Below are 72,089 nucleotides of genomic sequence, written 5' to 3'. Positions count from 1 at the left end.
GGTTGTATGAGCACTGGTGCTAATGGCAACTTCGTTTTATTAACATAATCATCACTATCGTAGTCGTCACAACAATGGACTCTTCAGAACACTGAGCAGATATGGCCACCTTGTTGTTCCACCTTCCACGAGGATTTCAGGGAATCTAAAATGAACTGACAGCTCAAATAACGATATTACATCAAGCACGACGTAGGTAATACTCTGTTGACATTTCCAGTTCCTACATGTGAGTTACCACACGTTTCCCGTACGTCATGGTCGAGATAAGTGAAATTGGGGCACTCCTCATTGTTTAAACCTCGCAACGTGAATAGCAGCGACCGTTCACGTCCGTAGCTGGTATTGATTTTGATGAGCAAACTGTGTAGAGACTCGTGTGGAAACTGACAGGCAGAATTTCATTCAGCAACGTGAATGTACTTCAGTATCGGATCGCTGCGCACTGTCAGACCTCTGAAGCTGTTGTATGTCTTCTGCCGGACAATGGCACTCTGTTTCCATTAACTCTAGGTGGAGCAGCAAGCACTTGCCCGCAACGTATCACAAGCAGACAGCTGTCATATCTGTAACAGCATCAGTACACACCAACCTGTTAGCAGTGTTGGTTCTTCATATGACGAATGATATTGCAAGATCTTACTCTGGTGTAAAAAGTGGAGCTACTTTGTGTGCAGGAGAATATCCTCTCTGCACTCTCATGTAGGACGCGATCATGCCATAGACTGAGAAAGCACGATGAAAAAAAATAGTTCAAATGGCTCTGAGCACTTTGGGACTTAACATCCATGGTCATCAGTCCCCTAGAACGTAGAACTACTTAAACCTAACTAACCTAAGGACATCACGCAACACCCAGCCTTCACGAAGCACAGAAAATCCCTGACCCTGCCGGGAATCGAACCCGGGAACCCAGGCGTGGGAAGCAAGAACGCTACGGCACGACCACGAGATGCGGGCAAAGCACGATGAGAACATATTAAAAAAATGAGTGCACCCATTACTCAGTACCTGTGGTCGGTCGACTTGCTACAACCGGCGAAGAATGTTTATCTGCTGTGCAACATGCATGTCTCTTGTGACACAGTGTTCGTAACGGAAGGTGCATGAACAGCCCTGTAATCCTGTCCCACCCTAACAGAAGTCTATGAGTTGTATTCGGTCCTTCAAACTTTTGAATGTACATTATGATGCTTAATTTATTTAGTGTAACAAACAGCTAAACTAAGTGTATCAGTGCATGGTATCGCCGTGACGTAAGTTGATCAAAAGTTTTAGGCCTCGCAGCAGTATGATGCGGCTGTACTCTCACAAATATTCCGCCTACAAGTCGTTTCCCGTTCTCATTTATGCCAAATGTGACACCACTGATTCGCATTACGTCGGGGAATATACACTCCTGGAAATTGAAATAAGAACACCGTGAATTCATTATCCCAGGAAGGGGAAACTTTATTGACACATTCCTGGGGTCAGATACATCACATGATCACACTGACAGAACCACAGCCACATAGACACAGGCAACAGAGCACTAGTACAGTGTATATCCACCTTTCGCAGCAATGCAGGCTGCTATTCTCCCATGGAGACGATCGTAGAGATGCTGGATGTAGTCCTGTGGAACGGCTTGCCATGCCATTTCCACCTGGCGCCTCAGTTGGACCAGCGTTCGTGCTGGACGTGCAGACCGCGTGAGACGACGCTTCATCCAGTCCCAAACATGCTCAATGGAGGACAGATCCGGAGATCTTGCTGGCCAGGGTAGTTGACTTACACCTTCTAGAGCACGTTGGGTGGCACGGGATACATGCGGACGTGCATTGTCCTGTTGGAACAGCAAGTTCCCTTGCCGGTCTAGGAATGGTAGAACGATGGGTTGGATGACGGTTTGGATGTACCGTGCACTATTCAGTGTCCCCTCGACGATCACCAGAAGTGTACGGCCAGTGTAGGAGATCGCTCCCCACACCGTGATGCCGGGTGTTGGCCCTCTGTGTCTCGGTCGTATGGAGTCCTGATTGTGGCGCTCACCTGCACGGCGCCAAACACGCATACGACCATCATTGGCACCAAGGCAGAAGCGACTCTCATCGCTGAAGACGACACGTCTGCATTCGTCCCTCCATTCACGCCTGTCGCGACGCCACTGGAGGCGGGCTGCAAGATGTTGGGGCGTGAGCGGAAGACGGCCTAACGGTGTGCGGGACCATAGCCCAGCTTCATGGAGACGGTTGCGAATGGTCCTCGCCGATGCCCTAGGAGCAACAGTGTCCCTAATTTGCTGGGAAGTGGCGGTGCGGTCCCCTACGGCACTGCGTAGGATCCTACGGTCTTGGCGTGCATCTGTGCGTCGCTGCGGTCCGGTCCCAGGTTGATGGGCACGTGCACCTTCCGCCGACCACTGGCGACAACATCGATGTACTGTGGAGACCTCACGCCCCACGTGTTGAGCAATTCGGCGGTACGTCCACCCGGACCCCTGCATGCCCACTATACGCCCTCGCTCAAAGTCCGTCAACTGCACATACGGTTCACGTCCACGCTGTCGCGGCATGCTACCAGTGTTAAAGACTGTGATGGAGCTCCGTATGCCACGGCAAACTGGCTGACACTGACGTCGGCGGTGCACAAATGCTGCGCAGGTAGCGCCATTCGACGGCCAACACCGCGGTTCCTGGTGTGTCCGCTGTGCCGTGCGTGTGATCATTGCTTGTACAGCCCTCTCGCAGTGTCCGGAGCAAGTATGGTGGGTCTGACACACCGGTGTCAAAGTGTTCTTTTTTCCATTTCCAGGAGTGTAGATAGTTTTTTCTTGTGCGCTCGCCGTACTCGACTCGACCTCACTTTGTCCGGAACCCACTTGGTATTGAGTTTCAGGCCAACATTTGCATTTAGACTGTGTACCAATATTTTAATTTCAGTGCCTGTTTTAACCACACTTCTGCAGGAACTGTTCGTCCTCACAACGACCGATGTGTAGTACAACGCAGTTCGGTATCCAAGTATATTTTACCACGGCTGAATTTTCGTGATAACCACCTCTCATATTCTATAGATTCCCTGAGCGCGTTGTGGAAGTCAGTGGATTACATTCTAATGTACGCTCTCAGCCTGGTAGTATTCAATTTGAAAAGCTGCTGTAAGTCTTCAATACATTTTAGTCAGTGCTTCACCTCAATTACGTAGTTGTAAGATAACCTTCCATCTTTACAACCATGACCATAGACGTTTTCGACATTGTATTTAATTACACCTGCAGTCCTTCAGGAACAGAAAACACTTAGAACTCAGCAAACACTATGTATATTAACGGTACTAGCATATCACATCGTTGTTCCCGCGTCGTTGTATACTGGAATAAACCACCAGACGTATTATCTTTCGCAGAAACTAAGTCTGTCCCAACTATCTATTCTACATACTAATTGAATGTATTGGGTAGAGTATCTTCTTCGAGCCGACGAAAGAGATCACGAAACACGTCTTCGTGGAGATTAGCGTCTGCTTGCTAGTGAAATTTTTATCTTGGGCAGGAAACTTCAACGACTATGCCACAGGAGGAAGCAAGAAGCATGCTTCCAAAATGAAATTAAAAATCTCGAATATATGTAAATTACTACAGTTTAGACGCAGTGATGAAAAGAGCGCTAGTCAAATACCCCGGTATCCATCCGTCCTCGCGCCCCCCTTCCCTCCACCCGTCACCAAAGATGCAAAGCCTTCACCAATATTTCACCGACTGTAGGGTTAAACGTGCTACCCGTCAGAAAGTTTTGTGATAGTATGGACGGCATGAAAGGTTGCCAACCCCGCGAAATCATTGACGGATCTCAGCTTCAGAACATACAAACAAATTCGCAGAAAAATTATTATTGGGGTTTCACTTCTAAGATCTCCCGTACTAAATGATTTGTTCCTATCGACGTTTTTTGAGATTGTGAACAACATAATAAATTACCAACTCAGCCAGGTGGCCACAGATATAGTCGCACAGAACAGGAAGGTTGCCAAAGATTACTCTGTGAGTTTCGGTTTGAAGATATCCTATGGCAAACGATTTCTTATTTGAAAATTTCTGCGATATTATAAATAATACAGAATATTACACACACTGCGAAATCTTCACAGATTTTGTCACACAAAAATGGACTTCACGACTTTTGGGAGAAAACATTCTACTTTCGGAGTTAGGTTTAATAATGATACGGAATAAAGAAGTTCTTATTTACCCTGATACAGATAAACTGTAAGATGTTGTACTGTCTTTAACAGACTGGCCTTTTATCCGAGAGGGTAGAGGCTATAGAGATTCTAATTCCCATCCCACGACTACCATAAAGTGGTTCAGAAAGATGCTTGGATGTGTCGTACTAGTGAGCGGGCACCGACTATTTACCCCATCCTTGTCAAACTATACAAGGCAAAATACAAGTGCATGAATTTGTGAATGAAGTTATTTGTTCTTAAGCTGTAGTACTATTAGTAGCCCAATGAATATCCTTGTAAAATAAAATAAAACAACTACTACAACAACTACTACTACCGTACGTTTAAAAGAAATAATAATAACCACGACGGTGGACTAAAAATGTTCGCCTACCTATCCGTTACAAGGCGGATTCCATAAAAAGTACCTTGAAGAAACATGAACTTCATAAGTACTACAGTTTGTGAGGGTATGTATTTTCACTTTCCAAGCATCATTGACATTGTTTTGCTTACTTCACGTCTTCTAAAGTTGTCTCGTAGATCTCGCCCACAGTCACTTATTCTCCATATACGCGCAAGATTCGACGTGCCAACAAACAAACCGCTAAAATCAAGTGGCAGTATGAGTGAAAATCCTGTGCTACGAACTACAGTTATCTAAACAAAGAATGCCACTTGATGTCTATCCATTAAGTTTAGCGGTAATCAGGAAACTCAAGAAAGAGTCTGATTATGTTCAAATACTAAATGAAGTTCCACAGAAGTTAACCAAGTTCAGAGCATCGCAACAGGACACAATCTAATGATTCATAGTATTACAAGATGTTCACACAACCGTTCCCCAAGGCACTGGTCAACACGACATACTATTTTCGGTAACTGCTACACTATACCGTCCAAAACGCGTGTTGAATTCGTTCAGTACCGATAAAACATCTGGTGAATTGTTACCCACAAACGTTTTCCGAGGCACTGTTAACTTCCACGAATAATTATCAACGTTGTATTCAACTTGACAGTACCAATGCGTGTTGCCTGGCTCGTATCCGGTAGAAGACTCGAAGTGAGTTACAATAACAATTTGGCACCAACTTATTCAGTGCGCGCTTCTGATTGGTCCATCGTCTTCCACCAAAACGACTAAGTTAATCTGTTTCGATTTCAGTTTTTACTTTAGTTAATGACTTGATAAAATCATTTAGCTTCCAACAGTACAACTTACTAATGTTGACGGTATAGCTAGTGGAGCGTAGCAGTGTTAAAGTAATAAATATTAACTACCAGTACTGTACTGCTTCGCATCACTCTCAGTACGTGATACCCGGCTGTCTGCACGTTGCTCCAGCGCGATACGATCTCTGATACTATGTGCGTTCCCACGCTCTGAAACCATTAGCTGCACAACTCAATGCACGGTACTCTCCTCTCACTTTGGCTGCTACTGAGTGCTCTTGTTCGACTGATAGTAAGTACAGGTGAATTAAAAATCTAATGTGGGCGAAATGTGTGGCAGTGACGCCACACAACACCAGCAAATAGTACTATTACTGCATCATTATGCATGGTGAACTGAGAGGACTACTGACAATCACTCACATTTTTTCGGAGGATGTAGAGGGGTAGAACATAAATATACAAACACTTTCCATCGGTCACCTTGCGTAATACACTACTGGCCATTAAAATTGCTACATCACGAAGAAATACAGATGATAAACGGGTATTCAATGCACAAATATATTATTCTGGAACTGACATGTGTTTACATTTTCACGTAATTTGGGTGCATAGATCCTGAGAAACCAGTAACCAGAACAATCACCTCTGGCCGTAGTAACGGCCTTGATACGCCTGGGCATTGAGTCAAAGAGAGCTTGGATGGCGTGTACACGTACAGCTGCCCATGCAGCTTCAACACGATACCACACTTCATCAAGAGAAGTGACTCGCGTATTGTGACGAGCCAGTTACTCGGTCACCATTGACAATACGTTTTCAATTGGGGAGAGATCTGGAGAATGTGCTGGCCAGGTCAGCAGAAGAACAATTTCTGTATCCAGAAAGGCCCGTACAGCACCTGCAACATGCGGTCTTGCATTATCCTGCTGAAATGTAGGGTTTCGCAGGGATCGAATGTAGGGTAGGACCACGGGTCGTAACACATCTGAAATGTAACGTCCACTGTTGAAAGTGCCGTCAATGCGAACAAGAGGTGAGCGAGATGTGTAACCAATGGCACCCCATACCATCACGCCGGTTGATACGCCAGTATGGTGATGACGAATACACGCTTCCAAAGTGTGTTCACCACGATGTCGCCAAACACGGATGCGACCATCATGATGCTGTAAACAGAACCTGGGTTCATCCGAAAAAATGACATTTTGCCATTTGTGCACCCAGGTTTGTCGTTGAGTACACCATCGCAGGCGCTCCTGTCTGCGAAGCAGCGTCAAGGGTAACTGCAGCCATGGTCTCCGAGCTGATAGTCTATGTTTCTGCAAACGTCATTGAACTGTTCTTGCAGATGGTCGTTGTCTTACAAACGTCCCCGTCTATTGACTCAGACATCGAGACGTGGCAGCACGATCCGTTACGGCCATGTGGATAAGATGCCTGTCATCTCGACTGCTAGTGATACGAGGCCGTTGGGATCCAGCACGGCGTTCCGTATTACCCTCCTGAACCCACCGATTCCATATTCTGCTAACAGTCATTGGATCTCGACCAACGCGAGCAGCAATGTCGCGATACGATATACCGTATTCGCGATAGGCTACAATCCGAACTTTATCAAAGTCGGAAAGGTGATGGTACGCATTTCTGCTCCTTACACGAGGCACCACAACAACGTTTCACCAAGCAACGCCGGTCAAGTGCTGTTTGTGTATGAGAAATCGGTTGGATACTTATCTCATGTCAGCACATTGTAGGTGTCGCCACCGGCACCAACCTTGTGTGAATGCTCTGAAAAGCTAATCATTTGGATATAATAGCATCTTCTTCCTGTCGGTTAAATTTCGCGTCTGTAGCACGTCATCTTCGTAGTGGAGGAATTTCAATGGCCAGTAGTGTACGATGCAGGAAACCCATTTGAATCCAGCCACTCCGTCTCGGAGTGGATAAATCCAGTTACTGTATGCTTTACAAGGGAGCCTTATACCATTCTTCCTGGAACATACTGACAAGTCTAGGTAACGGCGATGGAGGTGGATAACGATCACGCACACTGCTCTCCAAAATAGACCAAAGAAGCTGGAAATATCGAGATCTGGTGCTGTAGTGTCCAGGGCAGATGCGACAATTTATCCTCGTGCTCACAAAAGCATTACTGGACGATGAGAGCTATATGAATGGGGATCCTGTCCTCACCACTAGGGAACAAACGTTGCACCATAGGATGGACCTAATCAGCCAGTGCCTACATAATCCGTAGCAGTAATGCAACCTTGCAGAGGAACCACCAAGCCCACGGAACACGACGTTAAGACTGTCTAAATATCACAGACCCCACCATATTTTACTTTTGGGGCGTAAACTCGGACAAAAATTGGATTCAGTGTGAAACAAGACTCATATGACAAAATGACATTATTCCATTGCTCCACATTCCATTCTTTAAAAAATGGTTCAAATGGCTCAGAGAACTATGCGACTTAATTTCTGTGGTCATCAGTCGCCTAGACCTTAGGACTAATTAAACCTAGCTAACCTAAGGACATCACACACATCCATGCCCGAGGCAGGATTCGAACCTGCGACCGTAGCGGTTGCCCGGTTCCAGACTGTAGCGCCTAGAACCGCACGGACACTCCGACTGGCCCAGTCCATTCTTTAACCGCTCAGGGTAGCCGCACTGTTCTAGCTGAGGCGCCTTGCGACGGTTCGTGTGGCTCCCCCTGTTCGAGTCCTCCCTCGTGCATGGGTGGGTGTGTTGTCCTTAACATACGTTACTTGAAGTCCTCCCTCGTGCATGGGTGTGTGTGTTGTCCTTAACATACGTTACTTGAAGTTAGATTAAGTAATGTGTAAGCCAAGGGACCGATGACCTCAGCACTTTTTGTCGCACAGGGCCTTACGACAAATTCCCAATTTCCATTCTTTATGACTTCCGCATCACGTTTCCCGTTAAGGGCATTTGCTTGTCAAATTCCGGCTCGCTCAGCAGTTCACAACTGATGGTTCAAAATGGTTAAAATGGCTCTGAGCAATATGGGGCTTAACATCAGAGGTCATCAGTCCCCTAGAACTTAGAATTACTTAAACCTAATTAACTTAAGGACATCACACACTTCCAAGCCCGCGGTCGCGCGGTTCCAGACTGAAGCGCCTAGAAGCGCTCCCAACTTATGGCGCTTCGTTCGTGTTGTTTTGGTGCCGAAGGGATTCACGAGTGCAACATTTGTTTCTGCAGTGACATTTTCAGCTGTCGTCCTCTTACTTTTCGTCAGAATGCTCTTCAGTTACCGTTTGTCTCGATTACCCAACAAAAACGTTTGTCCACGTTGCGGATGAAGTCTTTCCGCTTTGTTTACGTTTCCATCCGGTACCGCTTTCTCAGTTACGGAAGCACAGATCTTTCGAGTGTCAACAATTTGCCCACATTCGAATTCCCTTAGCCCTGACATTGTGCACTGACCACAGCACAGTACTTTGTACTGACCACTATATTTGCAAGTACTGAAGCCACTGCACACTTGCCCTTCGTGTTCAAGTACAATAACGGATCCTGCAGGCTTGGGTAGCATCTACGTTGATGTTGAAGCACGCAGTTCTCTCCATGTTTCCTTATTTTTATCCAATCTCAGTACTTCACTACTTATGGTCGATATTGTGTTACAATTTGGAATGATCACTGTAACCGACTTGCTTTCTGGTGTACCTTCAGAGGAACTGTGAGCAACAGGTAACGATCGTCTCTGACTGTAGTCAGTCATGAAAGACATTTTCCTCCCTGAAAGCCCATATTGTTGTGTGTTAGCGAAGTCACTGTTGTTGGCCGCCAACAATTTCGAGAAATGTAATTGATGTACAGACATAGGCATCAGACGGGTTACTTGTTCCTTACCTATCGCTGGTTTTTTTAGATCAAAACTCTCGATACGTTATTCTCTACCATCTGTATTATATTGACTGTAGATATTCGGGACATAATATATACTATGTTAAAAAAAAGTGTCGAATTCTTTGAGAAGTGGTAGCTCTCATCGAAACAAGAAAAATAAGTCCAGTACACGTGTTTACAGGAGGAGTTCAAAGTGGCGTCCATTCATGACAATGCGATCCTCTGCCCTCCAGGGTACGAATGACACACCCTTTGAAGTTTCACCAGCTGGCACCCACTGAAGACGTGATTTTGTAGTGTCCGCACATCGGTGATTGGCACAGCGCAGACCAATTCCTTCAAGTGTCCTCTTCACCGAAAGTCTAGAGGATTGAAGTCTGGGATACGAGCAGGCCAAGGTATGTGGCCCTCGACCAATCCAGCGGTCCTGGAAATGTTTGCGTCAGATGTTCCTGCACGTTGTGACAAAAGTGTGCTGCTGCGCCATCATGCATGAACCACATTTGTATTTGTTGCTGCAATGGCGCGGCGACCGTAAAAGTAGGCAATACATTAATGACACAGTCCAGATAATGCCAACCAGATAACCTTTGTGCTAGTGCATATGGCGCTATTAATTTATCGGCAAGTACGCCTGCTCATACTTTGATTGAGAATTGGTGTTGATGCCCTCTTTTCTGAACTTGTAACGTGGCGTGGTCTCCTGACCATTTCTTACATATTGCGTCCTCACAATCGTATTCTGCACAACAAGACGCTTCATTCAAACCCAAACTCAATAAGTTAGAGTCAATTTTGTGTGAATTCATGTAAGCGATATGCAAATCTAATCAGTAAATCGCAACTCCACACCGAGGTTGAAGAAGTCGAGGCTGGCGCACTCAACGTGACAGCTACAGGAATTTTCGCTCTAACTAGACAAACAGCCCACTGGGAGGGCAATCCCTACAGAGGGGTGAGTCAAGACACACCGACTTCGGCCGGAACGTCGCCCAAAGAGAGGACAGCTTTTTCGAGAGCGAAAGGATAACAACATCCGTGTTCGAATTAAAAGCAAATTCCGCTACATTGTGTGGGAGTGCCCAGAAGACGCATTTTTTGATGGACCAACGGTGTAGTTACGGAGTTCTCACAGGAGGACTGTATATGCCTAATGGAGATGCTACATATTTCCGTATTGGGCGACTTAAACGAAACATCATTATCCTGTATAAAAGAGTAACTCTGACTGGTGGAATATTTCTGATGCAAAGAGCCAGAGGAGTGAGGGAAGACACCAAATGATATACCCTTGCAATTTTTCCAGAAAAAGAGGCCGTTCTGTTGTCGCTCTTGGAGCGGAAACAGGTGAAGAGAGTGAGTGCACTCGTACGTGTACGCAGAGAACGAGGAAAAAGTCTCTTCTCAGTACTTCACTGGGAGCGCACCTCTGTTATTAACGAATCGGAGTGGTATCCTGTATGCAGTCGTTGGCGATTAAGCGTTGTTCACTGTGTTGGCCGTCACACTTATTGTGCAGTGTGAGCACGGACAGGGTACTTTTTAAAACGTCTGCAAGTGAATATTCAGTGGCATCATGGTGGACTGATTATGTGACCTGTGTACCGAACCGATAGTTAGACTACGGGCGGATAGGAGTCCTTGACTTCATCAAAGCATAGGGAGAGTTTGATTGGTGAAGGTCAACCCAGATAGAAGGATATAGGTGCGTAATTTGTCAACAGCGAGCGACGCAGGCAGCAGTCGTCGCAGTTCACGGTATTGTGTGCTACAGCATATGCGAGCCCCATCTGTCCTCCATAACAGCACACTCCATTACATTTTTCACGCGATGGCCTTGACCGTACCTAGAAAAGTTATTCAAGTTGTGTAGGTGGGGCTCTCAGCCATTCTGCTGAGAAAATAACATTATTAAAGAAAAGCGAGAAAAGAACCTTTCCATACCTTGTAAGATAATAGCATTCCTACCCATAAGAGTCAATCTACTGTTCCAAAAAGATCCCAACAATTTATGAGAAAAAGTTTCAATTGATTTCTCAGATTTTTGGTGTTGCAATAAATAATATTTTTCGTTTGTTTAATGTTTTTCTTACACTAACTATCAATATTCCAGTACCCAAGTATTTCACTAGTTACGCAAGAATATAGATTATTTTTGTGTCTTTTCCTTACAGCAGCCGACTCAAGATCTTTTGTTGCTGAATGTTTTTCAAGCAGTTCTTGTCGGCACGTTAGGAGCGTCTGTCAGACTTCTTTAGTAGTGTGAGGTGGAAATTGTGTCTTGCAGGGGCCAAACGGTACTTGTTGGATAAATCCATTGCGCAACTTGACAAAATAAAACCCACACACTAACTGCTTGAGGATTTACATCTGCCCATTCATGTTAGTTATGGAAATTCATAAGACCACCTCTTGCGAAACCTGCCTCACAGGCAAATAAAATCTCGGACTGAACGGTGGATCTGCGCCGAATTTCTGGAACAGCCATTGACAGAAAGGCTGTCTGTCATGAGGATTCTGTGGCCTTAGGGCCTGAACGCGCTGTAGGTGATATGGGTACAGCAATTGTTCGTGAAGTACCACCCACATAAGAGAATGAGACATGCCTTGTGCTGCTGCGAATCGTCCCGCACTAGTCCAAGGGCTTTCTTCCACCGAAAGTGGCACACACCGCTACATGTCAAGCGAGCGCACTGTACGGGGCGTTCCACTGTCAATCTTCCGATGCAAGGGTACCTGTGTTCCTCAGACGCTGGAAAAGTCTGCCGCACAGCTTATCAGAGGACAATGGATGGTTTTCAGGGTGGAGGCACGGGCTCGCAGGCTATGTCTGTGGCAGAATATAATACATGCCATTTCACTTGTCGAGAAGTAGGCTCCCATTGTTAACAGGTGATAGAAGAGAGAAAATGTAACTGTACTACACCAACTGTATGCACAAGTAGCGTAATAACAGTAGCCACTTCAGTGAATTCGCGTTTGGAAGAATGTAAAACACTAAAACACCTCGTTACTTACCCAGGGTTCTCAGTATTGTACAATAAAGCATACAGACACGACGAAAATTAACATAGCCTACAACAGACCCGAAGCACACAACTGACTGCAGACCATGTAAGTAGGTAGAGTACTGTGAGTACGACATCATAATGTCCTGCCGACACATTTGACGGAGCGCCAATGCAACGACTATGCTAATATCCGCAAAGAAGCGTTGCAAAGCTCTTCCTATAAACAGACGATTATCTCGGAAAGTATGCCTTCCCGGACCCATGTTTATTCGATATGTTTTATTGATTCGATAAGTACTATCGCTTTTCTTTGAATATCCCATATACAGGGTGAGTCACTTAACGTTACCGCTGGATATATTTCGTAAACCACATCAAATACTGACGAGAATATATATTATATATCTGTGTGTAGTGGTTGTAACGTAGGAAGCTTCGTTGAGTCTGAGAGAAAAACAAGAAGAAAGGGAAGACAATATAGGCCGGGTGGAGCTGAGAATCCACATAAGACATTCAAGAATCTACTAGTACTGTGAAAGTTCGAGTAATACATATTTATGTTTCTTAGTCTGAGTTCAGGAACTCGTGATGGCTCGGTTGGTTGTTTCTGACTTTGCTGCTGTATAAGTTAGATGACTGTGCATATACAACTGCGGGAGAAACCATTTATATCTGCCAGCAAAAATACAACATAAATTTGCCCCAGTTTTATAATCTTTCTAAAAATGTGCAAACTGATTAGATCCTGAACTTGACTATTACTCTCTTTAATAAAACAATGTGGTCCCTGTCCTTTAATGATCTGCCTAATGATGCTGTTAATGGAATGGCCCCAGTGTGTTAATAATTTTGGAGCGATCCGATCCTGAAATGAAAATATCTTACCTCGTAATGTAATTGCTCGGAAACGCAGTGCTTGCTGCTTTCTGTGTGCCAGCTGCAAATTTCTAACTACGGTTGCTGAGATGTAAGTGCTATGCTCTTGACAACAAGTAAACTATTTTATACACATCATTGAGTGAGACACTCCTTTAAATAAAATGACTTGCATCGAAAATGTGTTCAATGCTCTTAGGTCAAATATTCCTTTAACATATTGTTCTTAAACTATCTGTTATATTATTAACTGTATGCAGTTCATGTTACAACACTCATTAACAATGACAAGGGGCAACATTGATACCAAACTCTTAATCTCACAAATTTTAGACAAATCATTTATAGACATGAAAAATACCTTATAGTGAAAATTACTCATTCTTTAATGAAAATCGAAGGTTCCCTGAAATGAATATCTCATTCAATAATGAACCCTAACTATGAACAACCGCAGGGCCACAAAATAAAAAATATTACCTTCATTCCTCTTCGAGCCCTTTTTTAATATCCTTGCGTTGAGTTTCATTATAAGTCACTAACCAAATCCTTCTCGTCTGTAACACAATATTCGTTTCACTTAAACACAGACACACTTAAATTTACGTCTACATTGCAACGAGTCCTTTAATCGGCGTCTGTCTCACTAGTGCTCTAAAGATAGAACTCCCGCACTTCCCCGCTGCCAAGCAGTGATGACAAAACAATCTTCCAGCGACATAGCTACTCTGACCAAAGACAGCGCACGATTAATGAGCGATTCAAATTTGTTGCTTAGCATCTGAGACATCCAAAGTATCTATAAATTCCAGAAATCCAAATAAGAAACTCCCAGTAGATCTATTTCAACTGTAATATTCATTATTATTTATTGCTTATTTATCCTGCAATATTATAGCCACGAAGAGGGCCCTGCGTCTAATCAGGTATTCTATATAATTTGCATTACAATCAGTACGACAAGCACGTTACAGTAGATAAATTATGAATAATCCGCCTAGATTGCGAAAATTCCGGGTGTTTACCCAGGTTTCAACGTGGATAACCACGCCTTCTTCAGAACAAATTAAAAAAACAGCTTGCCTAAATGGGCATAGTCAATTTCTAAAATGGGGACCTGCCGTTGTGGGTGTTCATTTTAGAAATTGACTATGCCCATTTAGGCAAGCTGTTTTTTATTTTGTTCTGAAGAAGGTGTGGTTATCCACGTTGAAACCTGGGTAAACACCGGGAATTTTCGCAATCGAGGCGGATTATTCATATTTTATTTAGATAATTACTATTGCTGACGCGCTGCAATGCTGAAAGTTCTTACGTTACAGTAGCTGTTACATTTGATACAGAACCCAACATTTAGTAGTAATTGTGATGTAAAAAGTGAAAACAGTAGTAGTAACAACAGAAAAAAGAACTTAGGGAACAAAGAGATAATTAAGTACAGGCAGATTGAAAAATCTCTGAGCGGGGCAGCAATGGACATGAGAATAGTGGGAGAGAAACAGGAACTAGATAGAACGCAAGTAATGATAATAGTGGAAACAGTTAATTTGTGTTACTGATTGAGAAATTAAAACAGCAAGAAGTTCAAGTGGCAGAACTTACTAAGTACTGTTTAGTAGACGGAAAGTGGACAAACACGTTATTTTTTTAAAGGAAAAGTTATGAGATTGACAAAAGGAAGTGCTTCGGCTTTTTCTTAAAGGCAACGGTGCACTGAATTGACCGCAGAGTGTAGAGCAGATAGTGACAGAGGTGGACAGCAGCAACGGAGAAGAAGTAGACGACTGTTTGTTTTGTGGTCAGCGTGGTTTGGATACGGGGTAAGTGAGAATTCGTGCGTTGAGCAGATGTCACATGCTTAATGCGAGGCATTAGGATACATGCAAACTGAGCCTCGATTAAGTCCACATTGCCTGTAGCTTGTCTAGCTGCAACCGTTCTACCTGGAGTATGAAGCGTTGACATATTGAAATGGACGAATGTTGCAGACGCAAGTCTCAAAAGCATTCAGGGTCAGTGCTGACGGTCTAGTGTCTGCAATACTCGTGCTATATTGGAACACATGGGAAAAACACAGCTTCGGGCGCACCAGTGATTGCACAAGTTTTGATTTGACATCCTGATGCAAGAAACTACTTTGTCAGTATACAAATTCAACGCAAAATATTACTGTACAAGTTGATATTATTTTCCATGCGAATCGTTGTTATCTATAGGGCATATTACCCCGATGTCAGATTCATTGTGTAACGAATGAAGCCGTTTTTCCATTAACACAGCTGTGGTCTGTATTTCAGAACTGTGTACAGAATTCTAGAGTTTCTCGCTCCTCTGGAGTTTACATGCGGATATAACTTCTATCACGGCAGTTGACGTAATTTCACCGCGAGGGAGGTTTGCGGACGGAGGTCCGTGTTAGGCGAAACTTGTTACGAGATTAAATTTGCATCTGCTCAGGCACTCATCTGGCTGTTTCTCTTACGCGAGCCTGGCTTAAATTTCTGATATAGCCAAGCAGCGACAGTTTCACAGGTTGAGCGCCAGGCCCAGTGAATCTCAGTGACAGAGACACACCTACAGCCGCAGCGAGTATTTAACTAGAGACCAACGAAAGTATTCTTTATTGAACACATCGCTTCTGAGATGATAAGATATTAATGAAATTACGCTATATGTTTTTCATAAAAAATAACTTAAAAAGACTCCAATATTTTGAGAGACGAAAGTGGTAATCGAAAGACGAATAAAGAAATGGGTGCGGAAACGATAACTTTCTTATATATGCTTACTAGTTTCTAGGATGAGTTGAAAGTTGTTTGGTCGTTATACTAGCACAGTAGTTCCATTCCTAGTCGGTCAGTAACGTTTTGATTTCTTCCTGTACGACAGCATGATGGGTATACATTAGTGTCAGCCATACATAGTACACAGTCAGATTGTAAGGCTACTGACGTGTTATTCATGATACTCGGAAGCGGCTCTACTTACAGTCCTCCTGTAATTATTTGATTTAACCACCTGATTATTAAGTGATAGACGCAACATCGTGGATGACTTTTTTCACACATATTGTTACGTCACACATCAGGATGATTAGCTTTTATTAATGCACTCACATCATTCACAGAACACAAACCAGAAGACACATTTATCAAGTCTTGACAGTGGCGACATCCCAGTTGTGTGAGAAAAATAATGAGATTGACTGTTTACTTACCAAAGTAATTATTTTTTTTCAAACAATAATACTTTCCCCTTCAAAGTGCTTCCTTTTAGCACCTATAGACCGGCGGAGTCGTTGTTCCCATTACTTATAGCACCACTGAAAGGCTTCAACTGGTAAGGCGTTTAACATGTCGCTAAATTCTTTTAAGTGTTCTCCAGAATCACCAAATAACGTCCTTCTAAGACATTGTTTTCAATTTCAGGAGAAGTAAAAAGTAACAAGGACTCAGATTAAGTATATGGTGGGTCTGTAGAACAATACAAATGCCTTTTGAGGTCAACAATTTCGTGATGGGGGTGGCCGTGGAACGTGGGGTGATGTAGTGATGCAGCACCCACTTTTCATCAATTCCGATCTCACTCGATTCATTCTTTCCCGACCCTTTCATGGACATCGTTCCAAAACACTTGGTAGACAGTTTGTTCTGGAGGACTGCACGATACCACTACCGTCAAAAAGGTCGGTTTTTGATGTTGAAACTATCGCTGAGCGAGTTTTATCTCAAATGCGTTCTCGGTCATCTAAAAATAATTTCTGCTAACGTAAAACGATGGATTTTGATGAGGAATATGCCTCATTGCAATGCTTCAAATTTGCTAATATCACACTTGCGGATTCCTCAAATTTAACACAAAAACTGATTGCAAAACGTTGCTTTAAATTCCGTTTTTCCATTTTAGTAAAACACAACAGTGACCATGCGGTCTGCCGAGCGCTGTTGGCAGGCGGGGTGCTCTCGGACCTTGTGAGGCAACCTGAGGAGCTACTTGATTGAGAAGTAGCGACTCCGGTCTCACCGACTGACATACATCCGGGAGAGCGGGGTGCTGACCACGTGCATCTCCATATTTGCATCTAGTGACGCCTGTGAGCTGAGGATGACACGGCGGCCGGAGAGTACCGTTGCGCCTTCCAAGGCCTGTTCGGACGGAGTTTAGTTTGGTTTAGTTCGGTAACACAACAAAAACACAACTTCGCTGATAGTGCTCCCAAAAGTTAAGGGATGGCTGCACAGAGCTGAAACTCGTGCTGAACATATGAAAGGGAATGAACCCATCGGTCCACATAAAGTAGAACAACACAACACTGACATATCGCTCGCAGTATTGTCAGTCTCATTACTTTTCTCACACATCTCGTACTTATTGAATAACTTCATCTTAGAGCTTACACCACATATCTACACATATTAAATGGCTGTACAACTCAGGTGAAATTATGTTGTCAATTTGCTAATTACTCTCAGAGAGACTCATAAAAATTTCGTATATGAGTTAATCAAAGAGATCTTCTCAGAAATCATCGTAACGAGAGGATGATATACAGGGTGTCCCATCTATTTTGTCCACCCAAAATATCTCGGGAACAATAACAGCTATTGGAAAACGACTTCCACCGGTATCAATGTAGGGCTGGGGCCCATGAATGTACATATTTGGAAACATTCTAAAACGAAACCATATGTGTTTTTTAACACAAACTTTTTTTAAATGGACCTCCTATATTTTTTCTTCAGCAATCCATAGCATGACAAAGCACATACACAATGGCGTTGATTGCATCGCAATATTCCCATTACATCCCAAGATATTAAGACGCGAAGTTGACGCTTGAAACACCTGACATGCGCTGCTAGCGCACGTCCTGAGGCTCCGGCGTGAACCCCATGCTGGCCGTAATCGAGATGTGATTGAGATGCGTAATCACACTTCCATACTTACCAAGAGGTCCGAAACGAATAATACGGTCTGCTGCCATCCTGCATTAACGTTGTACATTCCAGCAGGTATTTATCCCATAGGCTAGGGGTGATGCGGTTCTGTAACATATCTGTGCACCGCAACGTTAGTCACATAGTTAACTTTGCTTATCGTTAATCCGTTACTAAAAAGGTAATGCCGTACAACGTTAAAACTTTACTTTACTGTAGATCTAGCGCAAGTGACAGTTAATCATTCACTCGTAATAGTAAAATTCATGTTGATGGTTTTAGTGAAACGAGCAAGTGGACTAAAAGTTTTACCCTTGTTTAGGTAAAAATGTTTTGATTTGGGAAGTTGAGGTAGGACATACAAGATGAATGTAAACATGTTTAACCAATTAGTTTTATTATCACATAATTATCAATGTTATGTTTATCTAATGCGTTAAATGACAATTGTTGCAAACAAAATGTTTCTTAACATCACTGGGTAAAATGGCCCTTTGTATAAACTTCCACTGTGATACCAGCACTACATACTAAACATAGCGTTCACATCTCATGCTCATAATGATGCCCATTGGCTTGCATACATAGGGTTAGGGATTAGTCAGAAGTTTTTGCTGAGCCCAAAGACAAAATGTTACCCTATTGCCGAAGTCATTTCCATGAAGATCCTTGTGTAAATGAACATGGTAAGGATGAAATTTATGACGTTTAAGAATACGCTGTGCACTTCATTTCGACACAACAACTTCACGTTCAATTTTAAGTGTGCTGATTTGAGGATTCACAGCTATGGTAGCGAGCACAGCAACTTTAGCACGTTCATCTGTGTGTGTTCTAGGACGATGTCGAGGTCTTGGATTTAAGCTTCCCGTTTCACGTAGACGAGATGTGAGAAGACCAAGGCGAAGGCGATGGCTTATCAGGGAATCGCTGGCCCAAGTGGCCGAGCGGTTCTAGGAGCTACAGTCTGGAACCGCGCGACCGCTACGGTCGCAGGTTCGAATCCTGCCTCGGGCATGGATGTGTGTGATGTCCTTAGGTTAGTTAGGTTTAAGTAGTTCTAAGTTCTAGGGGACTGATGACTTCAGAAGTTAAGTCCCATAGTGCTCAGAGCCTCAGAGCCTGCCTGAATAGCATTTCGTTCACTTACAACAGGGTACAGTACAGGTATGTAGAGTAGGGTAAAGACAGACATATTAACTTAATAATCATAATGTTCGCTAACAGTACTATCAACAAACAAGCAATCTCATAATGTATTTCCCGTGAAGGTACATTCTCCATAGATCAGCAGCATTTCTATCATATCTTCATGTGTGTACATTATACTGTGCAGTATAAGTTCCACAACACAAGGTTTACTCACAATGTGTACTACCTCCGTGCCGTCACTAGATTACTCTGATTCACGACTACACTGGCAAGCGTTGTACTGCACGCCAAAGCAACAACAAATGGGATGCTCGGAGGGTGGTAGAGTACAGGAGTTTGCATGGGTCGCAAATCATAAACAGGGAGAAGTGGTAACTGTGGCAGTAGTGGGAACTACGTTGGGCACTTGACTAGGTAGAGCCAGGCCCTGCGCGACAGGCACAATGGGTAATGTAACGCATTAGATAAACCTTGTTTTGAGTGTGCGGCATAAATAAGACAACCTGATGGGTGTACACCGATCGGTACCGGTTCATATTGTGTACGTAGATACGTAAAACGTGCAAGAGGGAAACCATTATGTGCTTATGAGAGTTGATGGCAGCAGACCGTATTATTCGTTTCGGACCTCTTGGTAAGTATGGAAGTGTGATTACACATGTCAATCACATCGCGATTACGGGCAGCAAGGGGTTCGCACCTGAGCCTCAGGACGTGCGCTAGCAGCGCATGTCGGATGTTTCAAGCGTCAACTTCGCGTCTTAATATCTCGGGATGTAATGGGAATATTGCGATGCAATCAACTCCTTTGTGCATGTGCTTTGTCATGCTATGGATTGCTGAAGAAAAAATACAGGAGGTCCATTTAAAAAACCATAAGTTTGTGTTAAAAAACACATATGCTTTCGCTTTAAAACGTTTCCAAATATGTACATTCATGGGCCTCATCCCTACATTGCTACCGGTGAAAGTCGTTTTCCAATAGCTGTTATTGTTCCAGAGATATTTTGGGTGTACAAGATAGCTGGGACACCCTGTACATATGAAGATAGTAACTGTTCTCGAAAGAACAGATACCATTGATGACCGTGCAGCTTCTCTAGAATAAATGATAATTCATCGAAAACCTCAGTTGCCGACAGGTGCTGATATTCCTCGATAGGGATAGCTGAAAATGTGTGCCCCGACCGTGACTCGATCCCCTGATCTCCTACTTACGTGCCAGACGCTGTATCCATCTCAGCCACCGAGGACACAAATGAATAACGCGACTGCTGGATGTTATCCCTTGCACGCTTCTCGTGAGACCGACATTCTCAACTGTCCACAATTCTACATATGTAATGTACCTATTAGATATTTGCGCATCCACTCATTCCCCACAGGAAATGTGCAAGGGATAAGTCCCTGCAGTCGCGCTATTCATCTGTGTCCTCCTTTTCTCAGATGGACAGAGCGTCTGTCATGTAAGCAAGAGATCCCGGATTCGAGTCTCGGTCGGGACACACATATTCAGCTGTCCCCATCGCGGTATATCAACAATCAATCACGATTTTGATATATATCCTGCTTATTAAGCGAAATCTATATGTGTTTACGGGACGGATACTTAGCTCTAAGAATGGAAAGTTAAGATCAGTAGTAAATCATTTCCGTTTTAAAATGTCCATTGTGCTAAGTTATGTGCGTCTGACGAGTCACACCAGAGCGCTGTCGGTCACTTAATATAATTATTCTCTCTGGCGCTTTATTCGCATTACTAACAAGGGCAACTCCAAGAGGAACTTTATGTTACAAGCAAATGGTTTCGCGTTTTCCTTTTACATTTTTTCACATACACCATACAAATTTGATTCATAAATGGAAAATGTACAAAGAGCGACGATGACATTACAATGAACCAACGTGCAGTCTGGTTTAACCATTGGTTAGATTACTGGAAACTTGGCAAAATTATATGGACTATATTGTGAATACTTTATATACAAGGTCTTGTCTAAAAGTAATGTCTCGCAATTTTTTATTCTATTCCAAATATAGTTTGAGATGCACATTACTTGGCCGACTTTCCTGTATCGCTGACGCAAATTGCAACCGTCTGCCACTAGGTTCCAATATGTAGCACCTAACATGGCGGTGTGTAACTATGTCGGTAGGTGTATTCAAGTACCTAACTGCAGAAAACGTGACTACCACTGCGAAACTGTATAGACAGCAGTAATGTGCGACATCTGCGCAGGAAAAGGTGAGGTTGTGAATCCGTCAACAAACATTATAGATTGACGATATTAACAAACCCGTACCGTGTTGTGAAAAATGTGTTCATCGTCAGGGTGACTATGTTGAGAAATAAATGTGTAGACATGAAGAATAAAAACGCAGAACATAAATAAAATTTGTTTTATGTAAAAAGACTTAAGAGATTGTAACCTCCCCACAAAATTAAATAATATGAATAATATTGTCATTTAGTGTAACCTCAAAACAGAAAAATTCCTAAACCTCGCAACAGTACAAAAATATAATTATGTCGTTCACATTCAGTATAACCTACCAATAGGAAAATTGCGTAACGTATCAATAATAAAATGTGACTAATCTCTCAATAATAAATGTGGGTCACTTATAACCTTACAATAATTGACAGTCAATTTAACCTGGTAAATTTTTGGACGTCAGCAATGCTGCGTCATGGCCCTGATGCATCATTCTGAATAAACTGAAAAATCCTACCTTAATTAGGTCGCCGGATAGCGCGTATATATCTGCTCCTATAAGAAATTTTCCTGGCGCAGCTAAGTGCAATGCTGGCCGATAGATTTGTCTTATATAAAAGGAAAGAACTGATTTTTCTTTTCAATAATCGGGATGGCCAAGGATTGGAGAAATTTGTGAATTCTTTAATTTGAGATGAATGTCAAAAGTTACTTTTTATGAGAAAGATTACTATTAACAGATTTTTTAAAAACATTTACATGGGACTTGATGTAACAATACTACATATGCGCGAGGCTGATTTTCCTTATCCTACAACGCTCAGGCTCCGCCATCGCTGCACACGACCGGCCCAGAAAACACGATACACCAGTGCACATTGCGACGGGTCAGGCTCTTATCGCGCAGTTTCCTTTCCCTGAAAGAAAATCCACCTACCTCGTTTCTTAGGTAGTTGCTGCACTCGCCTCTCCTGATAGCAGCTACTGGAAAAATTGCAGAAAAGCAGTGTTGAAGAAACTGCAATTTAATAGCCGCTCACCGGAGGCCGCGATACATGTTTGCTGAAATACAATCTATGAGCAATCTTCCTAAATAAATTGAGTTATTGGAATGGTAGTAATTGTTTACTCAAACGAGAACGCGAAGTTGGTAATTCTATTTAAGCTCTTTATTGTCTTTAAGCCTGATCATCAGCCCGCTAATCTACGTTTGAAGAAAGTTCAGTTCACAATTCTATCCACACTCAAACCCCGCCAGAATTAGCTTTCAAAGTTACGGAATTTACTTAACTGCAACACAGACGATTTTCTAACATACACGTTTGCAGTCGATGTTCAATAATAGTTCGTTTTTTAACGTTAATGCTCGCCATAAGCACTTAGTAAAAGTTTACGAAGTACCGCCACGCTTTTAATTATTAAAGTTACTCGCGTCTTTCGCGGAACGAAAAGTCACAACTCGCTCAAACTCACACTACGCGTTACTGGACTCTTCCAGTCTCAAATCGCACAGTACCGAACCGATGAAGCCGTTTTATGACTTCATTTTACACATTATTCGCGAGGACACATCAAGCATGTCTCTTCTCGATCACAGTTCCTTCGCGACTCCTCATCCACTCGCGACTCACTCTCCTAGTCTGCTAACCGTCCTCGCATCTCATTGGCTCACACATCACACAGCCAATCAGAATTAACTCTTTGGGTGCGCCTCGCGCCAAAATCTAGCACGCACCAGTCATGACTTCTGAATCATTTACGTCATGATTTCTTGTCACACAAAATTTACTGTATAATTTAACAAACCGAAAGGAAAACTAGACTTTACTTTATTTCCAGAAATTATTTAAATACTCGCGAACGTTCTGGCTGCTTGTACAATACCATACACTCTTGGACATCCGACATTCACTAAGATGGGGAACCACTGGCGACTCTGTTCCCACGGTTACATCGTCTGAACACTTGCGAGTTCCAACCTAGATTTTATACACTTGCAAAGAATGGCGAATGTCCCTCTTTCATTCACTCAGGCACACTCATTCACTCTCACCTACTCATATAAAATAACTGTTCACAAAAATTCAAAACATTTATGGTTTTAACAAAGTTATAGGTGAATTTCTAAAAGTAAAATTCTCAAAATAAATACAAAAGCACGGAAGGTGATTTTGTTTCATAGTTGGATGGTCACTGAAGGTGATCTATACATAATGGTATTTATTTAGACTCGAAAATTGTAGAAATTTGCGTTTTCTGTAAGATTTTTCTAATTTCCAAAATATGCAGGTTTCAGAGCTCAAATTTGGATGACTTATTTTTATTCATAACAGAAACTAGTATATTAACTTTTAATTTCCTCAGGTTCCTCAGTTAGAAGTTATTAAAGATGAAAGTTCCACGTTATACACGCGGCTAGTTAGCGCACAGGTCTTACATTCTCACGGTACAGACATGCCATATGGTCGTGACGTCAGACGAACGGACACCGGTAATCTGCCCGCTACAGCACATATGCTAATCTGATGGCTACTTTACAGTCTGTCTACATTTCACAGTAAATATTTGATAGAAAACTGTGCGCTCGCACTAGTTGCGACGCCACAACATGCACTGAGTACAAAACATATTCAGAAATGGCAAAGTATATACGCAATGAGTACAAAATATATTAACAAATGACATAAAGTGCACACGCACTGTAGAGGTCTTTAGCATATTTACATGAACTGAATACATTAACAAATGAAATAAAGTGCATACGCACTATAAAAGGTTTAACCATTTTACTAGTATTTAAACAAATTGAGAAATAAAATTAAGTACACACTCACTGTGTAAGTCTTTAGTATTTCTTACAACAAATAAACATATCAAGGAGTGAAATAAAGTGTACACGCTGTGTATAGCATATTTAGGACAACTGATCTTGTTAACAAATGAAATGAAGTCCACACGCACTGTATAAGTCTCTATCGTTTTACAAAAATTTAAACGCACTGTATGAGTCTTTACCAATTTATAAAAACTGGGAAAGGAATGGGAAGGATTGCATCATGGTTGTAGCACAGTAGGTTGCACGTAGCTGCACTGAAAGTCCATATCTTTCTACGGAAGCACAACACCAAGTGAGACAATCTGAAGTTCTCTTCCCTGAAGTATTTATCAGTGTAGCCAAGACACTGAAATGTTGTATTAATATTGTGTTATCATTTTGGTAGTACATTAGGTACACCAAACAGTAGGACCATAATAACACCTCCATCGTTCAAGGTGGTGGACAGCTTGATATGTCAACACCATATTCTTGTAGAATCCATACTCTTACAGCAACGTAGAATTAGTGCAAAAACCAATATAGTGCTCCATGATCATGAGGATGGACAGGGTAAACGGATATTGCAGTAATTGCTGGTAATTAGGTCAGAATGTGAAGGATACATTAAGTCTTATTGGCACTCATTGGTTAGTTACTGAACATTTTCCTGCATTATTCAGAAGTCATAATTCAAAGCAAGACTTAATTAATGGCATAGCATTCATGCATAAGTCATCATATTACAGTAATCAGTGGCATTCATTGGCCTGTTACAAAGTACTCATATAGTGTTACAAAACATTATTCAGTGTTATTCACAAGTCATCATAGAAAACAGGAGCTATTGAGTGTAGCATCAAGTTACAGGTGTTTATATACAATATCATGTAAGTGACATAAGACGTATTTAAAATGTAAGACATTGGAACTATTACTCAAGGTCGGTATTCCAATAATACCTAGACATAATGGAATCAATACACAGAAAATTTGCATTATCTTTAGGACTAAAAATATATCTTAAACTGGTAGCATTATTTAGTTGTATACTGGTAATACACTCCTGGAAATGGAAAAAAGAACACATTGACACCGGTGTGTAGGACCCACCATACTTGCTCCGGACAGTGCGAGAGGGCTGTACAAGCAATGATCATACGCATGGCACAGCGGACACACCAGGAACCGCGGTGTTGGCCGTCGAATGGCGCTACCTGCGCAGCATTTGTGCACCGCCGCCGTCAGTGTCAGCCAGTTTGCCGTGGCATACGGAGCTCCATCGCAGTCTTTAACACTGGTAGCGTGCCGCGACAGCGTGGACGTGAACCGTATGTGCAGTTGACGGACTTTGAGCGAGGGCGTATAGTGGGCATGCGGGAGGACGGGTGGACGTACCGCCGAATTGCTCAACACGTGGGGCGTGAGGTCTCCACATTACATCGATGTTGTCGCCAGTGGTCGGCGGAAGGTGCACGTGCCCGTCGACCTGGGACCGGACCACAGCGACGCACGGAGGCACGCCAAGACCGTAGGATTGTACGCAGTGCCGTAGGGGACCGCACCGCCACTTCCCAGCAAATTAGGGACACTGTTGCTCCTGGGGTATCGGCGAGGACCATTCGCAACCGTCTCCATGAAGCTGGGCTACGGTCCCGCACACCGTTAGGCCGTCTTCCGCTCACGCCCCAACATCGTGCAGCCCGCCTCCAGCGGTGTCGCGACAGGCGTGAATGGAGGGACGAATGGAGACGTGTCGTCTTCAGCGATGAGAGTCGCTTCTGCCATGGTGCCAATGATGGTCGTATGCGTGTTTGGCGCCGTGCAGGTGAGCGCCACAATCAGGACTGCATACGACCGAGGCACACAGGGCCAACACCCGGCATCATGGTGTGGGGAGCGATCTCCTACACTGGCCGTACACCTCTGGTGATCGTCGAGGGGACACTGAATAGTGCACGGTACATCCAAACCGTCATCGAACCCATCGTTCTACTATTCCTAGACCGGCAAGGGAACGTGCTGTTCCAACAGGACAATGCACGTCCGCATGTATCCCGTGCCACCCAACGTGCTCTAGAAGGTGTAAGTCAACTACCCTGGCCAGCAAGATCTCCGGATCTGTCCCCCATTGAGCATGTTTGGGACTGGATGAAGCGTCGTCTCACGCGGTCTGCACGTCCAGCACGAACGCTGATCCAACTGAGGCGCCAGGTGGAAATGGCATGGCAAGCCGTTCCACAGGACTACATCCAGCATCTCTACGATCGTCTCCATGGGAGAATAGCAGCCTGCATTGCTGCGAAAGGTGGATATACACTGTACTAGTGCCGACATTGTGCACGCTCTGTTGCCTGTGTCTATGTGCCTGTGGTTCTGTCAGTGTGATCATGTGATGTATCTGACCCCAGGAATGTGTCAATAAAATTTCCCCTTCCTGAGACAGTGAATTCACGGTGTTCTTATTTCAATTTCCAGGAGTGTAGTTGGGACTCGTAATAATTTTTTTTCTTTTTTTTTCGTAGCAACGCATTGCACTGGGATCGATAATTAATTGCTGGGTCATGAAAATATTTGCTTTTGACTCATTGCTGCAAGTAAGGATTATTAACGTCATTCGTCATGAGTCAGCTGTAGCAAGGTTACAGTATATGTGATCACATTCATAAATGATAGACACAACTGGGTAAAAAAATGCAATTACTACAACAGGTTTAATAACTAACTACTTATAGCATATTATGTCACGAAAAGCTTCTCCTGGAAAAAATACAAAATGGATTATTGAGCTGAAAGAAGAAATGCATATTATGCTGAAAAATAGTAAACTTCGAATTAACAGGTAATGAAACGTGTACTTAATATGTAAGTACTCTAGCTGTCTTTCCCAAAACATTCAGTCATTATACTATGCGACATAAGACATACTGTCAAAAGGAACTGCAACAAATACTTAAATAACTACATAGAATTTCTTAACTAACAGTAAATATATAAACTTCATCATTATTGTCATCTGCAAAGAAAAACTTCATTATTCATATTAGCATATTCTTCATATAACTATTCATCATCATTTATTATCATCTGCAAAAAAATAGACACTTCGTTATGCATATTCATATTACCATTTACTTCATACAACTATTCACTATCATTCACTACTTCACATAGTATAGAGTTTCTTACTTCCAGCATATTTCCTCACTAAAATTAACATCTGTAGTTCTGTCTGACAGTCTGCATCAATCGCCTTGTATTCTGAAAGAAAAATAATTAGTCAAGACTGCTATCATACGACGTGTACAGTATATTCTGGTTAATGCTTGTTAATTCTGATCCATTTACTCTTCACAACAATATATTGCATTTTCTTTCCTTAATTCTGCTGGTAAAATTTCCATTTCATAGTAAACCACTGTGGTTGTTTAATTCATTTCTTTTACGCGGTATTGCTTTCAGAAAAATGATGGATAAGGATTAATATCTTGCATTTAAATCACATTCTCATTAAATGAAAACTTGTTTCTAGTGATCTAATTAAGCATACAGCATAGCATGACAGAAAACATATTAGGTCAAAAACATAGACAGTTTTGAAGTGCATAAAATATACACACAGTATCATAATGTAGTAGCAAAAAATGTAGAATAGTCAAGATATTGAGATATCATAATGCAAAATGTCAATGTCAACTGGTGTTTGTTACATCTTAAACATTTCCTAGTGCATACAGACAAAAATTCCACTTTCGATAGGAAAACAATCATACATACACAAAATCGAAAACGTGCACGGTCAGATATATAACGAGAAGAAAAGCGACCTGCTAACCTTACCTTGCCGCGCACTTGCCAGGAAAAAATATGATAATCATCAGTAAGTGTTCATCTCAATAACCGGAAAAGCCATTAAAATGTGATAAATCATAAAGAATGTTCGTTCAATAAAGGGTATAATATTGGAGACATGGTGATTGCCTTTGCTTTTTCTGGTTCTCGAAGTTTCAACATGTACCACGTTGGGATGAGGAATGCTGCGAATTCTGTATGGACCTGTTTTTGCTGTCTTCTCCGGCGCTTTGCGGCACGTTTGATGTTGTTGAGCGCAATCTCAATTATTTCATGGTGGCGTAGTTGACGAGATGTAGGAAAGAATACTAATTCTTTAATTTTGTTAGGTGGTTCAACATTTTTCAATATAACAGTCGGAGACAGCATAGTAGATTCATTTGGTATGGAGTTAATTACATCCTGGAATGAGAGTATGTGTATATCCCAATCAATATGTCTTTTATGGGAGTACATTCTACACAGTTTACCAATTTCTTTCATCAGTCGTTTACAAGGGTTCGAAGAAGCGTGATACTTGGATATATAGATCGGAGAAATGTCTCTAGCTCGTAACATACGTGTCCATATCACAGATCGAAATTGTGGTCCATTGTCGGAAATTACTTTCAATACATGCCCTACATGAAATAAAAAATGTTTTACAAATGCATTCGAAATAGATTTAGCAGTAGCTTTGCGCAACAGAGTGAAGGTAACAAATTTCGAAGTGAGTTCAACAGCGACAAAGATGTAGCAAAAACCTCTATTAGTTCTGGGAATCGGTCCAAAAATGTCTACAGCGGCCATGTGTCTCAATTTAACAGGTACAATGGGATGTAACGGAGGAATATATGAAGTTGTGTCTGATTTAGCTTTCTGGCAGATTTTACATGACGCTAAAACTCGTCGAATACGTTTCTCCATGTTGGTAAAATAACAGTTCTGTCTCAGTATAAGAAAACATTTTCTGGCTCCATAATGTGCGTAACTTAAATGAGTATAACGAATAAATTTGTTAACAAGTTTGTCAGGAATGCATAATAACCAGTTGTAGCCGTCAGGGTCAGAGCGACGGAACAGAATGTTATTGCGTACCGTGTAATAGTTTCTAATGGTAACGTTATTCTTATCTTGCCAGAGGTGTTTAATTTCTTTCCATACGTTGTCTTTACTCTGCTCTTGTCCTATGTCTCGTAATGACGATGAAATGAAATTTTCAACTGCGACATGTTGAATATACATGACGCTAGAATTTGCTTGGCAGAAGTTGGTTGCGATGTCTTGCTGATTGTTGCAGAGAGAACGAGATAGTGCGTCTGCTACAATATTTTGTGTACCGGGAGTGTGAACAATTGTAAAATTAAATTCCTGTAAATAAAGTTTCCATCTGCTTAATCTGTCATGTGTAAATTTAGCGGAAAGTAAAAACTGGATAGCTCTGTGGTCCGTGTAAACGGTAGTATGTCTTCCATAAAGAAAATGCCTAAATCGGGTAAATGCCCATACAACACATAATGTTTCAAGTTCTGTACCAGAATAATTGCGTTCAGCAGGTGACAGAATGCGACTGGCAAAGGCGATGTTTTTAATTACTGTATTACCGTCTCCTTCAATTTCCTGAAAAATGTGTACGCCTAAAGCTGTGTTAGAACTGTCGGTGGCAATGGAAAAATTTCTAGTGAGATCTGGGTGTGATAAAAATGGTGCGTTCAACAAAGCTTGTTTCAGATTGACAAATTCAGACTGCGCTTGGCTATCCAGGACCAAATAGTGTTTTTACCCGTCAGTTGGCATAATCTAGGGGTGTCTAAAGCAGAGTAATGAACAAATTTAAGGAAAAAGTTAGTTAATCCCAGAAAGCTGCGTAATTGTTTCTTTGTCGTGGGAACAGTAATGTCACGTAAAGCTTGAAGATTTTCCGGGTCGGGCGCAATGCCTTCTGCTAAAATTACATGTCCAAGAAATTTTATAGAAGTTTTGCCAATGTGTGATTTGCTAAGATTAACTGTCAATCATCGTGCACGAAAAGGTTGCAACACTTGTTCCAGAACCAAATTGTGTTCAGGCCAGTTAGCTTCTGCAATAAGAATGTCGTCTACATACGTTGTGATTCTGTCTTTAAGTTCTGTCGGAAGTATAGTATTCAAACTGCGAATAAACGCTGCTGAAGAAATTGTTAAACCGAATGGTAATTGATAACAGCCACCATAACAGAGAAATGCTGTGTACTTTCTGCAGTTCGAATGGAGCTGACTTTGCCAAAATCCCGATCTCAAATATAATGTGGAATAAATAGCAGTACCATGAATTTACTGTAGAAGTTCTTCTAGTGTTTGTGGGCGATCTGCTTCATTAATAATAATGTCATTGATGTGACCCGAATCAAGTACGAGCCGAAGTGAGCGATCCTTTTTCTTAACAATATGGAGCGGGTTTATGTACGGACTAACTGCCGCTTCAATAATACCTTGGTCAAGCATAGCATGCAATTCTTTCTTAACTTGGTCTCTATGAATATACGGAATGGGATAATGTATGGCTTTCAATGTGTCTTGCTGTTTAACTTTCAATTCATACATGAAACCGGACATAGTACCAGGGATGTTGTCAAAAACTGGAGCTTGTTGTAAAAGAATATTGCGCAGTTGAGTACGTTCGACGTCTGTATTTGCACTGCTTTGTTTTACTTTATCACAAATCACCTGCATAACGTCATAGTCGGCTTCGTCTGGTGTATTGTAGTTGTGTACGAACGTATCTGTGAACAGTGTGGAGCGACAGTCCGTGTTACGCGATGTAGAAAAGACCTCTGTTCGATTAATTGCCTGTTCATCTGCAGATAAAGCGTGCTGAAATTCTAATGCCAGTTGTACATTTTCATCCTTTAACATTAAATAGGAATTTTGAAAGTCAATAATTGCGTCGTGTTGTACCAGAAAATTCGTACCTAAAATAAAGTCTGTTGTCAATAAGGGAACAATCCAAAAATTTGAGTGGAACGTATGACCTGCAATACAAAATGATAAGTGTTTCTGTAATTTTACATCTACTCCTTTACCAGATACTGCTCCTTTTACTTTAGTTTTGCCTAATGGTAACGTAGGATAGGTATTCTCTTCGCTACATTCGTTGAAAATTTCCTCATTTATAACTGACATAGGAGATCCAGAGTCGATTACTGCTGAAAATGTGGATGATCCAATCTTTACTTCAATGACAGGGTGGGAAATGGTTATTTGAATAACTGGTTTTTCATGCAAAAGAGTGTCTCGGATGTCGTCAAAAGTAATAACACTTTCGTGAACAAGAGTCTGTGTATCAGAAGTGTTGCTTACATCGCTGGAAGGTTCAATCTGTGCTGTATCTAGTCAAATTCTATCTGACGTGCTGTTATTTGCGGGAGGATGCTGTGGCATTTCCACTATTTGTATTGTTCTGTTATTTCTCCCTGACGTATTACGTTCGGGATGATATCTACTCTCTGGTTCATTCATGATAATCTGTTGTTGCCGATGATTCTGCTGCTTATAAGACCGACTGTTATTAAACGTATGCTGAAAACTGTGCTCATTACTTTTACGCCTGTCATGATAATCGTTGCTATACGGCGCATTGTGATATGAGTTGAAATGGTGTGTTTTCTGTACTTAGTGATTTCCTTGTTGCTGTGCGTTATTATTTGATGGAGCTGACGCTATACGTATAGGCGGCGAAACATTAAAGCTTGGTTGACCTTGCAGACTGCATTGTTGGTTAGGTATTCTAACCGGCTGATTTTGATGCTGTTACGGAGAAAACCCTCTATTGTAGCCAAATTGTCTTTGCTGTTGCTGATAATTTTGTACATATTGATGACTAAACTTTTCTCTGGTTTTAAAGTTCTCGTGCTTGTCATTTCTGGAACGTATAATAATGACTGCCACTTTCAGGTAAAACTCTTCGTGTCAGGTTGTCTTTACTCATTCTTAATCCTAGATAGATCGATAGTTGAAGAGCTGTTTTGATAGATATAAAGGATAGTAAAAGAGAAGGCAGCAGTGCAGAAAACTAAAGATGAAATAGCACTACTACGGCTCGGGGCCCTGTGCACGCTACGGCACATATTCATCGAAGTGTAATGAATCCCCTGGGGTCAGTAACGCGCTGCAAATAAATTTTAGTTTCTGCGTTACAGGCAATGCCGGTGAAAATTCAAAAACAAATTGTCGTATCCAGTCCAGTTCTAGTTTCTGCATTACAGGCCAAGCTGGTGAAAATACAAAAGCAAATAGTCGTATCCAGTCCAAAGCGTGAATCTGTGTTCTGCCATTATTAAACACCTTAAATTTCCTAACGGATAGAAAGTGCTTGTAAACAAAATTTTTGTCGATGAATGTCTGAACAGATTCAGGATTGTATGAGAATCTGTTTGTCTGTGACTGTTCGGAATCTAAGTCACGTACACTCTGTAAATTACCTAAATTACATTGGCTGTGTGAATGTGACAAATGTTCACAGTGTGGCGTATGCTGTGACGTGTTAGAGACTGCAATATTTTTCACCTCTGTCACTTTAAAACGTTCGTCAATTTGGTTGTTCTGTTGGTCAAATTTCTTGTCTACTTTCGCATCCACAGTGCGTGAAAGTTCTACTGACGTTAATTTAAAGTCGTCGCGTAACTGTGTTGCGTTTTCAGAACACTGTATAGCGATTTCACTACTTTCATCTCTAAGTAATTTCGTTGTGGCTACATGTGTACTACTTAATTCTTGTGCAACAGATCTAATTTCTTCACTACGGTTCCTAGCACAAGCCTTAATTTCCTCACGTAATTGTTCTTTAGTAGCATGACGTTGCATGGTAACTGCTGTAATCTGTTCACTAAGTTGTTTGTTCTGTTCATTAAGGTTGTCGTGTTTTTCATTCGACTGTTTGAAACTTTCATTAAGTTGTTTGCACGATTCAGTAAGCTGTTTGAAATGGTTGTCGTATTTTTCATTAAGTTGTTTGAAATGGTTGTCGAATTTTTTGTTGAGTTGTAGTAATAATGCCATAACTTGATCCCAGCCAAAATTAGCGACTCTATTCACTGTACTGTGTGATGGTGTATCTGCATGTGTCACGTTTTGTGTAACCATTTGGTCATTGTCTGATTCACGAAAAGGTTTGTTAATTGTATGTACACTGTTCGCCACTACAGCAGGATCAAATAAATCTGACGTGCCTTGTGTATATTGGCCACCTTCGTTAGAAACAATTATCTGTTCGCTACATAGTTTTTGCAAAACAGGTGTTTCAAACTGGACAGCGTTCATTGTAACGGAACGTTACGCGTCATCAATTGTCGTTAAATTAACAGAGGACACAATTGAATTTGTTTGCTCATCATTAGCATTAAAATCATTACTAGTGATCGGCACACACTGATTATCTGTAATTAGAGGATTATCACTATTACACTGAGTGCCGCTAGTATAATCGGTCAAATTATTCGAATCGGCTTTTTCACTCATTGCACATCGCGATGAACTGTTAGCAGTTTTTCGCTGAATTTTCACAGATCAAAGCTAAGCAGAAAATCAAACAAGGACAAAGAAAAACGGAACAAATACAATTACAACAAAGAGCAATAAATTGCCGATGATCTGTGAAAGAAAGAATGACAAGTTAGTAAATGCGTTGCGCCAGATGCAAACTACCTTTAACAATGGTGTAAATAAGAGCAGATATATAACTGACTACTTCTCAGAAATTCACAATAATACGATCCTGGCCGGTTGTCGACAAGTGTAACCTCCCCACAAAATACCAAGTGTAACTTCCCAACAAAATAAAATAATATGAATAATATTCTCATTTAGTGTAACCTCAAAACAGAAAAATTCGTAAACTTCTCAACAGTAAAAAAAATATAATTATGTCGTTCACATTCAGTATAACCTACCAACAGGACAATTGCGTAACGTATTAATAATAAAATGTGACTCATCTCTCAATAAAAAATGTGGGTCACATATAACCTTACAATAATTGACAGTCAATTTAGCCTGGTAAATTTTTGGACGTCGACAATGCTGCGTCATGGCCCTGATACATCATTCTGAATAAACTGAAAAATCTCACCTTAATTAGATCGCCGGATAGCGCGTATATATCTGCTCCTATAAGAAATTTTCCTGGCGCAGCTGAGTGCAATGCTTGCCGATAGATTTGTCTTATATAAAAGGAAAGAACCGATTTTTTTTTCAATAATCGGGATGGCCAAGGATTGGAGAAATTTGTGAATTCTTTAAATTGAGATGAATGCCAAAAGTTGCTTTTTATGAGAAAGTTTATTTTTAACAGATTTTTTTAAAAACATTTACATGGTACTTGATGTAACAATACTACATATGCGCGAGGCTGCTTTTACCTTATCCTACAACGCTCAGGTTCCACCATCGCTGCACACGACCGGCCCAGCCAACACGATACACCAGACACGACTGCTCGCAAGTAAGGACTTACTCCTACTGCTACACAAGTTCCTACTGCAGTCAATACTGCTCTTTGGTCTCAGATTTTCTTCTAGCTTACATATCGTAGGCAGCGCGTGAGCGATCCACCGAAATTACATCTGCTCGACTGCACTAGCAATAAATTCTTTAATCCATGACCTCTTACAAGATTTCACAAAAAAATAGGAGGCTAAACTTTCCAGCACATCCTCGTACTTAGGTGGGGATTCCTAGTTTCCTCTGAAATTGGCTAAAACGCATGATTTTCCTGATCTAATAATAAGCAAAGTGACATGTTTCCCATGTGCAACCGGAAATTTTTGAAACCAGAAAAATTACGACTACAAAACTACAGTCCAGAGACGGGTGTGATGCAGCTCTCCATGCTACTCTATCCTGTTCAAGCTTATTCATCTCCCAGTACCTACTGCAACCTACATCCTTCTGAATCTGTTTAGTTTATTCGTCTCTTGATCTCCCTCTACGATTTTTACCCTCCACGCTGCCCTCCAATACTAAATTGGTGATGCCTTGATGCCTCAGAATATGCCCTACCAACCGATCCCTCCTTCTAGTCAAGTTGTGCCACAAACTCCTCTTCTCCCCAATTCTATTCAATACCTCCTCATTAGTTATGTGATCTACCCATCTAATCTTCAGCATTCTTCTGTAGCACCACATTTCGAAAGCCTCTCTTCTCCTCTTGTCTAAACTATTTATCGTCCACATTTCACTTCCATACATGACTACACTCCATACATATACTTTCAGAAACGACTTCCCGACACTTAAATCTATACTCGATGTTAACATACTTCTCTTCTCCAGAATTGCTTTCCTTGCTGTTGCCAGTCTACATTTTATATCCTCTCTACTTCGACCATCGTGAGTTATTTTGCTCCCCAAACAGCAAAACTCATTTACTACTTAAAGCGTCTCGTTTCCTAATCTAATTCCCTCAGCATCACCCGACTTAATTCGACTACATTCCATTAGCCTCGTTTTGCTTTTGTTGATGTTCATCTTATATCCTCCTTGCAAGACACCGTCCATTCCGTTCTGCTTCTCTACCGGGTCCTTTGCTGTCTCTGACAGAATTACAATGTTATCGGCGAACCCCACAGTTTTTATTTCTACAAAACTATATAACAGAGTTTTGAGAGTAAACATTATTTACGCATAGAAGACTTTAGAAGACGAAAATTTTAATTGTGAGAAATTGCCGAAATAGCAGTTTCTAGGAAAAAATAAAGTGCTTATTGGAAAGAGGAACCGAAAGGATGCAGTACTACATTCCAAGCTCCATCTCCGTGTGTTTCTGCCTATCCTTAAATTAGGAATATTTACTCGAATTATTTTTACGTAAATCAGTTAGGTAATCAGAAGAAGTCATCCGGGAATTTCGTTGTGATCAATCTGACATTAAAATCCCCTGGTTGAAAGGGAAATAGAGACTATTCAATACAGTTATAAATGTGTTATTCACTACAAATAAATCAAGAAATAGATAGAACATTACACTTATTGTCAGAAATGGTATAAGAACAAGTGGATGCTACCAACATGCTCAAGCATTAGCTGAGTGGTTCTAGTTACGTGTTGCTGGAATGCTTCTTCAAAAGAACGTAGAACATGATCCAGCATCTCAGTTATGTGACCTCGGAAGGGCTTCCACTGTTTACTCTTTGGGGTGCTAGAGGCTAGAGAAGTTGTATCCCTAAGACACAGGGAAATTCGGCCGAACAGTTTAACAGATAGTGCTTGGAGCGTAGTATTGTATGGAAGTGAATCAACGGCATTATGGAAAAGAGGAGAACCGTAACATTTGAGATGCGATACTACAGAAGAATGTTGAAAGTTCCGTGCTTTGCTAACATGAAGAATCGGAGAAGAACATATGACAACATTAACAAGGAGAAGAGGTAGGATGAAAAGACATTTTTAAGATGTCAGGGGATAATTTCCTTGATACTAGAGGGACATATAAGAGTATAAAAATAGCCAGGCAAGACACAGGTCGAAACACATTATAAAAATATAATTGAGCAGGTTAGGTGTAACAACAAGTGAAAAAGGCATAGTGTCATAGGGACGCATTGTTTTATCGTCTTTTGTAGTGATATGGCAACAAAACACAAAGTTCTTTGCAGTCGGTACTTTGTTCACACAAGTGTAGTTTACATAGCATCCATTTAATGAAACATATGTACAAAAGCAGCAGACTCATACTATAGAAACAAGGGTTTTTCAAGATAACTATCTAATACTTTGACGTTCTTGAAACCCTGCTTGAACGTGTTAGGGAAGAACGAATTCTCAGAAAGCAAATGATATTTCCTTGCGAACCAATACGAAGCGAGTAACTTGGTTGTCTTTCGAGCAATGAAGCAATATGAAAGGAAATAATAAAAACGATACAGAAGTTTCCTCTTTCTAAGAAGGAAAACTTGGTACAGGAGACAACGTCGAGGTAGCGTGTAATAGGGTGACGTTCTGGAGCACATCTTGATTGCCTGCGGAGAGAAAGTATTGCTAGAAAATAAATTGTTTTGCCTTGAGATCCAATACGGGAGGATTAACACGGTTCCCGTTCAATCTGGGAAAGGAAACAAAAACAAACAGAACACGAAATAGAAATTTTGTCTCTCTGTCAAAGACAGATGGATACGTGAGATAGTTTCAGATGCTTTAGAGCAGCAATCTCTTTCGGGCTGAATGCTACGTTCTCTGTGCTATTTATAGAATGAAATAGACTTTTTGTCCTACGTTCTTAGAATGCTTCCCAAATAGCATTCTGAAAAAATTTAAATGGATGTCAGGCAAAACCATCTTGGAAGGTGATAGATGACAATGTAGCTGTGACTGGAAAAATGGGTATCACCTCTTTTGTTCCTTTGGCCCATTGATATATACCTACCAATCAGCATTTACTAACCTGTAAGAGATGTGAGGAATATAATGAAGATAAAATAGCTAAATAAGAAGTACGAAAGGAAACAACCACGTCATGGCAAGAAGTGCAAGTTACGAAGTTATCTGTGAGGTATTTGTGTCCAACGCGACAGTTATACCCGTACAGGTATGATTTTTATATTAGGCGAGTCATCTTCCACATCTGCTGTTGTTGGGATCAATCACCTCTTCAGAGATGAGAGAGACTTTTGAGTGTGCACTCAGAGATATTCGAAATACAAACCCATGAATCTGCATCGGAAATAGGATTAAAGCAACGGAAAATTACCTCTGGGCGTTTTAACCGTATGGCGTGCTCATTCATTTTAGAAAAAAGGAAAACTACTTATTTAGTTTTTTTAACTATGCTTTCAACTGGTTTGATGCTGTCCTTCTTCCTTTTTCATCTCTGCTTAGCTTTATACAGCCTGTCTTGTATAGCCTAGTCTTTGGTCGGCCTTTCTATCCCTCTTCCCTTCTCCCACCATCATTCGACCCTTTCCATGGCTTCGCTGTCTGCTACTAGATAGCGTAGGGGATATCCCACTAAGTGGTCAACTCTTCCGGTAAGGGTATTCCGATGATTTTTATCGTCCATCTATCCTGTTTGGTACATCTTAGTTTACATTACCCGTTAACTTAATTAACATTCTTTGATTTCAAAACATTCCATACACTTTGTGTTTTGTTTCCGACAGGATTCGCCGTCGTCCACTTTTCGTATCCATACAGTGCTGCGCTCCTGACTACAATTTCATGACTCTATTCCTCACTTCAATATCAACATCAGACGCTAGTGGCACTCCCTTTCTTTCCCAGATCCAGTTTTCTTCTGATACCTTTCGTACTTCCGTCATCCTGCTGTTGTGTAACAGCATGCAAGAGTGGCAGCGTTTGAATAAATGCAGTAGTAATCTGGTACTTAAGACCTTGCTCTCACAACCGCATAAATCACACATTCACAAAACAGAAGACTGTAGGACAACAAAAACATTACTTTATCATGGCCTATGGTTCAAAATTCGCATGCGCGGCCCCTCCCTCGAGCGTGTGTGTGTGTGTGTGTGTGTGTGTGTGTGTCTTTTGTTCTTAGCATAAGTTAGTGTAAGAAGTATGTACGTATAGGGACCGATGACCTCAGTAGTTTGGTCCCTAGGATTTTACACACACACACAAGCGTAATTCGCAGTCAAAGTTTGAGGAAACTGGCACACAGACAATGATATAAAAGTGGGAATCTGATTCAGTAACCTATTCTTTGTAATATATGATCGCTACAAATCCAAAGGTACATAAGTTAATAACTGCGTACAGCGGTTTCTCAGCTGGAACTTCTCGTCCCCTTTTTGTTTGTTTCTGTTTGTTTTCTTTTTTTTCGATAAGCGCCGGCTTTCAAAATGTGTTGAACAGAATCACCTTTCCTTTTCTTAAAACAAAAGGCAAAATACTGAGCTACTACAAGTCGAAGTGTTCCACATCCTAACATATACTAATCATTTTTATATTTTCAGCACACATAGCTCATTACACTTAGATACAAAGAAATGGTTTCCGTCTTTCTCTCTTCTCATAAGATTAATACTTCCTTTTTTCCGTGAAAAAGGTTGCTTGTCTGTTAACAAAACTGTATCGGTTCCAACTATAATCAGACATTTTATCACCGTATTCTCACTAATATTTTCTATTAAAAGGCAATGAAATGGGAAAAACATTAACAGACGTAGAATTTCAAGTAAGCTTTAAAATAAATTGAAAACCAGAAAATGTGTCTCCGCAACTCTACAAGCGGGGACTGCACAAATGCACTTTTAAAAATTTGTCCACCACAGAAATTCTAAAACATATTCACTCCTCCGAACCAGGCTTATACACACCTGAAAAAGGTTTGCATCACCCCGGTTTCCAGAACTCCTGAAGACAGACGTTGACTGTGGATGTTGTATCACAGACACAGTCCCTTTGACTGTTCAAAGATATCGCTAAACGTGCCCAAAGACGTAAACAACCATGCATGAGCACCGCCTATGAGACGGAGGAGGTCCGACCGCCGATTAGTTCCAGTCATTCCACCAGGAAGGAAGAGCACGGCTCCTGTTGTCGGTAGGTCAACCATGTCTAGACTGTCAATACCGCGGTTAAATCGAACCCGCATTGGAACTCTGTGACATGAAGGACTACCACCAAGGGAGGTGTCCAGGCGTCTCGGAGTGAACCAAAGCGATGTTGTTAGGACAAGGAGGAGATACAGAGAGACAGAAACTGTCGATGATATGCCTCGCTCAGGCCCCACAAGGGCTACTATTGCAGTGGATGACCTCTACTTACGGATTGCGGCTCGGAAGAACCCTAACAGCAACGCCACCATGTTGAAAAATGCTTTTCGTGAAGTCACAGTTCGTCGTTTTACCACTCAAACTATGCGCGATAGGCTGCATGATGCGCAGCTTCACATCCAACGTCCATGGCGAGGTCCATCTTAGTAACCACGACACCATGCAGCTCGGTACACATGGGCCCAACAACATGCCAAATAGACCGCTCAGGATTGACATCACACTCTCTTCACCGATGAGTGTCGCATATGCCTTCAACCATACTATCGTGTATGGAGGCAACCCAGTCAGGCTGAGCGCCTTATGCACACAGACCAGCGAGTGCAGCAAGGTGGAATTTCCTTGCTGTTTCGGGGTGGCAATATGTGGGCCGACGTACGCCGCTGGTGGTCACGGCTGTTCGATACGTGAATGCCATTCTCCGACCGATAGTGCAACCATACCGGCCAGATATTGGCGAGGCATTCGTCGTCTTCATGGACGACATTTCGCGTCCACATTGTACATATCTTGTGAATGACTTACTTCAGGATAACGACATCGCTCGACTGGAGTGGCCAGCATGTTCTCCAGACATGAAACCTATCGAACAGGCCTAAGATAGATTGAACAGAGCTGTTGTAAGTAGGCTTTTTAGGTTTTTATACTGGTAACGCCACGTAGTGCTCTGTATGACAATCACTGCTTGTGCTGTGTGCAGTCTGTGGTTGGTTGGCGTGGTTGGAATATTCGCTATTGTAGTGTTGGTCAGCTGGACGTTAACAGCGCGTAGCGTCGTGCAATTGGAGGTGAGCTGCCAGCAGTGGTGAATGTGGGGAGAGAAATGGCGGAGTTCTGAGAGCGGATGATTTGGACGTGTGTCCATCAGAGAGAGTAGTTTTGTAAGACAGGATGTCATGAACTGCTATATATATTATGACTTTTGAACACTATTAAGGTACATACATTGTTTGTTCTTTATCAAAATCTTTCATTTGGTAACTATGCCTATCAGTAGCTAGTGCCTTCAGTAGTTAGAATCTTTTATTTAGCTGGCAGTATTGGCGCTCCCTGTATTCCAGTAGTTCGAGTAACGAAGATTTTTGCGAGGTAAGTGATACATGAGAGACATAGGTTATTGTTAGTCAGGGCCATTCTTTTGTAGGGATTATTGAAAGTCAGATTGCGTTGCGCTAAAAATATTGTGTGTCAGTTTAGTGATGATAAGAATAAGTAAAGAGAGAAATGTCTGAGTACGTTGAGTTTTCTGAGCTGTTTCTGTATCAAATAACGTAGTTTTCCAGCAGTGTCATTCTTTTCATTCAAAGGGCACGTTTCACTATTTATGGACGACGTGACGCACCAACCAGTATGAAGGATCTACGCCGATAAGGTGTGGGGCAATCTGGACAAACAGTGCCTTGATGAACTTGTGGACAGTATGCCGCAACGAATACAGGCATGCATCAGTGCAAGATGACGTGGTACTGGGTATTAGAGGTACCGGTGTGCACAGCAATCTGGACCACAACCTCTAAAGGTCACCCTGTATGGTGGTACAACATGCAATGTGTGGTTTTCATGAGCAATAAAAAGGGCGGAAATGATGTTTATATCTCTATTCCAATTTTCTGTACAGGTTCCGTAACTCTCGGAGCCGAGGTGATGCTGACCTTTTTTTGATGTGTGTAATTCGTATTACTGCACAGAAAAGTCATTCAGTAGCTCTTTAAAACAAAATACCCAAATACTTTGTGGGTCAAGAGTCAGTTACAGTTCTTTGCGACAGTTTAAAAGAAAAAAATTGGTTATTACGTACATCGTTTTTAGCATAGCATAGCATTTTATAGTAACAGATTTTCTTATCTTAATTGAGTTACTACATTAACAGCATTATTCTTTTAATGAGCGAGTTTCCACTACAGTTTTAATCCGCGCGGAATATTGGAGCTAAATATTGACCACATGGCTACGTGGTACCAGTTCTCAGTGTACTATGTCTCTATCGTAAATTTTTGTGTGTGTTGCTTCCAAAGGAACATGGGTTTCAATACAATGGCATCTTACATGTTGTTCCTCGTTTGAAAGAGAAACGAAGAAATGAAAAGTGTTTAGAATGCCTAGTCCTTGTACTACCATATTATGTATCATTCCACAACACTTCATTTCATAAATTATAACGGTCATGTACTAAAACAAGTCCTTACACTATGTTACCATTATTCCAAAGTGTAAGAATTGTTTCACTTCTTACATTACCTGAACGTACCAATTTCGATGAATAATTCATCGCTATTATCCTTTATCTTACTATCAGTCAAATTCCTCTTCGTTCTGTTTATCCTTACGCCACATACTGTGTTGAGTATACTGCCCATTAGTTTCGAAAAGTCTTCGTCACAAATGGTCAGAAGAGCTATGTCTTCTGCGAACCTTAGTATTGATCTGTGTTCAGCACTGATATCTGTTCCCATGCACATTTATTCCCCTTCGTATATTTTATTTCTCTTCCTTCAATGCTTATGTTTTCCACTGTTTACGCACTCAATGTAATGCTCACAAAAATAGTTCGATAAAATACAATATTTACTTGTGAATTCTTTACGAAGACACGATCACGAGAGTTTAGCTCGTACACTGAACACAGTAAACTGTTTTATAACTCACTCGAACTCTAGCAAAGCCGGAAATAATGAGGCACCTTGTTAAAAGGTACTCTGTTTAGTTTATTTAGGTCTCTAATTTAGTTTCACGTACATTGGCAAGGAGATAATTAGTGACGGAATACACGCTTAGTTAAAACAGAATTAAGAAAATCAAGGAGGATAATCACTTTAGATCATGTATGGAACTCATACACAGATACATAGCCGTACCGAGTCGCCATTATATCAAACATACGCCAACTGTTTTGTAAGGTGTCAGGCAAATCCAACAGTTTCCATGAAAACCCTGACATAATAAGCAAATCTAGTAGTATGTCACATAGCTCCGAATAAATCGTGACATTAAATTAACCGAAGTAATACGAGTAACGAGTGAGCAAATGGAATACCACAGACTAACACAAGAATGCCTAAATGCATGTCGTACCTTCCCACCGTGAGACCGACGACGTTCCGAGGGGAGAAACGAAACAGAAGCAGAGAGCAGAACCGTGTTAATCTAGAAGGCCCTACGATGAGGGACGGACTGGACACCCACGTCGCCACCCTACCTCTAAGATTACCACACGCACGTTTTAGCGTGAGACTTTTTCGCGTCTTTGTTACGTCAAGGACCACACCCCAGCCCATGTTAAAAGCTAGAGCCCTCCAGAAAAGCAGTATAGATCTTACGATAACACAAAAAGGGCCACTACCACCCGCTAGTTTTCGCGTCAGACTTTTTCGCGTCACTGTTACGTAGCAAACTTTAAAAACATTGCCCCACCACGAAAAGTATAACGTTTCTCATTGGATAGACAGAATTTTTGTAGGCAGAGCTCAAGGTTAACATTGAGACATTGATTGGTCCGATGAAAACACAGCCAGATAGGTTTTTTTTAGACCAACTTCGGTAAATTGTAGTAAGGAGAAGTTAGGGGAGGGTTGTTTCCAAGATGGCGAGGTGAGCGGAGCTGTGCGCCTGCCGCTCCCCCCCCCCCCCCCCCCCCTGGAGCTGCCAAAACACCGACAAGGTAATGAACACACGCGATGCCACATTTTTGAGCGCATAAGGCTTCACTCAGAACTGTAGAAGTCTCATCTGTTACACCCCCTTCTTGCGTAATACTAGCGTCGATCGTAAATTAAAGCTCATGGTGTTCACATTTGCCACTTGAAATAAAAACCTGAAACGCGATAATTTCTCTGTTATATAGTTATTGAGAAGCCACACCAGCCACTGTAATTTACGACAAATTAGATAAGTAATTAAAAATAATTGAGGGTCACTGTAGACCATTTTGATAGTTTTCTCTTTTGTGAAACTTAAATTAAACCTATATTATAGATGTGATATGGCATAGGTCATCCTTCGATCGATTGTAGAACTTGGAAACCCATTCAGGGAATATTCGTTCACATTTTTGTTGAACGCAGTTGGTTTTTACCATCCTGTATTAAAACATTTCCTTTTATCAATAGTCCAATTTATTAACAATGTTTTGTGAGTAGAATAAAATTTCCAGTGCTAAACTTAACTGCTTTTTCGACTTTTTTTACCAGCTAACTAAAAATAGGAAAGCCTTGAACGCCTTCCACTAAATTTAGTTAGTATTAAGATTCTTTTACAGGGAGTGCAGTGGAGCTGACGCTGAGATCATTTAGTATTTGGCTATATCATCGCTAGTCTCACTGAACTCTTCTGAATTCTACATGTCATGTGTGGTCTGGCGTCTCCTTACGAGCAACAGGTCCCAGGTTCAAACTAGTCAATTCCCTAAACAACACGCTCAGAGCGTCGTTGCGCGAAAGTGGTAGGGAGACACGATATAGAACAAACAGACACCACCATGAATGTTTAGAAAATGGCGACCCTGCCAGGATGGTAAATTACCATGATTGAAGTTCGACCACATGCCTAACTAGGTCAGAAAAATATCTTGTTGAAAAATTTTTTCTAACACAATTTTTTTTCTAAAGTTATACATAGTCGAAAACAGTAGCTGCAGCGATAGATAGTAAGAAAGTATTCAACAAATAGTGAGACATTGTAGCAGAGGCAATAGCATAATTAAGTTATGAATTTTAATATTGTTACAATTAATTTTTGTCTCCAATGCAAGCGCGGATACATCGTTGACAAGTTGGTTCTGACCCAACAAGTAAGCGAATGGTTTGTCAAGTCGTGTGAACAAAAAGTTTATGAAACGCGTAAGATCGTATGAGCGCAGGTTGACGCGAAATACAGCGCATGAATTGCTTTTAAAACAGAAAATAAGGGATTCGGAATGATTAGCAATGGCAGATCGAGACCTTGACCGAATTGAGGTAGACACCCAGCATGAAAATGGACAGAGAATAGAGGACAGTACAACAGACCATGCAGTATCGCGAGAAATAGGGCAAATAACGCACCATAACGAGGATAATGTACTCCAAGGCACAGAAAACCTAGGTCAGCATACGATAGAGGAGCAGGAAAGTAGTGAGACAGGCGATGAGGATTCTAACTTGCGTCTTGAATACGTAGAACCCATAGCACAAGTAATCAGAGCTCCCTCACCACAGAGTACAAGGAATGCGAGCAGAAACGTGTCACAGCACAGTTCAATGCAATCGGTGGCGAAACAACACTTGGGCGAAAACACAGAGCGTAGGACGTCGGAACAAAACGCAATAGGACCCACCAATCTGGCAGAATTATTCAAACAAATTACGGAAACCATGACAAGGCAAAATAAAGACATAGCGAACCAAATTCAAATTGAGAATGCAGAATCCACGAGACAAATGCGTGAGATTAAAGAAATGGATGTGCTAACGGGAAAGCTACGAGGTGAGAGGCTTATGGGCAAAAACGTAACCTCGGCACAAAGAGAAAATAGTAGATAAAATCATTTATTCGTAAGATATGGATGCGAGGCATGTACACAATTCCTGATAACATTATTTCCTAAGACAATAAAGAAAAGGATCGATACATTCACCGTTATAATCTACACCTAAAATCATTGGTGTGAATCACTCATACGACTGCTGTTGTCTGATAACTCATCGCAACAACTCGCGACACGGTACGTGTTTCGCAGTACACCCGCATACCCAAGTGGTTTTTGGAGACGCAGTTTCTAGGAATCATAGTCAAGTTGCAACACTATCACACAATAATGAACAGTTAACGTTCCTTAAAACAAACATGAGATCGGACCATTAGTGATGACGGTAGCCCAACAAACTCTTATGTTCAACCACGTGGTTGGCTCCCCACCGACGAAAGATTCATAAAGCAATGAAATTTTACGCGAAGTCGAAGCTATTAGCATTTACGAAAATAAAAGCTTATACAGGCACAGCTGAAGGCAAACGGACATTCATACTGGAGCGAGTGCTCACTTCTTATCGACACCTTTGTGTGGCGCTCTTCCGGCGGATCCAAGTCTGCTATAAAATTTTTCTAAAAGATAAATCTGCCAAAGCTTTGCATTCCTTGCTGTGACAAGGAAAAGCAATCTTTCAGAGTTGAAAAGCGAGACCAAAAGCTAACAGTTCTTTTCTCGCCAAGTAACAACGCGCCACGCGGTCAGTCTAAATCACCCTTCTTCGACTGGAGCACAGCTGTGGACGCTTCCCGTGCCGGCGTCAGACTGCCTCCCTTTTTCTTCTTCAGCCTCTTCCACGCTCCGCGTGGCCCAGAAAACCCAAAGATATCATTTCCGCCACCAAACTAACGCAGGTGGATTTCTCACAAGTAGCGCAAACCTCTTTGCCTAGTGGACCACTACAAGAGTTGGCTATTCTGTACAACTGCTGCTGAATCTGTATGACAATCGCACACTTTCTGCAGCAGACTACGCCACCGTCTAGCAACGTGACACACAACCACATTCATTCAGTCACACCACTATGAGAGTTATGAGAGAAGAGAAACAAGGAAAAGAAAGAGAAATCGGAGTGAAAATGGGCTACCGGACTAATAAATGGAGGCTACGGGACACTTTCATGACGATGATGAAGACGACACAACAACACCGAGTCATCTCGAGCCAGGTGAAAATCCCTGACTCCGCCGGGAATCGAACCCAGGACCCCGTTCTCGGGAAGCGAGAAAGCTACCGCGAGACCACAATACATGAAAAGTATTCGTATTTTCGAATATGGACCACCATCGTCTCTGTATTGGAATGACAATGTAAATTTGATGCGCACCGGAACTATAACAAAAATTTCGCTCTTATCGCTAGAGGTCCCCTTACCATTAGGGCACCCGAGCACGCTGCATGAGAAATCCCAAAGCTCTGTATGTTGACAACCATGTGTCTACGACCTGCGCTCGTGTTTCGTTATATATATTCCTAAACAGGGAAGACATTTTAACTGAAAGTCACTTTCCCGGTGTCCTTGGATAAGTACGGTAATGGAATGCTTGTGTTCTACATCTACATCTACAAACATACTCCGCAATCCACCATACGGTGCGTGGCGGAAGGTACCTCGAACCAAAACTAGCATCTTCTCTCCCTGTTCCACTCCCTAACAGAACGAGAAAAAAAAAAATTACTGCCTATATGCCTCTTACGAGCCCTAATCTCTCGTATCTCATCTTTGTGGTCTTTCCGCGAAATGTAAGTTGTCGGCAGTAAAACTGCACTGCAATCAGCCTCAAATGCTGGTTCTCTAAAATTTCCTCAGTAGCGATTCACGAAGAGAACGCCTCCTTTCCTCTAGAGACTCCTGAAGCACTTCCGTAACACTCGTGTGATGATCAAACCTACCAGTAACAAATCTAGCAACCCGTCTCTGAATTGATTCTATGTCCTCCCTCAATTCGGCCAGATAGGGATCCCAAACGCTCTAGCAGTACTCAAGAATAGGTCGTAGTAGTGCTTTATAAGCGGTCTCCTTTACAGGTGAGCCACATCTTCCCAAAATTCTACCAATGAACCGAAGACGACTATCCGCCATCGCCACAACTGCCATTACATGCTTGTCCCACATCATATCGCTCTGCGATGTTACGCCCAAATACTTAATCGACGTGACTGTGTCAAGCGCTACACTACCAATGGAGTATTCAAATATTACGGGATTCTTTTCCCTATTCATCTGCATTAATTTACATTTATCTATATTGAGAGTTATCTCCCATTCTTTACACCAATCACAAATCTGTCCAAGTCATCTTGTATCCTCCTACAGTCACTCAACGACGACACCTTCCCGTACACCACAGCATCATCAGCAAACAGCCGCACATTACCATCCACCCTATCCAAGAGGTCATTTATGTAGATAGAAAACAACAGCGGACCTACCGCCCTTCCCTGGGGCACTCCAGATTATACCCTCACCTCCGATGAACACTCACCATCGAGGACAACGTACTGGCTACTATTACTTAAGAAGTCTTCGAGCCACTCACATACTTGGGAACCAATCCCATATGCTCGTACCTTAGTCAGAGTCTACAGCGGGGCAGTGAGTCAAACGCTTTCCGGAAGTCGAGAAATATGGCATCCGTCTGATACCCTTCATCCATGGTTTGCAAGATATCATGTGAAAAAAGGGCGAGCTGCGTTTCGCAGCAGCGATGCTTTCAAAAACCGTGCTGATGCATGGACAGTAATTTCTCTGTCTCAGGGAAATTCACTATATTCGAACTGAGAATATGTTCGAGAGTTTTGCAACAAACCGATGTCAAGAATATTGGTCTGTAATTTTGAGGATCCGTCCTTCGACCCTTCATATGTACAGCTGTCACCTGCGCTTTTTTCCAGTCACTCGGGACTTTACGTTGGGCAAGAGATTGGCCATAAATGCAAGCTAAGTAAGGAGCCAATGCAGTAGAGTACTCTCTGTAAACTGATGTTCAGAACTACGATGCAATATTCCTTCGTACTTGCATGGATGTCCGAATGAACAATATGGCGACTACAGCCGCTAAGAAACATACTAAAATGCAAAAGAAACTGGTATAGGCATGCGTATTCTTATACAGAGATACGTAAACAGGCAGAATTCGGCGCTGCGGTCGGCAACGCCTATTTAAGGCAACACGTATTTTGCGCAGTTGTTAGATCGGCTACTGCTGCTAAAATTTAAGTGAGTTTGAACGTGGTATTATGGTCGGCGCAAGAGCAATGGGATACATGATCTGCTAGGTAACAATAAAGTGGGGATTTTCCCATACGACCATCTCACGAGTGTACCGTGAATATAAGGAATCCGGTAAAACATCAAATCTCCGACATCGCTGCTACCGGAGAAAGATCCTGCAAGAAAGGGGCCAACGACAACTGAAGAAAATCGTTGAGCGTGACAGAAGGGCAACCCTTCCGCAAGCTGCTGCAGATTTCAGTGCTGTGCCATCAACAAGTGTCAGCGCGAGAATCATTCAATGAGCCATGATCGATATGGGCTTTTGGAACTTAAGGCCCAACCGTGTACCCTCGAAGGCTGCACGACAAAAAGACTTTACGCCACGCCTGGGCCCGTCAACAAAGACATTCGACTACTGATGATTGGAAACATGTTGCCTAGGTGGACGAGTCTCGTTTCAAATTGTATCGAGCGGATGGACGTGTACGGTTATGCAGACAACCTTATGAACCATGGACCCTGCATGTCAACAGGGGAATGTTCAAGCTAGGGGAGGCTCTGTAATGATGTGGGTCGTGTGCAACTGGAGTGATATGGGATCCCAGAAAAGTCTAGATAAGACTCTGATAGCCGACACGTACGTAAGAATCCTGCCTGATCACCTACACCCGTTCATTTCCATTGTGCATTCTGTCGAACTTGAGCAATTCCATCAAGACAATATGACACTCAATACGTTCAGAATGGCTCCAGGGGCACGGTTCTGGGTTGAAATACCTCCGCTGCCCACCAAACTCCCCAGATTTGAACATTATTGAGCATATATGGGATGCCTTGCAACGTGCTGTTCAGAAGGGATCTTCCACCCCCTCGTACTCTTACAGATTTATGGACAGCCCAGCAAGATTCTTGGTGTCAATATCCTCCAGCACTACTCCAGATATTAGTCGAGTCCACGCTACGTCGTGTTACGGCACTTCTGCGTGTTCTCGGGGGGTCCGACGCGATATTAGGTGCACCAGTTTCTTTAGCACTTCAGTGTGTAACATTTCCATTTCCGTAATTCACAGAGAGAAAGAAAAATCTCATGTGTAGTCTTGTGTTGGACACTAATTAATTTACTGGTTTGTTTCGATACATCATTATCAAACATAGCTGCGTTTGCGGTACAAATAGAGAAATATGTGATAAAATATGCTCCAGGGTAATATATGCACTCTGGGCAGCAGTCTCAATCTTTACTTACAAAGATGTATAAAAGCAAGTGGCCTTATAAGGTACTGAAAATATAGCGCTGTACCAGTAGAGAAAATTTTACTTTGTCAGGCAATGCATTTTTGGCAAGACAGGCGTCCATGTGTGCCTTATGAAAAGTTAGGTTTATTAGAAGATGTTATTCGTGTGGTACCGTACCAATGTCTTATAATCAACTATAAGAATCATTCAGCTACCATTAGGAGGATTATACACAATTTTGAGGTGGCGTTGATTAAAAGTCGACTTATAGAAGGGTAGAAACTAAAATCCCTCATCATTAATAGTGCTTCCAAGTTTAAAAGCAAGTTGTTAAAAGCCACTCATCAGCCAAGATTGAATAAAATAATATTTTTTTTTATTTAAGGCAACCTGTTTCAACAAACTATGCTATCATCTTCAGGTCTTAAAATCTTTTGTTATTAAATATGTTCATATTACGCAGGCCTGAAGCACAACATGTCAAGCGGATAAAAATACCACTTAATGCAAATTAGAGCACCTAATTCCGCAAGCAGTTTTTTGCAAGGGTTACTGTTCATTTATCTGATGTTATTGAACGAAAAAAGAATATAACATAACATTTCACAGGCAAGATCGTAAACTGTCTAAGTTGTGTAACTATAGTAATACTGAGAGTTTCCGTGACACATGTGATCATTTGTTTGCAGCTTCGGTTCTCAATCTATTATCAGTTTCTTTGTTGATGAAATGAATATCTTGACTAAAGGTCTTACAGCATTACTCCTCATAAAGGTAAGCAGTTAATAAAAAGTGCAACAGCCGAAGTGAAAACTTTGTGTGAAATTGCTACGACATTGAAGTGTGAACTTGCTGACATTGTTGTATCGAAAAATAAGGAATTTTGTTATAACAAATAGCCCACTTGCCACGTGACCTGTGTTTGAGTGCTGAAGCAGCTTAACACTAAGATACGTGAACAGGAAATTATTACTAAGGCAGATAAAAGTAGTTATATAGCTATTATTTTTGATAATAGCTAAAACTGTGAACTTTTTTAACGCTGGAGGTATTATTGAAGTTAAACATAATACCATCCAAAGGTTCAAAAATCACTTTTGGTACAGTAATTTTATTTTTCCTACCGATAAAGATAATAAAAGTATTCTGGTGATTACCCTAAAATACCTAACCTTAGGTACCAAGTGCAGAATTAACAATCATAAGACTGTTAAGGAAAAATTGAAAGAGTTATAAACTTTTACTAGTGTTTCAGTGTTAAAAGTTCCTATGACCTGATAGATAGATCAAAACCGTGAGTGTCCCGATAGAAACATGGCTTGCTTCTTTCAATATTGTTTGTTTATATACAAGCATACTGATAGATGAGACACAGGGTATAATAAGAACATCTTACAGGGTAAAAAACTTAGTCTGGATGAAACTGTAGAGTTGATGGATTATTGGAACTGTACCTGCTGAACTCGTTAGTCTTCAGTGCTAAATTTTATACCCAGGTAACATGTCTATCTGTGGGTGACTACCTGCTGGGTTCTTTCAAAGACGTTTTTGTTAACAATAATGAAGAGGGAATTTTTCATCTCGAATTCTGGGTTTGTATGTAAAACTTTCTGATAATAGCGTTATGTCGATGACATATTTATTCTATATGAAGGTGATGAGGATACGATTTCGAACTTCGGTAGATATTTCAGTTTCATTCAGCCTAATATTAGGGTTACTGTAGAACTGTAACAAACGCTTGGTCTTGAAATATAACGATATTATTAATAGTGAATCATACCGTCCTCCATTCTAAAAGTGAAACTACTTTCGTTCTATGATAGACAGAGTTTTGAAATTCGATATGAGCCAAGAAACCAGACATAAAGAATTGCAGACTGTTCTTGAGGTGGGTGTTGCTGATGGATAGAATCCGGGAAACATTCGTAATCTGTTTAGTTATATAAAAAAAGAAAAAGTCACTCAAAACAGGCAGACAGATATAATTAGTTTCCAGTGACTCTCAATGCAAAAAAATTGTTAACACTTTAACACGTGTGAGAAGAGATACAGGAGGCTGAGATACAGTATGTGGCAGAAGCGGCGTAATAGTTTTAGTAAATCTGGAGTGTGCAAGATACGATGGAGCAACAGTGAGAGCTTTCACGATGGTAAACCTAGAAATTTTTCAACTCGATACAGCAAGCGTACCTGTGCTAGTACTTCTGGCGAGTTAGAACATTACTAGAAACAACAGAAACGTGGTTTTCCTCCAGTCATAGATGGTCTAAACGTACTCCAGATTGGTGCTAGTAGGCAGATACTAAATGTTCTTGATGAATTTGAAATTTTACGCACGTTTAATACGGTGACTGCGTCGGTTATTGAATGAACAAATGGGATTCAGTAAGAATTTGTTTTCTAATTTCTCCGAGAAAATGTTTCGTAATGGTACCTATCTGCATTATCCTTTCTTGTCGGGTATATGTCAGTTTTGTACAGCACGCTCCCCGTATGTCCCTTTTTGCACATTAGCCGTGTACCCACGGATGCTCTCACTCGGCAGAACCTGCAGTTGGGATGCTTCTTACAGTCACTTTGCATGAGCCTTGCTGATTATCACGAGTCTACACTCTGGGGATAGGGTTAGCATTATTTATTTAAATTCAACTTTGATCGAATTAGAGAGGGTCTAGAAAGTAAAATGTTGTCTGTCTGTTTCGTATTTACAAAAAGGAATGCTGAAAATGCTGATACTGTCTACATGGTTTCTCAACTGTCACTCCCAGTCACCTTGGAAGTCCATAGCGAAATCTTCATTTCGACACTGTGTGACACATGTCACACACTCCGTGTCTTCCAGTATTAGTGTTTCTTCTGTTCCTCGCCTTACTCTTCCCTCTTGCGGATTGCACTGTGTGTTACATGTTTCACATTCCGCTGGCTTTTACTATTCCGATTTCTTTTGCATTTTATCTATGAGTCGTTAATATTAATCGTTATTTTATTTTATCATTGCAAAAAGCTGCATGTTATGTTAAATAATAACTTCTGGTCATGTTTTGACACTGTACTCTCCCACATTCCTTTGTGAACAGAAATTAGGCCGGTGTATACGGAATGGCCTTCAGCTTATAACACTACCGTCTGCTACTGCTGTACCATAACCTTAAAGTTGGAAGCAGGTCGTGATATAAAACTATCTTGTTAAAGCAGTTATGGTATAAAGCAACAGAGCAGTGTTACCCTCTGAGAGGAATTTTGTTATGTTGACCGTGTTGCACCTAACGGAGGTGGCTTATCGGAAATGAAAGTCAGAATTACGTAAATATTTGAACAGTAACAAACAAAATTTTGCCTATCTGCACTGTTCAACGGACAAAGAAAACGGTCACCAGCCTAACTAGGCAAGAGAATGATTAACATTCTTGTTCAAGAAAATTGTTCTTAATAGCTTTAATGGCCAAACACAACCTATACTTTGTAACACGCGAGTGCAGTGAACTCTTGACACATACATATGTTTACGATAAGATTGAAACTAACAGTTAGAGCAGCACAAATTATTTGCAAAATTATACAGATACCGAAATACATTATTACTTTCAGGGCTTACACAAACTGAATGGTCTTTATAACATTATTACTATTCACTGAACAATCATTATTTGGATATAGGTTAAATCTCTCTCAGTTAAATACTTTACTATTTAAAATGAAATTGGAATCCACTAACAAGTTGTTTCTCACTATCATTTGAATAAAGAAATAATGTTTTTCATAATTAGTGGTCTTCCCATTACTTGTTACCTAGCATTAACACAATAGACAAACTGTGGATCCTGTTATATTATTAATATACACTTCCAATACACAAGAGAGACAAACACTTACTAAACATGAGTAAATAACGTTTCACACTGCAGTTTTCCACTTTTACTACATTGAGAGACAAAATTAACATATATGTAAGGTACTGACTCGCCTTCAGGGATTTACAACAGGCAGTAATGTGATCATTTACTAAGCAAAACTTTATAAGCCTCAGTCTTAAGAACTTTTAATTTGAAGTTAGCAACAACATATTAATAAGCAGTTTTACTAGGAAAATTATTTTCAGCAAGCATAATTAACTTTACCTCACTCTCTTGCCACATTATCTTTTCTTTACTATGTTCAAGAGGCATTAATTAGCAAAACACTGGTCTTTAATGTTCTTTCAGTAGGGACACTTGGTAATCACTTTAGTTCAAACGGAGAGGAACTTGAGAGGTGTTATGATAAGGAGAAAAATCAAGGCAGGTATATAAATTCAGTTATAAATTACCTTATATTTGATCACACTAACACGTCCATTAAGCTGATCCTTCACTGTACATTACTATAGTGCTCTATTACAGTGATTGCGCAATGTGGTGGCGATTGCATCTTGGTAGGTGGAATTGCAGGTAGAATTGCTGGACTCTGTCATCTCTTGGTGGCGATGATAAATACAAATTCCAGAATACTTCCAGCTGTTTATCCATCCATCCGAGGCATTGGAAAAGTAGCAGGAAAAGCCTCTCTCGGAAGCAGCACAACATGCAATATTTACATGGCAGTGCACAGTTTAGTAGCTCGTCCCCGACTCTTAGCTCGTCCCGACTGTTGGCTCGTCCCCAACTGACTCTTGTTCCACCTTTTCTACATGGGCCAACCACAATTTGCGCGCGCTACACAGTTTCGTTCCTGAGGGGAACCACAACAACTTTTACATACAGAATAACTAAGACCCTAAGTGAGGATCAGCAGTTTACATAACAGTAACCAAATTCATTCAATAAAACAGAATATTTGCACATACTGACATTTCAAAGAAATTATTCACACAGGAATTACAATTATATACAGTAAGTATTGTTCCCTCCAAATGGGACAAAGAACTTAAATGACAGATACACTACATTGCATATAATCATATCATGACATCGGAGTTCTTACAAAGAAAGGAGTATACAATTTTATGTTATCGATTCAAACAAACACATTTACAGAAGCTCAATGATGTAACATTAAATAAAACAAAAGCAAACTAAATCAGTAAAGCACTTGAGTTATGGTGTTACAAGCTTGATTTGGGCTACATGTGTGTTGTGATGGAGATTTACTTACTATGATATTTCGGCTTTTACTTTTGAAGGATTCATATAATTTTTAGTGTTTCTTTCGAAAATTGTTTTGTTATTATTCAGTCATTACTACTGGTTAAATTTAATGTTTATTTTAACGGGTGACAAGACGTTCGTGTCAATTTTTGTCTGGGTGATTTTCCGGACCGTACTTGGTCTTCATACACATTGCTTCCTGTTCTGCATATAGGGTTTCGCATTGTTTCAAATTTCAAATTTTCATCATAGCTCAGTTGTTAGATTTTAGTAAGATATATTATCAATTTATCGTCTTTCATTTCACAATTTAACGTTGTAATGTCACATGTTTTTATGGTGGGTATATATTTGCTTTCGTTTTTACTATCTTATCTCCTTAGATTAAAAAAAGACAAAAACAAAAAACCATTGCATATTACCAGTGCTTATACTGTAATTGCTGCTGTAACTATGTTGCATTCCATCCCTGTACTGTAATCGTTTATGAAACTAAGTCACTATGTTTGTTCATTTATATCTTGCGCTTTGTTTTAATTTACGTTTCATTTAATAATTCCTGTCTTTTCGTGAGTTCTTTTGGTGATTTTAAAAAGCTAACATCCGGCATGAAAACTGTGTAATTACTATATTCGATTATTTTCAATTTGCACATTACATAATCCGCGTATTTTGTAGTTGTACTCCTTCATAGATCTTTCATGATTTTCAAGTTCATATAGTATGTAATCGATATATTCTTTGCTTGTTTTCCTGGTGCTTACGATCATTGACAGCCAGGTGTTGCCTGTATGTTTGCCAAAACGAACTCTTGAGGGCAACTATTTTCCTTACCACTATTTCGTCGATGTACGATCACTTTGACACATGGCTCCACACCTATGCTGAAGGAAAAAAAATCGGAACACCGAACATTAATTAATGTAGAGTAATGAAATTATGGGACTGCATGTTTCTAGCTAACATATTTAAGCGATCAACATTACTAAGTCATGGGTTAATGTCAGAGAAGACCACCCACTCCAAATGTGAAATGCTGCTACATTAATAATTGCTATAGCCGCCAGCGTGTTGCATGCAAACGTGTATGATTGTGTTGTAAGATGCCGAATACCAGTTTATAGAACGGATTTACATGCCCATTGCACTTGGTCTGTCAATACAGGAACGGTTTATACTGTTTGTGGGTGTGACTAGAGTTGTCGTTCAATGATTTCCCATATATACTAAATCGGAGATAGATCTGATGATTGAGAAGGCCAAGGCAACACGTCGGCACTCAATAGAACATGTTGTGTTACAACAGTGCGGTATGCGGGCGAGCGTTATCCTATTGTAAAACACCACCTGGAATGCTGTACTTGAATGGCAGTACAACCGAATCGCCAGACTGACTTATAATTTTGGAGTCAGACTACTTGGGGTACACACGAGAGTGCTCTTACTGTCATACGAAATCGCATCATTGACCGTAACTCTAGGTGCAGTGCTAGGACACGCTTAAGGTGGCAACCCTACTGGACAAAGCATAACTGGAAACAAATAAGTTGTAGTGATGTACCCTGTGGTAATCCGGTGGGTTGCTTTCGGTGTGGTGAATGAAAGGAGGACGTTGTAAGAGGTCCATGATTAAGGAATTTGTTGTTAGCGCACTCGAGCAGATGTAATTTCGATGAATTGCTCACGCGCTGCCTGCTGCCTATAAGAGAATCTCAGACCAAAGAGCAGTGTTGACTGCAGTAGGAACTGTGTGTTAGTAGCAGTAAGCAGTAGCTAGCGAGCAGTGTCTGAAGTGTGAAGTTAGCTGGGCCGATCGTGTGGAGCGATGGCGGAGCCTGAGCGTTGTAGTATGAGAAAAAGCAGCCTCGCGCAAATGTAGTATTGTTATATCTAGTACAATGTAAATGTTTTTTTAAAAAAATCGCTTAGTAATAATCTTTCTCATAAAAAGTAACTTTTGATAATAATTCATCTCAATTTAAAGAATTCACTAATTTCTCCAATCCATGGTCATCCCGATTATTGCAAAGAAAAATCAGTTCTTTCTTTTTATACATGACAAATCTACCGGCCAGCATTGCACTGGACTGTGCCAGAGAAGTTTAGTTTCATATAGGAGCAGATATATATGCGTTATCCGGCGACTAGACTGAGGTAATAATTTTCAATTTATTCAGTATGATCTTTCAGGGCCATGACGCAGCACTGCTGACGTCCAAAAATTTACCAGGTTAAATTGACAGTGAATTATTGAAAGGTTATAAGTGAGTCACATTTTTATTATTGAGAGATTAGTCATTTTTTTTATTATTGATAAGTTATGCAATTTTCCTGTTGGTAGGTTATACCGAATGTGAACGACATAATTATATTTTTTACTGTTGAGAGGTTTAGGATTTTTATGTTTTGAGGTTACACTAAAATGTGAGTATTATTTATATTATCTATTTTGTCGACAACCGGCCAGGATCGTATTTTTGTGAATTGCTGAGAAGCAGTCAGTTATATATCTGCTCTTATTTACTTAATTTTAAATGTAGTTTGGATCTGGCGCAACGCATTTACTAACTTGTCACTCTTTCTTTCATAGGTCATCGGCCATTTATTGCTCTTTGTTGTAATTGTATTTGTTCCATTTTTGCCTTGTCTTTGTTTCATTTTGTGCTTAACTTTGATTTGTGAAAATGCCGCGTAAAACTGCTAACAGTACCTCGCGATTTTCAATATGTGAAAAAGCTGACTCGAATAATTTGACCGATCATACTAGCGACAGTCAGTGTAATAGTGATAATCCCCTAATTACAGATAGTCATTGCGTGCAGATCACTATTAATGATTTTAATGCTAATGATGAGCAAACAAATTCAATTGTGTCCTCTGTTAATTTAACGACAATTGATGACGCGGCATGTTCCGTTACAATGAACGCTGCCCAGTTTAACACACCTGATTTGCAAAATTTACCCAGTGAACAGATAAAATTTTCTCACGAAGATGAACAATGTAGTCAAAATACGTCAGATTTATTTGATTCCGAGGTAGTGACCCACAGTGGATATCCAATTAGCAAACCTTTTCGTGAATCAGACAATGACCAAATGGTTTCACAAAACGTGACAAATGCAGATACCCCATTACACAGTACAGAGAATAGAGTCGGTAATTTTGGCTTGGATCAAGTTGTAGCATGATTGCTACAATTCAATGAAAAACCAGACAACAATTACAAACAACTTAATGAAAATCTCAAACAGTCGAAGAAAGAACAAGACGACAATTTCAAACGACTGAATGGATCGAACAAACAACTTAATAAAAAACTAGACAACAATTCCAAACAGTCGAATGAAAAACAAGACAACAATTTCAAACAGGTTAGTAAACAGATTAAAGCCGTTGCCGTGCAGTGTCATGATACTAAAGAACATTTACGTGAGGAAATTAAGGGTTGTGCTAGGAACAGTAGTAAAGAAATTATATCTGTGGCACAAGAATTAAGTAATACACATGCAGCCACAACCAAATTACTTAGAGATGAAATAAGTGCAGTTGCTAAACAATGTTCTGAAAACGCAACACAGTTACGCGACCAGTTTAAATTAATGTCATCAGAACTTTCCCGCACACTGGATGCGAAAGTAGACACGAAATTTGACCAGTAGAATAACCAAATTGACGAACGTTTTAATCATCATCTACAAAACAGTGAAACGCATTACCGTAAATTTGTACAGGAAAGGAATAAAGTAAAGAAACAAGTCATGGAAACAATTACTGCACAGAGACAGGAAGGTAAGCGTAAAATGTTTAATACGTAGACAACAATGTTGCTACTGTATCAGACGAAATCAAACAGTTGAACACCGAATTGAATGATGAAATCTCCGATCTTAAAACAAAAACAGACACACACACATTAGACTTTCAGACAATGACCAACAGACTTGAAAAGTTGGATCTAATACAGGATCCCGATGCCATCAAAGCAGACGTTAAGAAATTGAACAAAACCACACGTAAAATACAAAAACAAATTAATACTTGTGACACTAAAAACGACGATCACGTAAAAGCAATGACTGAAAAATTTGATTAATTGGACAGTTGTATTGACATTATGGAAAATAGCAATGACACCAAATCAGACGATACGTCACCAGTTTCGTTTTATCAGACACCTGAATTCCAAAACATACAGCAATCAGTGAGATAGGTTCGTCCAATAATATATTGCGTAGAAAAGTGTCGTCTTTACAGCAAGAAATGACAGAAATGAAAAATGTTTCAACCTCTACCACAACACAGCATACGCCACATTCCGAACATTTGTCACACTCACACAGCCAGTGTAACTTTGGTAATCAACAGAGAGTACGTGACTTACAATCCGAACAGACACAGTCAAATAGATTCTCATACAATCACGAACCTGCTCAGACACACAGAGACGATAATTTTGATTATAAGCACTTTCTATCTGTGAGAAAAATTAATGTATTTAAAAATGACAGAACACAGATTCACCCTTTGGATTGGATACAACAATTTGCTTTCTCATTTCCGCCAGCTTGGCCTGCAATGCAGAAACTAGAATTGGACTGGATACAATATTTTCCTTTTGAGTTTTCACCGGCATTGCCTGTAACGCAGAAACTAAAATTTATTTGCAGCGCTTATGAGACCCCAGGGGATTCATTACACTTCGATGAATATGTGCCGTAGCGTGCACAGGGCCCCGAGCCTTAGTAGTGCTATTTCACTTTAGTTTTCTGCACTGCTGTCTTCTCTTTTACTATCCTTTATATCTATCAAAACAGATCTTTAACTATCGATCTACCTAGAATTAGGAATGAGTAAAGAAAACTTTATATGCCAAGTTTTACCGAAAGTGACAGTTTTCATTAGACACTCTCGATATGACAAGATATACCAGTATAATTTTAATAACAGACAAAATTTTTATCATCAGTATGTACAAAATTTTCAGCAATCGCAAACAGTTTTTGACAACAATAGAGGGTTTTCACCACAACAGCATCAAAACCAGCCCGTTAGCATACCTAACCAACAATGTGGTTTGCAAGGTCAACCAAGCTTTAATGTTTCGCAGCCTGCAGGTATAGCGTCTGCCACATCAAACAGTAACGCACAGCAACATGGAAATCAGTACGTACAGAAAACACATCATTTCAGTTCCTATCGCAACGCGCCGTATAGCAATGATTATCATGACAGACGTAAGAGTAATGAGCACAGTTTTCAGCGTAACAGTCGGTCTTCCCCGCAGCAGAATCATCCGCAACAACAGATTATCATGAATGAACCAGACAGTAGATATCATCCCGAACACAATACGTCAGGAAGAAATAACAGAACAGTGCCAATAGTTAAAATGCCACAGCATCCTCCCGCAAATAACAGCACGTCAGATAGAATTTTACTACATACAGTACAGACTGAAACTTTCAGCTACGTAAGCGATACTTTTGACACGCAGACTCTTGTCCACGAAAATGTTATTACTTTAGACGACATCCGAGACACACTTTTGCTTGAAAAACCAGTTATTCAAAAAACAATTTCCCACCCTGTCATTGAAGTTAAGATTGGATCATCCACATTTTCAGGAGTAATCGATTCTAGATCACCTGTGTCACTTATAAATGAGGAAACTTTCAACGAATGTAACAAAGAGAATACATGTCCTACGTTACCATTAGGCAAAGCTAAAGAAAAAGGAGCAGTACCTGGTAAAGGAGTAGATGTAAAATTACGGGCACACTTATCGTTTTGTATTGCAGGTCATACGTTCAACTCAATTTTTTGGATTGTTCCCTTATTGACAACAGACGTTATTTTATGTACGAGTTTTTTGGTAAACACGACGCAGTTATTGATTTTCAAAATCCTATTTAATGTTAAAGGATGAAAATGTACAACTGGCATTAGAATTTCAGCACTATTTATCTGAAGAAGAACAAACAGTTGATCGGACAGAGGTCATTTGTGCATCACGTAACATAAACTGTCATTCCACATTGTTCACAGATACGTACGTACATAGCTATAACACACCAGACGAAGCTGACTATGACGTTGTGCAAATGATTTCTCATAAAGTAAAACAAATCAGCGAAAATACAGACGATGAACATACGCAACTACGCAAAATTCTATTACAGCAAGCTCCAGTTTTGTCAACATCCCTGGTACTATGTCTGGTTTTATGTATGAATTTCAAGTTAAACAGCATGACACATTTAAAGCCATACATTATCCTATTCCGTATATCTACAGAGAACAAGTTAAGAAAGAATTACAAGCTATGCTAGGCCAAGGAATTATTGAACAGGCAGTTAGTCCGTACATAAACCCACTCCATATTGTTAAGAAAAAGGATGGCTCACTTCGCCTCATACTTGATTCGCGTCACATCAATGACATTATTATTAATGAAACATATCGCCCACAGATACTAGAAGAACTTCTACAGAAATTTCATGGTACTGCTATTTATTTCACATTAGATTTGAAGTCGGAATTTTGCCAAATTCAGCTCCATCCGAACTGCAGAAAATACACAGCATTTCTCTGTTTTGGAGATTGTTATCAATTTTGCAAATTACCGTTCGGTTTAACAATTTCTTCAGCAGCTTTTATTCGCTGTTTGAATAGTACACTTCCGACAGAACTTAAAGACAGAATCACAAGATAAGTAGACGACATTCTTATTGCAGAAGCTAACTAGTCTGAACACAATCTGAGTCATGAACTACTGTTGCAAACTTTTCCTGCACAACGACTCACAGTTAATCTTAGCAAATCGCATTTTAGCAAAACTTCGTTACATTTCTTGGACATGTAATTTCAGCACAAGGTATTGCGCCTGACCCGAAAAAACTGCAAGCTTTACGTGACATTACTGTTCCAACGACGAAGAAACAACTACACAGCTTTTTGGGTTTAATTAACTTTTTTCGTAAATTTACTCATTACTCTGTTTTAGACACCCCTAGATTATGCCAATTGACGGGTAAAAACGCTATTTTGTCCTGGGATAGCCAAGCACATTCTGAATTTGTTAATTTGAAACATGCCTTGTTGAATGCACCTCTTTTATCACACCCAGATCTTACTAGAAATTTTTCCATTGCCACCGACAGTTCTAACACCGATTTAGGCGCACATATTTTTCAGGAAATTGAAGAAGACGGTAATACAGTAATTGAAAATATTGCATTTGCGAGTCGCATTCTGTCACCCGCTGAACGCAATTATTCTGTTACAGAACATGATACATTATGTGTTGTATGGGCATTTACCAGATTTAGGCATTTTCTTTATGGAAGGCATACTACCGTTTACACAGATCATAGAGCTATACAGTTCTTACTTTCCGCTAAATTTACACATGACAGATTAAGCAGATGGAAACTTAATGTACAGGAATTTAATTTTACAATTGTTCACATTCCTGGCACACAAAATATTGTAGCAGACGCACTATCCTGTTCTCTCAGCAACAATCAGCAAGACATCGCAACCAACTTCTGCCAAGCAAATTCTAGCGTCACGTATATTCAACAAGTCGCATTTGAAAATTTCATTTCGTCATCATTACGAGACATAGCACAAGAGCAGAGCAAAGACAACGTGTGGAAAGAAATTAAACACCTTTGGCCAGATAGGAATAATGTTACCATCTGAAACCATTACACCCTGACAGCAACAATTAGTTACTATGCATTCCTGACGAACTTGTTAACAAATTAATTTGGTATACTCACTTAAGTTACGCACATTATGGAACCAGATAATGTTTTCTTATACTGAGGCAGAACTGTTATTTTGCGAACATGCAGAAACGTATTCGACGAGTTTTAGCATCATGTAAGATGTGCCAGAAAGCTAAATCAGACACGACTTCACATATTCCTCCGTTACATTCCATTGTACCCATTAAATTGAGACACATGGCCGCTGTAGACATTTTTGGTCCGATTCCCAGATCTAAGAGAGGTTTTTGCTACATCTTTGTCGCGGTTGAACTCACTTCGAAATTTGTTACCTTCACTCCGTTACGCAAAGCTACTGCTAAATCTATTTCGAATGCATTTGTAAAACATTTTTTATTTCATATAGGGCATGTATTGAAAGTAATTTCTGACAATTGACCACAATTTCGATCTGCGATATGGGCACGTATGTTACGAGCTAGAAACAATTCTCCGATCTATATATCCAGGTATCACGCTTCTTCGAACTCTTGTGAACGACTAATGAAAGAAATTGGTAAACTGTGTAGAATGTACTGCCATAAAAGAGATATTGATTGGGATACACACATACTCTCATTCCAGGATGTAATTAACTCCATACCAAATGAATCTACTATGCTATCTCCGACTGTTATATTGGAAAATGTTGAACCACCTAACATAATTAAAGAATTAGTATCCTTTTCTACATCTCGTCGACTACGCCAGCATGAAATAATCGACATTCCACTCAACAACACCAACGTGCTGCAGAGAGCCGGAGAAAACAGCAAAATAGGTTTGTACACGCTGTGATTTTCACATTTGACAGAAGATACTAGTACGCACGCATTATTTATCCAACAGAGGAAAAAGCAGATGCAGTAAAATTGAGCTTATATAGGCAGGTCCATATACAATTCGCAGCATTCGTCTCCCTAATGTAGTGCATGTAGAAGCTTTGAGAACCAGAAAAAACAAGGGCAATCAACATGTCTCCAATATTAAACCCTTTATTGAATGAAGACACTTTATGATTTATCACACTGTAATGCCATTTCCTGATATATATATATATATATATATATGAAATCTTTAAGATGTAACAAACACCAATTGACATTGACATTTTGTCTTGTGATATCTCAATATCTAGACTATTCTACATTTTTTGCTACTATATTATGATACAGTGTGTACATTTTTTGCACTTGAAAACTGTCTATGTTTTTGATGTAATACTTTTTCTGTCATTCTATGCTGTATGCTTAGTTATATAACTAGAAACAAGTTTTTATTTAATGGGCATATGAATTAAATGCATAATATTAATCCATATTCATCATTTTCAGAAAGCAATACCATGTAAAAGAATTAAATTGTACAACCAGAGTGGTTTACTATGAAATGGAATTTTCACCTTCGGAATGTACGAAAAAAATGCAATACCTTGACATGAAGAGTAAATGGATCAGAATTAACAAGTATTAACTAGAATATACTATGCACATCGTATGATAGCAGTCTTGACTAATTATTTTTCTTTTAGAATAGGAGGTGATTATTGCAGGCTGTCAGACAGAACTACACAAGTTAATTTTAGTGATGAAATATGCTAGAAATCAGAAACTCTATACTATAACTAGTTGTATGAAGTAAATGGTAATATTAATATGAATAATGAAGTGTATAGTTTTTGCAGATGATAATAAATGATGATGAATAGTTGTATGAAGAATATGGTAATATGAATGAGGAAGTTTTTCTTTGCAGATGATGATAATGATGAAGTTATGATAATACGAATAATGAAGTTTTTCTTTTCAGATGAGGATAATGATGAGGTTTATATATTTTCTATTAATTAAGAGATGCTATGTAGTTATTTGAGTATTTGTTGCAGCTCTTTTTGACAGTAAGTCTTATGGCGCATAGTATAATGACTGAATATTTTTGGGAAAGGCAACTAGAGTACATACATATTAAGTACACGTTTCATTACCTGTTAATTCGAAGCTTACTACTTTTCAGCATAATATACATTTCTTCTTTCAGCTTAATAATCCACTTTGTATTTTTTCCAGGAGAAGCTTTTGATGATACTAATGTGCTATAAGCACTTAATTATCAAATCTGTTCTAGTACTTGCATTTTTTTTACCCAGTTGTGTTTATCATTTATGAATGTGATCACATATACTCTACTTGTTTCATAATCTTGCTACAGTTGACTCAAACGAATGACTTTATTAATCCTTATTTCCAGCAATAAGTCAAAAGCAAATATTTTCATGCCCCAGCAATTAATTATCGATCTAAAAGCAATGAATTGCTACAAAAAAATCTTATTACCAGTCCCAACTATTACCGGTATACAACTAAATAATGCTACCAGTTGAAGATATATTTCTAGTCCTAAATATAATCCAAATTTCTCAGATCTATTGAATCCTATATACCTATGTATTATTGGACTACAGACCTTGAGTAATAGTTACATTGTATTACATTTTAAATATGTCTTATGTCACTTGAATGATGAGTTCTGAGTAATACTGAATGATGTTTTGTAATAATGCATAAATGCTATGCCAATGATTACTGTAATGAGATGTATTATGAATGATGTTTTCTAACACTGCATAAATGCTATACCAAAGATTTTTGTAATATGATGACTTGTACATAAATGCTATGCCAATAATTAACTCTTGTTTTGAAGGATGACTTCAGAATAATGCAAAAAATGCTTTATAAGTTGACAATGAATGCCACTGATTACTGTAATGAGATGTCTTATGATGTCAATGATTACTATAATTAGATGACTTATGCATAAATGCTATGCCAATAATTAACTCATTTGGAATGATGACTTGTGAATAACGCATGAAAATGCTTTTTAACTGGCCAATGAGTGCAAATAATTACTTATGAATAATGTTCTATAATACTCCAAACACACTAATTAATTGCGGTGTAAGTAGCCAACGAATGCCAATAATTATTCAGATCGGTTGATACACTTTTGTAATTCTGTGATGACTAGCATAAGACTTAATGTATCCTTCACCTTCTGACCTAATTCCCAGCAATTACTGCAATATCCGTTTGTCCTATCCAGCTTCATGATCATGGAGCACTATATTTGGTTTTTGCACTAATTCTACATTGCTGTAAGAGTATGGATTCTACAAGAATGTGGTGCTGACATATCAAGCTGTCCACCACCTTGAACGATGGAGGTGTTATTATGGTCTTACTGTTTGGCATACCTAATCTACTACGAAAATGATAACACTGAATATTAATACAACATTTCAGTGTCTTGACTACACTGATAAATACTTCAAGGAAGAGAAATTCAGATTGTCTCACTTGGTGTTGTGCTTCTGTAGAAAGATAAAGACTTTCACTGCAGCTATGTGCAACCTACTGTGCTACAACCATGATGCAATCCTTCCCATTCCTTTCCTAGTTCTTGTAAAATGGTAAAGACTTATACAGTGCATTTAAATTCTTGCAAAATGATAAAGACTTTCACAGTGCGTGTGAACTTAATTTCATTTGTTAATATGATCAGTTGTCCTAAAGATGCTAAATATTTTTACAGTGCATGTGCACTTTATTTCAATTATGAATGTATTCAGTTCATGTAAATATGCTAAAGACTTCTAAAGTGCGTGTGCACTTTCTTTCACTCCTTCTTATGTCTAATTCATGTAAAAATGCAAAAGAGTTATACAGTGCGTGTGCACTTTATTTCATTTGTTAATGTGATCAGTTCATGTAAAATGGTAAAGACTTATGCAGTACATGTGCACTTTATGTTATTCGTTAATATATTTTGTACACCTTGTGTCATTTCTTGATATGTTCTGTACTCAGTGCATGTGCACTCTATTTCATTTCGTTATATGTTCTGCACATATCAATAATGTATATACTCTGAGACTGTAGACTTTGTAACTAAATAGATTATAGAAAAATTTGTTGCTCATGGCAAGTCCAGTTGACTCACCATCGCTGCCAAATTTTTGCCCCCCCCCCCCCCCCCCCCCCCCCCGTGGAGGTTTATGTAAGAGGTCCAGGAATAAGGAATTTCTTGTTAGCGCACTCGAGCAGATGTAATTCCGATGGATTGCTCACGCGCTGCCTGCGAAATGTAAGCTATAAGAGAATCTCAGACCAAAGAGCAGTGTTGACTGCAGTAGGAACCGTGTGTTAGTAGCAGTAAGTAGTAGCTAGCGAGCAGTGTCTGAAGTGTGAAGTTAGCTGGGCCGGTCGTGTGGAGCGATGGCGGAGCCTGAGCGTTGTAGTATGAGGTAAAAGCAGCCTCGCGCATATGTAGTATTGTTATATCAAGTCCCATGTAAATATTTTTAAAAAAATCGCTTAATGAGCACTGCTGACGTCCAAAAATTTACCAGGTTAAATTGACAGTCAGTTATTGAAAGGTTATAAGTGAGTCACATTTTTATTATTGTGAGATTAGTCACTTTTGTATCATTGATAGGTTACGCGATTTTCCTGTCGGTTGGTTATACTGAATGTGAACGACATAATTATATTTTTTACTGTTGAGATGTTTAGGAATTTTTATGTTTTGAGGTTACACCAAAATGTGAATAGTATTCATATTTTATTTCGTGGGCAGGTTACAACGTTACCTCCCATCATATGTAGAGCAAACAGTGAACTACGGAGCAATGGGTGTGACGGGGAGGATTTTTTTTTTATGGTTAGTGCACGGTTCCCTTTCTGCTCTTAAGAAAACGCTAATCTGGATAGCATATGAACAAATTTTACAGAGTTGTGTATCACATACAGTAGAGGAACAGTTAGGAGACGATGATTGATTGCATCGAATGACAATTTGCTCTGATATATAGCAGCATCAGGTATGCAATTTTCGGTGGTCATTATCATTCCTAAATCGACAGGAAGTGCCAAATGGCTAAGCAGGGATAACTAGAGGACAGATGTAAGGATGTAGTGGCATATCATCACTAGGGGTAAGATAGATACTACTTACAGGAAAATTAAAGAGACCTTTGGACAAAAGAGAGCCACTTATATTAATATCAAGAGCACAGATGGAAACCCAGTTATAAGCAAAGAAGGGAAAGAAGAAAGATGGAAGGAGTTCAAAAATGGTTCAAATGGCTCTGAGCACTATGGGACTTAACGTGTATGGTCATCAGCCCCCTAGAACTTAGAACTACTTAAACCTAACTAACCTAAGGACATCACACAACACCCAGTCATCACGAAGCAGAGAAAGTGGAACGAGTATATAGAGGGTCTATACAACGGCGATGTACCCGAGAACAATAGCATGGAAATGGAAGAGGATGTAGATGAAGATGAAATGGGAGATACGACACTGCGTGAAGAGTTTGACGGAGCACTGACAGACCTGAGTCGAAACAAGGCCCTGGGAGTAGACAACATTCCATTAGAACTACTGACGGCCTTGGGAGAGCCAGTCCTGAAAAAACTCTACCATGTGGGAGCAAGATGTATGAGACAAGCGAAATACCCCCAGACTTCAAGAAGAATATAATAATTCCAATCTGAAAGAAAGCATGTGTTGACAGATGTGAAAATTACTGAACTATCAGTTTAATAAGTCACAGCTGCAAAATACTAACGCGAATTCTTTACAGACGAATGGAAACACTGGTAGAAGCCGACATCTGGGAAGATCAGTTTGGATTCCATAGAAATGTTGGAACACGTTAGGCAATATCGACCCTATGACTTATCTTTGAAAAAAGATAAAGGAAAGGCAAACCTACGTTTCTAGCATTTGTAAACTTAGAGAAAGCTTTTGACAATGTTGGCTGGAATACTCTATTTCAAATTCTAAAGGTGGCAGGGGTAAAATACTGGGAGCGAAAGGGTATTTACAATTTGTACAGAAACCAGATGGCAGTTAGAAGTGTCGACGGGCATGAAAGGGAAGCAGTGGTTGGGAAGGGAATGAGACAGTGTTGTAGCCTCTCCCCTATGTTATTCAATCTGTATATTGAGCAAGCAGTAAAGGAAACAAAAGAAAAGTGGAGAAGAAACAAAAACTTTGAGGTTCGCTGATGACATTGTAATTCAGTCAGAGATAGCAAATGACTTGCAAGAGCAGTTGAACGTAACGGACAGTGTCTTGAAACGAGGATATAAGATGAACATCAAGAAAAGTAAAACGAGGATAATGGATGTATTCGAATTAAGTCGGATGATGCTGCGGGAATTAGATTAGGAAATGAGTAGAGGAGCTTTTCTATTTGGGGAACAAAATAACTGAAGAAGGTCGAAGTAGAGAGGATATAAAATGTAGACTGGCCATGGCAAGGATAGCGTTTCTGAAGAAGAGAAATTTGTTAACATCGAGTACAGATTTAAGTGTCAGGAAGTCGTTTCTGAAAGTATTTGTATGGAGTGTAGCCATGTATGGAAATGAAACATGGACGATAAAAAGCTTGGACAAGAAGAGAATAGAAGCTATCGAAATGTGATGCTACAGAAGAAAGCTGAAGATTTGATGGGTGGATAACATAACTAATGAGGAGGTATTGAATAGAATTGGGGAGAAGAGGAGTTTGTGCCGCGATTTGACAAGAAGAAAGGACCGGTTGGTAGGACATGTTTGAGGCATCAAGAGATCACAAATTAAGCATTGGAGGCAGCATGGAGGGAAAAATCATAGAGGGAGACCAAGAGATGAATACACTTAGCAGAGTCAGAAGGATGTAGTTTGCAGTATGTACTGGAAGATGAAAAAGCTTGCACACGATAGAGTAGCATGAAGGGCTGCATAAAACCAGTCTCAGGACTGAAGACCAGAACAACAACAACGTCATTCCTGAAATGGACTGGCCTGCCCAGAGTCCCGAACTGAACTCAACTGTAAAATTTTTAGTGGAGGCAGTGAATCGACTTCGTTACCGATCCGTGTGTCCTACATGACTGCCTTTCCTGATTCAGCCCTCATCCCTCCAGAGACAAACAGAAATCGCAGAAAGGGCCTGCGGCAGAGTTCAAACCCTGATAACGGTAAAGAATGGACACACTCCATCTTAGTGTCCACTAACACGTGTCCGCATACTTTTGAATGGACGGTGTGTGTTACTTAATACACTCTCGCCAATGACGACTACACTGCGTCCCAATATACATATCAGTAGTATGGAAAACATTAACAGTGAAGACCATTAAATCCGTGAGTGAGCTTCATTCATATTCTCGTTGCCAAGTGGGTTAAACGATATTTAGAAGTTGGAAACGTTGGTGACTTACCGGAGTGAGGGTTAAGGTGCCACGCTATAATCGATCAAGGTGGTGACTGGATTAACTACTTGGTAATTGTGGAATTAGCAATGTATGTACGTTCGTGTAAACATATATTTATAATATATTTTTTCATTTCATACATATAACGAAGTACGCTCCGTAATGGAACTGATTGTATGCCAGAATTTATTCTTCATGATTACGAGGCTGTGGTATCACGGAATAATGTGTTACAGCAACTTCATATGTTGTCCTCAAAAGGCCTGCATTACTCCGAGCTCCTGCTTTCACAAGAGAAGAATTTTAATTATTATTCTTCGTGGAAATGTGACAGCAGGGTGTTTCTTATTTCTGTGCAGAACAAAAGAGGGCAAAGGAAATAACTTCATGTTTTATGTGTACATTTATATAAATTTTTCACGTCTGACAAACAGCGTACAGAATACAGAAACACACAGGAAAAAAGTACGCAAACACACACAGACAGACGAATGAAATGTAAAAAGGAAATTAATGAAAGAGCACACGTTGTGAAAATCGTTCGGCTCGAGTTACCTGTTGCCAAAGCTGCAGATCACAGTTCGCTACCATATGCTCTGAGCTGTGTTGACTCCATGCTCGAAACACGTTAATAACAGGAGACGTTATTATGGGCGGAGAACAGCAGGGTAATATCTCAGCCAATTAGCGGGCTTAACGTGTCACGTTGGTACACCTGAGCCCATCACCGGACGACCGCCGCTGTCAGGCTGTCGCGGGCTTCCATTGGTCACTGCCATTCCGACTGCCGACCGCAGACACGCTACGTGCTGCAGATGCCGCGGTAATCGGTCACGCTTGTCGCTGTAATGAATTTTGTCTCTTCATAATATCAATCGCTGTACTGCGACACCTCTGACATTACTGAAATAAACCGCTTCTGATACAGAGAAATAAAAGGAGCGATACTGATAACAAAACAAAATTTGAAATAAAGTGTTGGTCTGGTACTCAGTACAATGTGTGATCCAGCACTTTGCGGACGTGGGCCGTGAATATTGCCTCATGGGGACGTGTACTGTGCCCCAGTGACGTCACGACTATACAGGGTGGACCACCAAAATTTGCAGCCATTTTACTGGTATAGGCAAGTGTACTCAAATACAGAGATGTGTAAACAGGCAGAATACGGCGCTGCGTTCGGCAATATCTATATAAGACAAGTGTCTGGCCCAGGTGTTAGATCGGTTACTGCTGCAACAATGGCAGGTTATCAAGATTTAAGTGAGTCTGAATGTGGTGTTATACTCGGCGCACAGGCGATGGGGCACAGCATCTCCGAGATATTGATGAAAGAAAATTTTCCCGTACGACCATAGCACGAGTTACCGTGAATATCAGGAATCTGGTAAAACATCAAATCTCCTACATCGCTGCGGCCCGGAAAAGATCCTGCAAGTGCGAGACCAACAACAACTGAAGAGAATCGCTCATCGTGACAGGAATGCAACGCTTCTGCAGATTGTTACAGGTTTCAGTGCTAGGTAATCAACAAGTATCAGTGTGCGACCCATTCAACGACGCGTAATCGATACGGGCTTTCGGAGCCGGAGGCCCAACCGTTTACTATTGATGACTGAACGCCGGCCGGAGTGGCCGACCGGCTCTAGGCGCTACAGTCTGGAACCTCGTGGCCGCTACGGTCGCAGGTTCGAATCCTGCCTTGGGCATGGATGTGTACGATGCCCTTAGGTTAGTTAGGTTTAAGTAGTTCTAAATTCTAAGGGAGTGATGACTTCAGAAGTTAAGTCCCCTAGTGCTCAGAGCCATTTGAACCATTTTTGATAACTGAACGACACAAAGCTTAACGCCTTGCCTGGGCCCATCAACTCCGACTTTGGACAGTTGATGACTGGGATCATGTTCCTGGTAGGACGATTCTCGTTTCATATTGTAGCGAGCAGATGGATATAGCGACAACCATATGGCTCAATGGATCTCACATGTCAGCAGGGGACTGTTCGAGATGGTGGAGGCTCTGGGCGTGTGCAGTTGGAGTGATATGTGACCCGTGATACGCCTACATACGACTCTGACGAGTGA

Source organism: Schistocerca gregaria, chromosome 6 (genome assembly GCF_023897955.1).
Source record: "Schistocerca gregaria isolate iqSchGreg1 chromosome 6, iqSchGreg1.2, whole genome shotgun sequence".
In the NCBI taxonomy this organism is placed as follows: domain Eukaryota; kingdom Metazoa; phylum Arthropoda; class Insecta; order Orthoptera; family Acrididae; genus Schistocerca; species Schistocerca gregaria.
The sequence above is the reverse complement of the archived record's forward strand: the minus strand, read 5'-3'. Positions refer to the sequence as shown.